Here is a 71,878-nt window from a genome sequence, read left to right on the forward strand (position 1 = left end):
TATGGTATGATTGTATGTTGTCCTACAGACTAAACCCTCTAGTTTATATAGACACCGGAGGGGGCTAGGGTTACACAAGGTCGGTTACAAGGGAGGAGATATGCACATCTGTATTGCCTAGCTTGCCTTCCACGCCAAGGAGAGTCCCATCCGGACACGGGACGAAGTCTTCAACCTTGTATCTTCATAGTCCAACAGTCCGGCCAAAGGATATAGTCCGGCTGTCCGGAGACCCCTAATCCAGGACTCCCTCAATGACAATGGCGACGGATTCCCCTCTCCGGAGCCCCGAACGGACTCTAAATCAGCCCTCCCGAGAGGTTTTAGGGCTTGGCGGCAGCTCCGTATCGTAAAACGCGATGAATCCTTCTCTCTGATTTTTTTCTCCCCGAAAGCAAATATATAGAGTTGGGGTTGAGGTCGGAGGAGCTCCAGGGGGCACGAGGTAGGGGGCGCGCTCTAGGGGGGCAGGCGCGCCCCCACCCTCGTGGCTAGGGTGTGGGCCCCCTGGTCTTCATCTTTTGCAAGGATTTTTTATTATTTTCAAATAGACGTTCCGTGAAGTTTCAGGTCATTCCGAGAACTTTTGTTTCTGCACATAAATAACACCATGGCAATTCTGCTGAAAACAGCGTCAGTCCGGGTTAGTTTCATTCAAATCATGCAAGTTAGAGTCCAAAACAAGGGCAAAAGTGTTTGGAAAAGTAGATACGACGGAGACGTATCATTGTGCTCTCCTTTTCCCTTCCCCCTTCTCTCACCCATCCACCACAGCCTCCTTCATGCAGAGAGAGAGAAAGAGAGAGAGAGATGCGAGAGATGCGAGAGGTTCGGCGCCATCAGACGCAGTGCCCCCGTTGACCCCTTTGCCGGCGTGCGCGAGCACCATGAGGGTGAACGCGCCGCCGTTAAACGGCTTGGTGGTGGTGCTCTTTGCCCCATGTGGGGTAGTTCTTCGTCCCCGCACCTCGGCTTACCGATGTGTGTGGGGATCGAGAGGAATAGGCGCGGCCTTGCGGCAGCGCACTTTGCCGGCGAGGCCCGAGGCCCTTCTCCGGTGAAACTTTGCCCTATCTAGGGTTCTTTTGGGAGGGGATTTCTTTCTGTGATTTCGTTTCAACCGAAAAACTCTAACCCGATCTGGCTGATACCATTGATAGAGTGATGTGGATCGGGTCGGTTAGATCATTCCGGCGAACCTACCTTCTGCTTGTCCAGATGAGCTCGATCCAGTGCCGGCCATGGTGAAGTAGGGGCCGGTGATGGCAGAGAGATGGCGGGGTGGTGTGCTTCCCGTGAGCACCGCGCTAACCCTAGATCGGTAGGGATTGTAGGTGGGAATTGTTGCAGCGATTAACCTCGTGACCCGTGTCCCGGCCCCCACCTCTGTTAATATAGCGTGGGTGACAAGGGCCCACCAACCATGATTTAGTTGGGCGCCCACGATCAGGGCGCGATGCAAGGGCCCGTTCGACCCGTTGGGTTTGAACGGAGAAGAGATCAACCTAACAGTATGCATTACCAGTCAACACTAATGTGGTAGCTAGCAAGTAGTATGCATTACCTCATTAGTGTTTGTATTGTGCACCAAGAATAAATTTTAGTAACTAGCTTCTTTTAGATTGATGTTTATCTCCAATCTGATGGGTGTTGGACAGAAACATCATAGATCCTATCAAATATTTAAAGAGTATAATTTACTTTTGTTGCTTGATGTTGAGTTACTTGACTAGTCAGAATTAAGGCTCGGCTGGGTCTAATCGGGGACTAGTGCTTTGAGATAGGTACTGACACATGTCGTGAATCCGAATGGGTCTCACGTAGCGAGGCGTACGACGTGGTCGTATAAGATAAAAAAAAATTGAAGAAAAGCGTCAAAACCTGTCACCATCAACTACTAGATCATACCCTGCAAAAAAAAAACTACTAGATCATACAAAGGGCAGCACACAGCTTAGTACAATAAGAACACGGAACAAAGGCACAGATACCATGCTTTCTGTTTCCAGAAGTTGCGTAGGAGCATTCATCGACCACTACACCTCGCCTCAGTGCGGTGCAACGAGGCTCGCACCAACGCCAATAAGCATCCGAACATGACTAATTAAGACAACCCACTCTATCGAAATTACATATTAGACCAAATTAGTACTAGTAGTTCTTGTGGTGAAAGAACTTCATCGCGGTGAACGGCCGAACGCATGCTCTAGATGGCAAGGAGACGAGCCGCGAAGAAACGCCATTTGCCTGCCCCGCAAGAACGACGACGTGCCACTGCCCCACTTGTCGCCGCCTCCTCCAGCAGCTCCTTCCCTGGCGCTGCCGGGCAGAAGGAGGCGACCGGCGCCGAGGCGTATCTGCGGGTCCAGCGCCTGGCTTTCTGCTCGAAGAGACCCCGCTCGTGCCTGTACTGCAGGGCGGCGTCGCGGCGGACGGGGAGATCCAGCACGGGGTCGTAGAGGACGGAGACGACGGACAGGAGGGCCGTGCTTATCGTGATCGCCGGGCTCCACCACTCGCCGAAGATGTCCAGGGCCATCCTCCCCTCCGGCCCGATGTTCGGATGGTACACCTGCAGCGCATGCACGCGGAGAGATCACGACGGGTATGGGAAGGGATCAAACGACGTACCGCATGCGCGATCAATCTCCTCTGTTGCCACGCGGAGCACGCACGCGCGCACGTACCTTGGTTTTGAAGGTGAGCTTGATGGGCTTCATGGGGTACTTCTTGGGGATGGCGACGTCAACGGGGAACGTGCCGCCGGAGTAGGGGCTGCCGTCGGGCCCGTCGATGACCACCTCCCAGTGGAACGGGTCCGTCACGGGCGCCGGGCCGGGCCGGCAGAACGCCGGGGGGTCGAGCCAGAGCAGCTTCAGCTCCTTGCGGATCCGCCTGACCGCCCAGTCGGACTCCGGCATGGTCGGCGGCGGCGGTGCTCGCGCACTCATCCTCCCCTTCCCGTTTGCCCCGCCTCCGTGTAAGGAAATCTGCAGTACTAGCTAGGTAGATGCTCACAGCTCCGGCTTGGATGCTTTTATATGGATGGCTTTACTTTGTGGAGACCTTGACTTGGAGACGCAACGCTGCGTCAGACCACACTCTATACACTTTTCAGAAAATAGACCGCACTCTACATGATAGGGTAAGATCAGTTTACGTTGCTGTCAAGAGCTACTCTGGGAGATACTCTGAAAGGGCAGCCTCAAAAATTGTTTCTGACTGTGCTCTAATAATTGGGTGTGTTTAGATCTCAGTCGATGAGAGTGGTATTCTACACCTAGCTCGGTGCACCCACACTACACCCACACAAGAAAATGTAGTAAATCATTTAAAAAAACTGAAACTTTGTGGGAATAATTATGAACAAATGTTAGAAGTGTTTGCATAGTTTGGTGATCAAATGACATTCGAGAAGCTCTGTATAAAAAAACAAAATTACTCAAAATATATGTGCACTTTTGAGCAAAATTTGTGAAAGAAAAGTGTACAATGCTCCTCGGATGTCATTTGTCCACAAAACTTTGCAAGTACTTCTAACATTTGTTCATAGTCATTTCCACAAGGTTTCGGCTTTTTTTTTTAATATTTTGCTATGTTTTCTTGCGTGGGTGCATCGAGCTGGGTTTCAGCCACTACTTGCCCCTCAGTCGACTGAGATTTAACCAAATTTTAGTCAAGTGACATAGTATATAAGAAGAAGAAGAAGAAAAAACAGCAAACATAATTTGTACTCCCTTCGGCCCTTTTTAGTTCGTATATAAGATTTGCCTGAAATCAAACCTGATAAATTTTGACCAAATTTCTAGAAAAATACAAACATTCAGAATGTCAAATCAACATCATTAGATGCATCATGACTTAAGTTTCCATATTGTATAAATTTAGCATTGTAGATGTTAATATTTTTTCATATAAATATGATCAAACTTTACAAAGTTGACTTCAGATAATTCTTATATGCAAAGTAAAAAGAACAGGAGAGAGTATAAATCTATGCAAGATCAAAGGAATATAGCATCGGTTGAGATATAACGAAGTCTCACTCGACTAAGACTTAGCAAAACTGCTAATGATTTTTAGATGCTCTACAGCTAACGTGCAAACCCAGCAGCGGAAAAAATATTTGTCTTCCCCTCCATCTCTCCTAACTCCTTGTTTGGTTAATCCCCTCACTAAGGGCTTGTTCAGGAAGGCTCTAGCTGGCCGGACTATCGTTAATGTCAATGCTTATTTTTTTTTCATAGGCAGATTTTTCAGGTTCTTCTGGCACAGAGGTTCATGATCACGCAGGATTCTTCTTGGCAACGGCAACTGCAAAAGTTGACCATGTCCCTAATGTTGTGTCAGCTGAGGCCGTGACGTTGTGTGAAGGTATGAAGCTGGCTAACTGGATGGGGTGCAATGATTTTTGTGTGCATGGATAATATCACGGTGGTTCAAGCTCTTAACCAGGATGAGTATTCTATGGTGACAACCCTTATATTAGATGCTTGTTGTCGGGAGTTAAGTGAGTTCGGGAAGTCTTGTGTCAATTTTTGTAATAGGGAGTCTAATGTAGTATCTCATGTGCTAGTTGAATAGGGTCGTGAGAACCAGCCCTTGGTTTGGTTTGATTTACCCCCGGATTTTAACATTAAATTATTAACGAACGAACGATGTAACTGTGGTTTGATTTTTAATAAAGCTAGTCATGTAGGCCTTCCTATTAAAAATGGGGCTTGTTCGGTTAGGCAGAGGTTGAAGAGGTTTGTAGGGGATTGAGGGGCATTGACCGAACAAGCCCTAATGTAGGACCCGCCGCGCTCTCCCCGACATGGATCCTCTCGCCGCCGCCTACCTCCTCCAAGGATACGGCCTCTAACCACACGACACTACACGACACTACCGCCGCCTCCTGCGGCCAGGGGTGTCACAGTCGTCGTGTGCCTTGCAGGCTCCTCCTGTATAGCCGCTAGGACCTCCGGCTCGACACCTCCAATGTTACCGAGTAGGCAAGTGCCAACACTTGAGGTCATGCTTGGGTCGCTTGGCTCTCCACCGTCGTTTGACATAGGCGGCGGCATGCAGCATGACACCCAGACCCTCTCCAATGCATCCACTGTTGGCCACTCAAGCACCTCACGTGTCGAGGCCTAGGGTTGCCCGCCACAGCTGGGGGCTCGTGCCGTCCGGCGGTGTGAGAAGGGTTATGATGGTCGGGAGGAGAGGGAAGGAAGGGGTGGGAGAAAGCAGTGTCGGCGGCAGGATGGCAACGGCAGCTATGCGGGTGTTGGAGATCGATTCTGGGCAGTAACAGTGAAACCAGGGGCACTCATGGTGAGGCAGTTGATGGAAATTTCCCTCCATCCACTCCTAGGAGAATATTGCCCTATGGGTTGTTGAGGGTTTCGGTTAGGTTTTTTTAATAAACTTGATCAATCTTTTCCTAAAGTGAGGTCATGATCAGATGGGGATTTCTACCCTCTATTTCTAAAAAAACTCCTAAAAGATTATCTAGTGCACTCAAAAATATCCTTCACGTCCTCGAGGAAGGGTAAAGGGCTAGATTTAGAGCATCCCAAAATAAATTAGGGGTGGAGACCACTTTTGGAAATTTGATAGAGAATTTTGCAATCTATACTCCATAAAAGGAGTTTTATTGAGATCAGGCGGTTTTGTGCAACTCTCGAGTCTCTGAATTAGGCGCCTAGGTTGGTTCTCGTCTCTTCACGTATAGCATCCTTCTACCTTTCCACCGGCAACATGACTTGCAGTTTTGCAGCACTGGCACTGCAACATCACATAACATATTCTAACCAGCAAACAAACTAGAGCCCATTAGTTGGCAAGTTCATAAGGCAGTTGAAGCTAATATTGTTGAACTCACAAGTCACACCATCATCGACGACAATGTTCACAGCGTCACTGGACTTGAGTCAAGAGGCCTTATAGCCAACTGAACATGAACAGATAAGATGAGATGCGCTCTACCCCAGGCACAGGCTATAGGCATTTGTACATTTCTTTATATACACATACACGAACAAAACATTTATTAATTTGAATTGTGCAGGTCAACATGAGAAATTCCAATTTTGGGGAGACGCCGAACTTATGTTGCGTGAATCATTCGGTGCAGCTAAGGGGGAACAAGCAAGCCCGACATCAGTTCTGCTTTTTGCCTCAAAGTAGTGAATCGTGGCACCAGTTCTTATACAGATGCCCAAAGCGGAGTAGGCTACCATACATTCTATCCCACACGCTCACGAAGGCGTCTGTGTCCGGGCTAAGGACATCCTGGATATCTTGCTGAAGAAGTCCAGCTCTTGCCTTCTGTTCTAATCGCACTTCATGTCAAAGACGTCCTTCGGGTGCTTGAAATCATCGTGCAACACCGAAGCTTCCCCGTGTGGTTAATCTGAAATTCTTGCCAAGAATCAAACTGCAAGTTCCTTTTTTTCCTAGTTTTTGTGGCAGTTAATTTATGGGAAAACAACCCCGAGTTGAGATTGCCCTGACTTTACCGAGTGGTCATTCATCTTGTTGGTTTTGTCACAACCAAGTTTCGAGGACTTTCCTAAGCAGATTCGGGCAAAGGTTTAGGATGCATTTCCTAGCTATTTGTTGTTGTTGTTGTTTCTCTCAGCCTTTTGGCTAAAATTTTCCATAATAATATGGTGGGTATAGAAACATGCTACACTGTTGATGCATATCATGACGACAAAAATGCTTGTTCAAATTATGGATGAAAATCAGCTTCATGGTGTTTTCCGCTAGATCTAATGGCCGTTGATCAGAAAATGGTATCTCCATGTATATCAACTCTCAGTTCCGTGGGAAAGTGCCATGCGTAGCTGTAAAATAGCTGAAACTTGGCTCCTACGATTAAGAAAACTAAATGATACATTGTGTGTTGTTACGTAAATTGGTTGCAATACATTTCAATGAGAATTGATTCTATAAAACATGAAAATTTTGATTAATAATATGAGAATTAAACTTAAATACATTTGATTTATTGTATATTTATTAAATGTAAGCAACATAATAGACTAGAAACGGTTCAGTATTTTCACATGCAGGAATGCTTGTACTGACGGACTTTCTCTTACATATATGATGTGGAGCATCCCTTGACCATACACATGGACACTCCATCACCACCACAAGCACTGAGAGGACAATGACAAGAGCATGTGCACGCGCCATCGAGAACAAGGTCAATTCTTTCCTCTTCAAGTTTCGTTCGGATTCACATGAGAATTGGGTTCTACCTTAAACGGAGATGTTATGCACTCTTAAGTATGAAGGAGACGGCCGTGTGGAGGCTATGATGGAGGTCCAAGGAACCATGGAGAAGGGAAGACACGGGAAGCTCGAAGAAAAGGACCCTCGGGACACCCCGGGTGCCCGGACATATGGCAGAGGGGGGAGCAAACCCTCTAGACACCCTGGGTGTCCGGACCCTACAGCCCCGGGTGCCTGGTCCTCCTGCCTGGGCGCACCCCCGGGTGCCCGGCCTCCTCCAGCCGTGACCTGGGGAAGGTCCCTGGCCGGTCCGGGTGCCCGGGCCTTCGCCCTCCGGGTGCCCCCCCCCCCCCCCCGCCTCGCAGTCGCGGCTCCCCTGGCCAGTCCGGGTGCCGGCCCCTCCTCCTCCGGGTGCCCGGTCCCCTCCGGCTCCTTTACCTTCGGGTGCCCGGGCCACTTTACCCCGGGTGTCCGGACTCCACCGTTTTGCCTGCGCGCAAGTAGGGCTAAAAAGACCCTTGTACCCCTCTCTTCCACTTATTTCGTCCCTAGACTATAAGTACCCCTCATCTAGCTTGCTCGAGAGGATAGCAAAGTATTTGATAGACACTAGAGAGCTTTGCTCCTTGTATCCCCTCCTCTTGGAGATCAAGACCCCTCTTTGGGAAGAATCCTTGTGGATTATCAAGGCCTCCTCTTGGAGAAGATCAACATCAAGACCTCATCTCCTTGGAGTGGGAAGAACTCTACCCAAGTGCTATTTTCCTTGAATTGTTCTTGTATGCTTGTGGATCTCATGTATGCTACTCTAGTGGATGTGTGATTTGGGTATGTTTGAGTGATTTCCCCCTTGTGTTCTTGTGTGTTCTTCCTTTTTTTTTCCTCCAAGTGTGAAAAGATCCCCTTTAGGGTTTCACCCAACAACAATATAGTTGCACGTTGAAGCGACGTGCATTCATACGGATATAGCACCCGTGCATACGGTTTGTGGTGTGGTGGTTGTAGATCATCAAAGTCGGATCTTGTCGCCTGTTTGGTCGCCACAAACTCGATATTGTTGATGATGCATGCGTGCATGACTTTTGGCCCTGTTTGTTTTGGATTTTGGGACCAGATTTAGCTTTGCCAATGAAACCGAATCTGAAATCTGAAACAAACTGCTATTTGAAATCAACTTTGCGAGTGAAGCTGAATCTGAATTTGGGTCATTTTTAGTGCAATTTTCTGAAGCGCCTCAAAGTGTACTTCATTGGAATCAGATTCGGCACTGAAGCGATCCACAGGTGATTAAAATCCAAGCGAAGCTGAAACAAACAGGGTCTTGTTCTATAAGCTTCAGAAGCAAGATATATGCTTGTGCTACGTACCGTGCTGCTGTTGCTTTGCCACAATTGCTCCTGGGTTCAGCGCACTTCTTGGTGCTCTACTGTTTTCGGAAAACCTTCTCAGTTTTTACAAACGTGTTGGTGATGCCAACGGCACCCAGCAGTGCTGTCACGGAGCAAGGCATCTGTATATTACCTGCTTTTGCACCGATGCTCACAGTCACAGCTCCGGCTTGGATGCTTTATAGGGATGGCTCGACTTTCTGGAGACCTTGACTTGGAGACGCAACACTGCGTCGGACCACACTCTATACATTTTTAAGAAAATAGAACACACTCTACATGATAGGGTAAGATCAGTTTACGTTGCTGTCAAGAACAACTCTAAAAGGGCAGCCTCAAAAATTGTTTCAGAGTGTGCTCTTATAATTTTTAGATGCTCTGTAGCTAACGTGCAAACTCAGCTGCGGGAAAGACCTCCATCTCTCCTAACTTCTTGTTCGGCTAATCCCCTCACCAAGGGCTTGTTCGGGAAGGCTCTAGCTGGCCAGACTATCATTAATGTCGATGCTTCTTTTTTAAAGGCAGATTTTTAGGTTCTTGTGGTGCAGTGGTTCGTGATCACTGATCACTCAGGATTCTTTTTGGCAGCGGCAACTACAAAACTTGAGCTTGTTTCCTACAGACGTGAATACTGTTGGGGAAGCAGCGCGATGCTGAGCGCATATTTGAGATTATAGAGCGGATCAGATGCACCCAGGTGTTGGATCGCCAAGCCGCGACGCACGATTGAGCTTGTTTTGGAGTGTCTTGTCGTTGCTGGAGGCTGGACTTGTTGGGCGCCTAGCTATGCTCTATGTTTCAGCCTTCGTGCTTTTCGACCTTATTTCACTGTGATGTATCTTTTGGTCTATGTTGGTTTGTTCGCATTGAACCATGTTGGATACTGCCTTGTGACTTTATTAATTTAAAGCCGGACACTACTAGTGTCTTCGTTCCAAAAAACTGCAAAACTTGAGCATGTCCTTGATGTTGTGTCAGCCGAGGCCGCAACGCTGTGTGAAGGTCTGAAGCTGGCTAACCAGACGGGGTGCGATATTTTTGTACACATGGATAATATCACGGTGGTTCAAACTCTTAATCAGGATGAAGGATATTCTATGGTGGCAGCCCCTTTGTTAGGTGATTGTCGTCGAGAGTTAAGTGAGTTCGGGAAGGCTTGTATCGATTTTTATAATAGAGAGTCTAATGTAGTAGGGCATGTGCTAGCTGAATGGTGTTGTGAGAACCAGCCCTCGGTTTGGTTTGATTCGCCCCTGGATTTTATTGTTAAGTTCTTAATGGGTGATGTGGTTTGATTTTTAATAAAGCTAGTCATGTAGGCCTTCCTGTCAAAAAAGAGGGCTTGTTCGGTTAGGCAGGGGTTGAAGAGGTTTTTAGGGGATTGAGGCGGGATTAACTGAACAAGCCCTAATGTAGGACCCGTCGCGCTCTCCCCAATGTGGCTCCTCTCGCCGCCGTCTAGCTCCTCCATGGATACGGCCTCTATCGGCGCGACCCTGCCACCACCTCCTGCATCCAGGGCGCCATGATCGTCGTGTGCCTCGCAGGCTGCTCCTGGGGTAGCTGACAGGCCCTCTGGCTCAACACCTCCACCGTCACCGAGTAGCCATGTGCCGACACTTGAGGCCATGCCTAGGTCGCTTGGCTCTTCGTCGTTGTTTGCCATAGGCGGCATAGCAATCGCATGCAGCATGACACCCAGACCCTCCCCAACGCATATGTCGGTGACCACTCAAGCACCTGACGTGTCGGGGCCTATGGTTGCTCGTCGCAGCTGGGGGCTCACGGCGTCCATCGGTGTGAGAAGGGTTATCATGATCGGGAGGAGAAGGAAAGAAGGGGCAGGAGAATGCGGCGGCGGTGGCAGGATGCCAACGGCAGCCATACGGGTGTTGAATACCAATTATGTGCAGTAGCAGTGAAACTAAGGGCATTCATGGTGACGCGGTTGATGAAAATTTCCCTCCAGCAACTCCTAGGAGAATATTACCCCATGGGGTTGTTAAGGTTTTTGATTCGGTTTTTCTTATAAGTTGGATCAATCTTTTCTTCAACTGAGGTCATAATTAGATGGGTATTTCTACCCTCTATTTCTAAAAGTAACTACTAAAAAATGTCGAGTGCACTAAAAAATATCTTTCACGTCCTCCAATGAGGGTAAAGGGCTGGATTTAGAGCTCCCCAAAATAAATTAAGGATGAAGACCACTTTTGAAAAGTTGGTAGAGTTTTTTGCAATATAAACTCCATAAAAGGAGTTTCCATTGAGATCGGGCGGTTTTGTGCAACTCTCGATTCTCCGAGATAGGCGCCTAGGATGGTTCTCGCCTCTTCACGTATAGAATCCTTCTACCTTTTCACCAACAATACGACTCGCGGTTTTGTATCACTGACACTGCAATGTCATAGAAGATATTCTGACCAAAACGAAGTAGACCTAATTAGTTGTCAGGTTCATAAGGCAGTTGAAGATGTTGCAGTTGAACTCACAAGTCACACCATTATCGTCGACAATGTTCGCAACATCACTGGACTTCAGTTAAGAGGCCTTAAAACTAGCTGGAGCCTAAACATATATGATGCGATGCGCTCTACCCCGGGCACAAGCTATAGGCATTTATACATTTGTTTATATACACATACAAGGATACAACCTTTATTAATTTGAATTATGCAGGTCAACTCTGAGAAATTCCGATTTCAGGCAGACACCTAACTTATGTTGCGCGGATCATTCAGTGCAGCTATGGAGAGGGGGGGGGGGAGGACAAGCAGGCCGACATCATCCGCTCTGCTTTCACCTCAAAGCAGCGAGTCATGGTACCAATTGTTATATAGACGTCCAAACTGGAGGAGGCTACTATATGTTCTATCCCACATGCCCACGAAAAGGGCATGTGTGTCCGGGCTAAAGGACATCCCGGATATCTCGTGAAAAATGTCTAGGTTTTGCCTTCTGTTGTAATCGCTCTTCACATCAAAGACGTCCTTCAGGTGCTTGAAATCATCGTGCAATAACAAAGTTTTCCAGCGTGGTCAATCTGGAATTACTGCCAGGAATGAAACTGCAAGTTCTTTTTTTCCCTAGTTTTTGTCGTTATATCATGGGAAAACAACCCCGGGTTGAGATTACCCTGACTATTTTTTGTAGCCAAGTTCCAAGGACTTCTCTGAGCAGATTCGGGCAAAGGTATAGGAGGCATTCCGTAGCTATTTGTTGTCATAGTTTCTCTTAGACTTTTGACTAAAATTTTCCATAATAATATGGTGGATATAGAAACATGCTATACTGTTGTTGCAAATCATGATGACAAAAATGCTTGTTTAAATTATGGATGGAAATCAGCTTCATGGTGTTTTTCGCTTGATCTAATGGCTGTTGATCGGAAAATGATATCTAACTCTCAGTTATGTGGGGAAGTACCATATGTAGTTGTAATATATCTGAAAATTGGCTTCCCCACAATTAAGAAAGCTAGATGATACCTTGTGTGTTGTTACGTAAATTGGTTGCAATATATTTCAATGAAAATTGATTATAGGAAACATGAAAAAACTAAAATACATTCGATTTATCATATATCCATTAAATGTAAGCAACATAATAGTAGAAATGGTTGAGTATTTTCACATGTAGGATTGCGTGTACTGCGGACTTTTTCTTACGTATAGTTGCACGTTGAACCGACGTGCATACGGACGAGGCTCCTCTGACGTACTGCAGGGCGCAGTTGGGCCACTGACAGGTGGGCCCGAAAGCAAGTTGGCCCACCTGTCAGTGACCCAACTGCGCCCTGCAGTACGTCAGGGGAGCCGAGTCCCGTGCATACATATTGATAGATCACCCGAGCGTACGCTTTGGGGTGTGTTGCAGTGGCGGAGCTTGGTGTAGACCAAGAGGGGCAATTGCGCCCCCCCCCCCCCCCCTTAATTTTTCCAACCATTGAAAAATATGCTCTATTTTAGGCCTAACCAGTTTTAAAACTAGAGATTAGCCCCTCCTTCTCATTAATTTGCTCCCCTTCAGCTAACGGCCTCCTCTTGGATTATGCTCAAGCTCTGCCACTGGTGTGGTGCCCGTAGATCGTCAAAGTCTGTTCTTGTCATTCTTAGACATTCACCTGTTAGTGTTGGTAGCCATTCTTAGCCAATCTTAGCGACGATGCATGCATGCACGGCTTTTGTTCTGTAAGCTTCACAAGGAAGATATATGCTTGTGCTACGCACCGTGCTGCTGTTGCTTTGCCACAATTGCTCTTGGGTTCACCGCACACGCCTTGGCGCTCTATTGTTTTCGGTAAACCTTTGTCATTTTTGTCAAACGTGTTGGTGATGCCAGCGGCACCAAGGATATGGCCGGATCGTGCGAGTGTTGTCACGGAGCAAGGCATGTGTATATCACCGAAAACCTTTTTTGCCGTTCGTTTGCTTTGCTTAGCGTGTTCATCAATCATCACCATCACTGCAGGTTCTTGGCACAATATATGGCTGAGCATGCATTCACGTGTTTTACCGTGTGCGCGCGTGCGACAGTGTGATGGTCGCAAAGGAAAAGAAAGGAAAAGCGTCACAACTCACAAATGTCACCTGTCAATCAAGTCACACAAACATTCGTAGGAACGCGGAACAAATCACAAAACTAAAAGCATCTTCAACAGCCGCGCTACGCGTCGCGCGTTAAAAACTAGTTTACCACGCGCCGTTCGTCTAATTATGCGCGGCCGTCAACGCTGGCTCCAATAGCCGCGCTAAAATGCAGCGCACGCCGCTCCAGCAGCGCGCAAAAAATGCAGCGCGCGCAACTCGCCGGGACATTGCATATATGGCATTTTGAACATAAAATGAATTTGAAAACATTCAAAATGCAATGGACATGACATATAAATTTGCACACAAACAAATTGATAAATAAAAATTCATGCCCACAAGTTCATCCAACCAAGTTCAAAATGCAAACCAAGTTCAAGACACAAACGAAAGACACATCAATCCTCCTCCTCGTCTTCGTCCTCATCTTCATAAAACGATTCTGCCTCCTCCGAAGATGATTCTTCCTCCCTCTCCTCATCGCGCACCGCGTCACGTGAAGCTCCGACGGTGTAGGCAAGATCTTCAACAGCACCTTCATAGAAATGTGTGTGAGGAGACACATCGAAAGACATTCCGCCTATGGCGGCCGGAGGTGCACCCATGCCTCCCATGAGATAAGCAAAACTCATGCCTCCCATGGCAGCCATAGCGTCGGGGGGTGCTCCAAAGCCACCCATGCCTCCCATGGCACCTAAACCGCCCACGGAACCTCCGAAGCCACCCATGCCACCCATGGCGCCAAGGCCACCACCATCCATGGCGCCGAGGCCACCGCCACCCATTGCGCGAATCATGGCTCTTTTGGGGGTCAAGACTTCTTCACGGGCAAGATTGACATACTCCTTTTGCACCTCATTGAGGATAGATGTGTCCAAAAAGAACAAGTGCTTCTCCCATTTCAACAATCTAGTTCTCTCCTCATTGCTCACCTTCCTCTCCTCCAAAGCCACCTTCCTCTCCTCGGCCGCCACCCTCCTCTCCTCGGCCGCTGCATCTTGGTTCATTGCCATTTTCCTCACCTCGTTGGCTTCTTTTCTTGCCTTCACAATAGCTTCCATAGCATTTTTGAGCTCATCATCTCCTTTCCTCTTCTTCTTTTCTTTTGCGTCTTTCTTGCACCCATCCGGTCATTTTGGCTTCGAGTATGAAACCGAGTTAGGTGTGGGGCTTCTCTTGCCGTCACTTGATGCATCATCCTCCTCCTCATCATCATCATCATTCAACTCAATTGTTCGCTTCCGTTTGTTGCTCAAATTCAAATCATCCAAATCTTCATGCTTCTTTCATTTCTCATCATCCTTCAACACGTTATAGCCATGAGGCAAGGTAAAGACCCTTCCTTTTTTTGATCTTCCCCTTCTTGGTTTTCCACTCCTCTTCTTTGAACAAGTTTTGTGCAATGTGGTACTACATGAAAACAAAGCAAGTTAGCACTTCGCACACCAACAACAGGTATGATGAACATGTATGGAAATGTCACTTACTCTATCATCCTCATTTGTGTCACTTGGGTTCAATCTGTCAACCGCCTTTTGACAAGCCACCCACTTTTGACAATACGAGTTGATTGTCGACCACCGGGACCGAAGTGATCTCTCGGACCGGTCAATTCCACTCATGTTGTGAACATCATAGTGTTCTTTCATCCGCCCCCAATAAGCATCTCTACTTTGATCACCTCCAACGGATGGATCCCTCGACACTTGCAACCAAGTATTGCATAGTAAGATGTCATCGGCGTTGATGTAATTGCTCGCTCTTCCTTTCGGCGCGTCGACAATGCCCTCACCCTCCTCGTCCACCTCGAACTCATGGTCTTCAAAATGCATGTCATTGGTTTGAGACCAATGCGAATTGTTGGAGCCAACACCCATAGTTGACATGTATGCATCATCGTTGAGACTACAAAGTTTTTTGAACAATGCGAATAAGCTATCTATATGAATGCATTCAAAAAATAACAAGAAAAGAAACATTGAAAAAAAAATTACCTTGAGGGCATTTCGTCGAACACGTTGTGTGCGTCGGCCGCCGGCTCAACGAGTGAGCTCGCCGGCGCTTCGGTAGCCCCCGCGCACGTCCCACGCCCTGCAAGCTTCTTCCTCCTCGCCTTCGAGGTGCCGGAGCCGTCCGCCGCCTTGTTCTTCTTCGCCGATGTCTTGCCCTTCTTCGGCCGCGCCGCATTGGGGAGCTTCGAGGGGGGGGGGGGCGGCGCCGGCGCGACACCACCCGCCGCCGAGGTCATTCGCAGCGGCATGAAGAGGCCGCATGAGGCCGATGGTCGGAGGAGCTCCGGCGGAGGTGAGGCCAACGCCCCGCGCTAGGGTTTGCGGCGGCGACGGCGGCGGCGGTGGACGGGTCGCGGCTATAGGATGGGGTGAGCGGGGTGCCGGCGTGTGCGTCCATTGGGTGCAGTTCGCCGGCGCCGGCGCGCGCGGGGCGTAGGAGGCGGAGAGGAGAGAGTGCGGCGCGAGCGCTCGAGTGTGCCGCGCGCGGAAACGGGCGTCCCAAATACACCGTGCGAGATAGCGAATCGGACAGCGCGCCCAACTCCTTATACCGCGCGCGCGGTTATTGCGCGCTCGCTGGAGACATCTGGCGGGTTCCGCGCGCTAAAATGGCCAAATTTGCGGCACGGCGCTTGTTTAGCGTGGTTGTTGGAGATGCTCTAAAGACCAGACTATATATACTTTTTTCAGAAGTTGCAATCGCCTCGGTGCAGCACAAGGAGTTCCACGCCAAAGGTCCAAAGCCAGCAAGGGTCATGGATCGATCAACAAGTAATCAAGACAACACACTCTACGGAAATTACCAATTACTGTAGCTAGTGCGTGTATAATAATACTCTATGGATGGAGGATTCTTGTGGTGAACTTTATTGTGCTCTTGCTGGGCGATGATCGTACGTGGTGCATGCATTTTATCGGGAAAAAAACGTGGTGCATGCATTCATGGCTGGATGCATGGGAGACGAGCCGCGAAGGAGCGCCATTGCCCTGCCCCGCAAGAACGACGACGTGCCACTGCCCCGCTGGCCGCCGCCTCCTCGAACGTCTCCGTCCCCGCCGGATAGAAGGAGGCGACCGGCGCCGAGGCGTACCTGCGGGTCCAGTCCCTGGCCTTGTGCTCGAAGAGACCCCGCTCGCGCTTGTACAGCAGGGCGGCGTCGCGGCGGACGGGGCGGTCGAGCAGGGGGTCGTGGAGGACCGAGACGACAGAGAGGAGGGCCGTGCTGATCGTGAGAGAAGGCCTCCACTCGCTCCCGAAGATGTCCAGCGCCACCCTCCCCTCCGGGCCGATGTTGGGGTGGTACACCTGCAGTGCAGAATAGATATGACCCGCACTAGGCGTCAGCCGGATGATTTGTGCGAGTTTTAAGCCGCCTTCCGAGCCATGCGATGGAACAAGCCAACCGTTGGTTCTTGTGTTGCGTGGGTGGCGGTTGGTGTGTCAACACAAATGTCTCTTTGACCTAACTGTTTCTTGTGGTCGGACCAGTCAACATAAACACTCCTCGTTTAGTAGAATATAATACTATCTTGCTTTGTTCTTCCCCATCGTAGCACCGGGTTGCCGCATGGCGGCACCATCGCAACACCGGCTGGTAGCACGTCGATCGTTACCGGGTGGCAGCACATGTACTGTCGCACCACCGGCTGGTAGCACAGCGGTGCCGTCTCAGCATCGATGCTACACGTTGCAGCCGAGACACCAACGGAGTATCCGTTGCAGCACGGTCATGTCGGGGAAGCACACCGTCGCCGCAGCCCATCGAGGGTCGCAACACCGTCGTGCCGTGGAAGCATGCCATCATCGCGGCCATAACACCGTCCGGTTGTCGAGCGACGCATCACCATCGTGTGATGGAAGCAACCGGTACATCGCTGCAGCTCCAGCGGCCCTGCAACATCGGCTCACACCAGCTCGCAACAACGCCGTCCGTCGAAGCAGCTCGGTCAACCTCACAGCATCGCCACCCGTCGTACCATCTCCGACAGCCTTGCGGCAAGTAGCTCGCAGCAGCGCTGTCCGTCATATTAACCCCGGTGACCTCTTAGCAACTCACAACATCACTAAACGGCCTTACAGCAGCGGCTCACAACATCACTAAACGGCCTTGCAGCAACGACTCACAATGTCACTAAATGGCCTCGCAGGAGCGGACGTCTGGCCGATGTTTTTCGGCCCTTGCAGCATTACGTCTCAAGGCTTGCAGTTGCGGTGGCCGGTCCTTATAGCATCGGCGTCTTGGCTTGAAACCAGCATGCCCTCCACTTGCAACGTGGTCAGTCATCAAATCACACATTGTGTGTCTCGTGCTGAATACATCCCATGATTCCCCCACCCGTGCCTCCCCCTCACAACATCTGGTCGCCACTTGCAACGTGGCCAGTCATCGAATCACACACGGTGTGTCTCGTGCTCAATACATCCCATGATTCCCCTACCCGCGCCTCCCCCTCACAACATCTGGTCACCACTCGCAACATGGCTCACAATATCAGTGACGCTCCCATAGCATGGCTCTCAATATTTGCTTGTAGTGTGCCTCGCGACACGACGATAGTCCCTATAGCATTGTGACTCCCATCACAACATCGCCTCGCAGCACCGACGTCACTCTCATAGCATGGAGACGCCCCTCGTAGCATTGGCTTTAGCATGCCTCGTAGTATGGCGGCGCTCCCACGACACTGGCTTTCAACATGTTTCACAAACATGACAGTGGTTGCTCGCAATACCAGGTAATACTGCATCCGCGTCCTCGCAACACCGGGTATAAGCACGGTGGTGTCCTCGCAATACTAGCTCGCAGTGGCGCAGCCGCCCCGTCGCAACACTTGTCGTAGCAACTCCGATGACCTCGCAACAACAACTGATGCTGCATTGTAACATTCACTCGGATTGCCTCGCAACACCGCAACTGGAGCAACATCATTGGCCGCCGTCACAACGTCACTAGCTAGTAGCCACCAACCTTTGGAGAAGCAGGCACTAGACAACCTTTCTTGATGCAGAAAACAAAGGCAAGGGTCGGCGATAAAAAACATGCGAAAATGGAGTTTCCAAATGAAAATAAAATTAAGATGGAAGAGCGGTCGACGGGCCCCACATGAAACATAATCATTTGGCCGCTAAATATCAGTTCCTATTTGGCTGCTAAATATTGTCCATTGGTGCGAGCCTAAATCGATCTAAATATTTTTAAATTAAAAAAAATAGACACAATTTGACCACTAAATACCTGTCCTTATTTATGCCTTAATTTGTAGAGTTAAGGGAGTAACAACGGTACTCCAATTTTGGGAAAAAAATTGGGTGGAGACGGGCTGCAAACCTCCTCCCGTGCGTACCCGCTCTAATCTAACGCCACTTGTCCCTGCTCTCCATCTAACGCTAGCCTCTCATCCGCCCCTGCGCGTATGTTTCTCGGCTCGAGTACCTCGCATCGGCTCCAAGAAACAACCACGCGGCTCGTATCTATCACTTCCGCAATAATCGGAATTTCCATGGCTGAGCGATCGGAGCCCTCTTCTCCAACACCACGCGATCGGACTGGTGGGCGTGGGATCCCTGAGTCGGGGATGGCCGCACCACGCCAGAACGCCTTGCCGCCCTCTCTCTCCCATGGCTGCATCGGCCCGGAACGAGAGCCATGGCCGCCCCGGGTCGTGCACCCGCTGCGTGAAGTGTTGCCTCCATCGAGAAGCACGGGAGTCACCACGCCGGAGTCCGGCACTATCGCCGCCTTGGATCATGTAAACCATGCGGATGAGGACGGCCGCTGCTCCACCTCGTACAGCCCGCTGTCGACAGTGGCATCGGAGGCAGCAACATGCGACATAGACTTGCCGCCACCGCACGTAACAGAAGATCAGGAGTATGACACAACCAACATGACTGGAGAAAGAGGCCAGGAGGACGATGTGATCGACAGTGGTCGTGGAGCTGACGGAGAGGAGATACAACAGGTATGGTTGTTGCCTGGTTCTTTGAGATTGTCCCTTACAACAATCTCAGCTTGCATGTGTATAGTACATTACAGTACATTGTCATGCCAAAAGCTAGATCAGGAAGTCAAGATAAGATGTTTCTCTGTAATGAACAATTTGGGGATGACATATTAATAATTTTGTAAACAATGATTTGCTCATATTTGGCTTGATAGTACAATAGCTTATTCAAAACAAAGTATTCCGTCCATGACGCACCTAATGTAAAATTAATGTGTTGTGAAGAAGAACATAATATATATTTTACATTGTGGTAATGTAATTTTAATTCTCAACACTTTTTATTGTAGGTGGTTGATAAAGTTGGGCAAGCTTTGATTGTTCCCGAAGTGGGAAAGTCGTTCGATTCAGAGCAGAAAGCATACGACATGTACAACACGTATGCCAGCAAGATTGGGTTTAGTATCAGAAAGAGCCAGACAAAGCGCCGCCAAGATCAAACTATATACCAGAAATATATAGTTTGCAGTAATCAAGGAGAACGAGAAACCGAATCATCAAAGGCCACTACAAGAACAGGTTGTCAGGCTCGTGTTCAATTTAGTGTCAGTAGAGAGGGGATTTGGACAGTGCAAAAGGTTGTAACAGATCACAATCATTATCTTGCTAGTCCCAATAAGTCACACAAGTTGAGGTCCCAACGACGTGTTGTAGAAGCCGACAGAGCGCTAATTGGCCAGATACGTGAAGCTGGGATGAAGCCATCTCAGGTGTATGATTTCATGGTAGCATTCTATGGAGGAGTCGACAAAGTGCCATTCTCAAAAATGGATTGCAATAATGAGATTGGTAAGGAAAGGAAGAAGTATTTAGAATCCAATGATGCAAAAACATTGTTAGAATACTTGAGGAATAAGCAGAGGGAGGATCCAAATTTTTTTATGCGATTCAAGTAGATGAGAAGGATGGTCAGATAGCTAATTTTTTTTGGGCAGATGGTCAGTCCATTATGGATTACGCATGCTTTGGTGATGCTGTATCATTTGACACCACGTTTGATACCAATAAGTTCGAATTGCCTTTCGCTCCAATCCTTGGTGCCAATCATCACAAGCAGACGGTAATATTTGGGGCTGCACTGATATTTAATGAGTCCATTGATTCATTTGTTTGGCTATTTGAGACATTTCTCGCGGCAATGTCAGGCAAGCATCCAAGCACAATTTTTACTGATCAAGACAGGGCCATGGACGGAGCAATTGCTTATGTATTTCCATATACAAGCCATCGTCTTTGCTTGTGGCACATCTATCTAAATGCTGCTAAACATCTCGGGCATGTAATTCATAAGCATCCTGAGAAGTTTCTACCGGATTTTAAGAGATGTGTCTATGAAGACAGATCTGAATGTATCTTCAAGAGGAAGTGGCAAGAATTGTTGGAGGAGTATAACCTTGAGGACAATGAATGGATGGCAAAATTGTATGAATTGAGGGGAAAGTGGGCTGCAATTTATCGTGACTCATTTACAGCTGATATGAACTCGACTCAAAGGAGCGAAGGAATGAATAATGTCTTTAAGAAAAGATTCCGTAGGAAACTTGGTCTTTCCGAACTCCTTGTAGAGTGTGACAAGGTTTCAGCGAGCCTTCGCGAGAATGAGTTGGATGAAGATTTTAGTTCGCGTCGAAAGAGCCCGGTTACTTATAGCAGTTTACCATTGTTGAAGACCGCGGCTGAATCATATACAAGTAGGATGTATTCCGAGTTTGAGAAAGAATTTAAAATGCAATTCACATTCTCGTGTAAACTGCTAACAAATGAAGGGCCAATCTTCACATATATGGTTACACATATGCGCAGCGAGCATGGAGCAACAGTTGTATTCAACAGTACAGATATGACTGTTACATGTTGTTGCAGAAAGTTTGAATCCATAGGTATGTGTACACATTTTTTATTGCAATATGATTTTTAATACAAGCTGATAAAATATGAAATGCATATCTGATAGGTTTGTTGTGCAAGCATGCTCTCAAAGTCTTCAACATGAACGATGTGTTCATTTTGCCATCGCAATATATACTAAACAGATGGACAAAATATGCAAAGAGAGGCTTCTATATTGATAAGCAAGGAACTGATACGGAAAATTTGAAAACACAAGCGGCCCGTATCTCACGGAAGGCAACATCTGTTGCATTGAAATGTTCGACAGTGAAAGAGCTTCTTGATGATTTGGAGAAAGCCATAGATAAGTTGGACTTGGAAGCAGATAATTCTCTTAGCAAGATGAAAGAAAAATCCAACGAGGTTCCGCTAGTTTCGACTGAGTGTGTTGCAGAGACATTAAAAGGTATTGTATCATTTAGAGTGCCTCCGGTGGTAAAAGGCGCAAAGAGTAAACGATCAAAAATCTCTCTTGAAAGGAAGAAAGGAAATAAAAAGAAAAATTCTAAAAAGAAAGGTATTGATCGATTGTACCCAATCTAGCAAAGCTATAATCCAGTATATGTTTCTATAGTCATTTTTTTTGTATGTCTGACTATAGGAGAAGATCCAAAGAATGCAACAGAAAATAGAGAGGAACACAATGATCCAGATGAATTGATCGTAAGACATGCCTTGTACTCATTATTTTCCTTTCATATTGTATTTAATCTGTTGTTTTAAACTTTTTCATCTTCCATGATGTAGGACCTTAATGCTAGTAGCATCGACGCTATGACAAACTTTGCAAATGATGTTCATTGGCAACCTTCGACCATAGGTTCTTCCGTGATCCAAGGCGGATATGCTACTGCCTCAATGCCAACATTATCAAGTGACTTGTATGGTCAGCCTTCGACCATGGCTTCTCCGTTTATTGAAGGCGGATATGTTAATGCATCCATGCTAACATTCTCAACAGATGTGTACGGGCAGCCTTCGGCCATGCCTGCTCCTTTCGTCCAAGGCGGATTTACAAGTCTTCTACATGGAGTTCAACAAGAAGCCACATTGTCCTCGTCCGTTAGAAAGTTACATTTCGATAAATAGCAGTTCTGGACCTGTAGCATGTTTTCTGTTTTAACATGTGAGTGTGACATGGTTGAAGTTTGACGATTTTCCATATGCTTTCGAGAACAATTTGCTCTATCATTCTGATGGAGTGCCAAATCATGAAAATATGGAACCTTGCTTTGTAATATCTACAGGATTATCTATTTAATGCTTTACTGGAATGCTACTCATTGGTGTTTAAATTTCAGTCCAATTTGAATCCATTTGCAAGAATCTATCCTTTTACAGATCAGAAAAATTACAGTCAATAATTCTGATCAATTTACAATAGAGCATCATTATTATTTTCATTATAAGTTTCTGAATCTTGAAATTCACTGAAGAAAGTATGTTGTAACCAAAAGAACATGCTTCCTTGCAATCCATTGAGCAGAACGTCAGCGAGCATTTTGACATCTTTTCAGACCTCATAGCAGGCCATGATAATGCAGAAATAATATTGTGTAGGAGAAGTTAAAAAAAACTCTGACATCTAAACTGTAGGAGGCTTTGTGGAACACAAACAAGTTGCATGTGATGGTGTCGGCAACATAGAGCACATAACAATGCAATCCAGGAAACGGACATGAACAGCTGCTGCAATAAAAGGGAAACTATTTTGCTTATTGATAATAGAAATACAGTGTAATATCATACAGAGTTGAAATCTGAAAATTATACTCGCTCAACTATTATAGCCATGCTCTATGGAGAGAGGATATTACAATTGTGATGCCCGTTGACAAGAAAATTGCAACGACCACAAAGCTAGAAAATCAAACTATTATGGAAGGCGCTGGTTCATCAGTGAAAAGCTACTCTTCTTTTCAATCGGAAACTGAATTCATTCAGTTGGTGAACACGGATATCATATCCAGCGAGCTCAAGCTACGAGAGCACGCCGGCGCCATGCACGCACATACTCGCTGAGCGGGCGCTGCACGCCGTGAGCCAGCAAGGGCGCCTCCATGCCCAACTTCGCCCGCCAAGGCGGCTGCCATCTGATCTAGGTCTTCTGACGCCAACAGTTTGAGCAGCTCTCCCACAGACACGCATCACTCGTGGAGTCGTGGGCATAGGTGCCCATGGTGCCTCCTGGTCCGCCGTCGCCGCCGCTCTCCGTGGGCGCCGCCACCTCGCTCCGTCGGCATCGCTCGGCCTTGGCTGTCCGCTGGACGTGGAACAAGATGGGGATTGTGTTCGGTTTCTTGAGCCGATATAGCAGCTTACCAATCGAGCCGAGCGGAAGCGCCGGGAGCGACAGAATCGAGCCGAAGAAAGGAGCGCTACAGCGGGCGCGAGCGGATGCCGTGATGCATTGGTACGACAAGTGGCGATAGATTAGAGCGGGTACGCACGGGAGGAGGTTTGCAGCCCGTCTCCACCCAATTTTTTTCCCAATTTTGTCGTCATAACAGCGAGTAGCTATCAGCATGCACAGGATTAGTAATTACAGTAGTTACAGTGTCATGGGTGCGCTGAAAAGTCAAATCAAGCTCGCAGCGTGCTCACAAGGAATCGCAAGCAAGCATTCATGGGACGGCGCAGCAGGCGACGGATGCTTCGCGTTAAAATAAGTCGGCTGTTTTCAAGCGTTTTCCAATAGATATTACTATGAGCAATTGACCAATCGATCGTTTTGGCGCGGTCATACGTACAGATGCCGATCGATCGGTCGATCTTTTATGGATGAAGCATGCATGCAGCTAGAGGCCAGTGCCGGCCGACTCACATTGGTTCTGAAGGTGAGCTTGATGGGGTGGAAGGGGTAGTCCTTGGGGTAGGCGACGCCGACGGGGAAGGTGCCGCCGGCGTAGGGGCTGCCGTGGGGGCCGTCGATGACCACCTCCCAGTGGAACAGGTCCGTCACGGGCGCCGGGCCGGGCCGGCAGAAGGCCGGGCGGTCGATCCAGAGCAGCTCCAGTTCCTTGCGGATGCGCCTCATCGCCCGGCCAGACTGCGGCATGGTCGGCTCCGTGGAGTGGCTGCCAACTTTGCGGTGCGAGCAAATCTACGTACGCTGGCTCTCCGGGCCAGCTTGGGTGCTTTATATATGGATCCATCGATGGCTTCGGCGCCTCGACTTGTGGAAACACAACGCTGCGTCAGACCACACCTCCGAGTCTCCGAGATAGGTGCACGGGCTAGTTTCCACTGCACCATCGCAGCGAAGCAAAGAAAAAATAGCTCGATTTTCTTTTTCAGAAGGTCAAAAGACCATGTATTAAGTAGTATAGACTTTTTAAAAATGTCTTTGCAGAAATTTAAAGATACTTTATCTATTTCAAAATATAAAACATTTTCTGACACTGTAAAAGGTGCCGAAATCTTCTTCCTTCTAAATGCATCATTGCCATGCTGTGAGCAAACAATGTGGCCTTCGGACCTCCGTCTCAGCATAAACTTATTGAAATCCAATAACTTGTAGAAAGGCTGTGGCTAGAAAGTATCTCTACTCTTATTAAAAAAAGACTGTGATATTTGGCACACGTGTGCCATATAAGCAAAACTGACACACCTCTACTTCTTTCATTTTAAAGTATCACACGATCCCTCGTCCTTTGACCTCGCCTTCTCCCAAACGACCCCGTAGGCTCGCCCGAGAAACTTGCTTCTCCTGCACATCTCGGGCGCCCACCTCCGAGAAAACAGTCACTTCTTCACGTCTACCACATGATTTCTCCTCAGGACAAAGTTACCATGGTATCAACCTCCCCCCGGTCAAAGTTACCATGGGGGATTGTACATGAGTTACCGGGTCTACAGTTCGTATATTATCATGATACTTGCACCTAAAATTATCACGCCTATAGTTTCGGTAGCTTTTTCCGTAGGTCAAAAATTATCACGATGTTTTTGCGTAACTTATCACGCCTATAGCACGTGTGTCCCTCATGACATTAAACATTATGTGACTTTCCTGTGGCACGCCATGTGTTGTGTTCATCCAAAAGGCCCACGCGCGAGGTGAGTGTATGTTTTTAACAACTTATTTTCCTTTGGTAAAAAGTTACCATCATGTTTATATTGCAAGTTATCGGTTATGCAGTGCTTATATTATCATGTTATTTACACAAAAATTATTGGGGATGTTTTGAACAACTTTTTCCTGGAACAAAAAGTTATCATGGTGATTCTAGGTAACCTATCAAGCCCGTAGTGGTTAAAATATCATGCTATTTACACAAAAATTATCAGGGGTATGTTTCAGCAACAAATTCACCCCCCCCCCCCCCCTCCCCCACGGGTCAAAAACTTATCATGGTGTTTAGTTATCGCAGTGCATATATTTTCATGCTATATACACATAAAAATGCCAGGGGAGGAAGGTATACTGCCGTGCTATTTACACAGAAGATACCGGAGTATCTTTTCAAAAAAATATTCCCTACGGTTAAAGTTACCATGGTGTTTCTACCTCAATTATCAGATGTGCGCTGCATATATTACCATATATTTACACATAAATTATCGGATATCTTTTCACATTTGTCTTCCCCAATGGTTAAAGTTACCACGATGTTTGTATCTAAATTATCAGGTCAATGGCGTGAATGTTATCGTGCTATTTACAGAAATTACCGGGGGGGGGGGGGGGGGGGGGAGGGGGTTCAACAAATTTATTCCCAATGATCAAAGTTACCACGATGCTTGAAACAAAAAGTTTTTCAGTGCTAACATATTAAAGGCAAAAACATGTCAAAAACAGTATTTGCCTTAGCTTGTTCAATAATGAGTGTCATAGGTGATGTGGTAAGCTCCTTTTGTTGATTACCTGCAAACCAGAGATCAAATCCTAGTCCAAGCATTATTTTTGCCAAAAATCAGGAAGGCACGTAGGGCCATAATTGACGATTACGAAAATAGAAGGAAATCAGGGGAGGTTGGTGGGGAAGGACGTGCGGGAAAGGAAGGAGATCGGGAGTCATGCGGGAAAAGGAAAAAATTAGGAGGTCGTGCGGGAAAGGAAGGAGATCGAGAGGGAACTGACGGCGCTGGATGCGTGTGGCAGTTTCGCAATCTGCCACACGGTTGCCATATACATATTTCGTTAAAAAATACCAAGTTGGTGTGATCACGTGTGTGTCATCTTGCAATATAGACCGTTTGATCTATATCTGACGGATAGAAAACATACTATGGCAATTTTACAAAGAAATACCCACACTTCTCTTCACATTTGCAGATAAGGCCTTCTCTCGTTCATCCTATCTCCCACAACTTCATTGTTGAGCAATTAAAACAGGAAGTCTCTGGAACAATCTGACATCTCCATGCCCATCCTCATGCCTCCGCTTAGTCCAACCACCAACCACCACCACCACCACACCCCACTCCTCACCTTATCTCTTCTCCTTCTCGACATATCATTAGTTTTTACACATGGGATTACTCCCGCATGGGTCAATCACAACAAGTATTTGTAAAAAAATGCATCTTGATGTTCCATGCAATGCACGGGCATCTTGCTAGTGTAGATCAGAAGACACTGTCTGACCACAATGCAAAGCAAACCGCTGCCCTCTTAAGAAAACGCTAGAGATCCTAGAGAAGGACAAAATCTAATTAACCAGATAGAGTCGAGAAACACAAACCTCGCACACACATCAACAAGGCCGAGATCGACCAGTCAAAACTAGAGCCAGAGGCAAAGCCATGTCGTCCGCTCCGTATGACAAGCACCACCAAACCAGACTTCCACTCAAACTAACAGGAGCCTCCACCATAGCACAGATTCTGACCAACAAGACAAGTACATACAATTAACAGACAGAACATGACGCAAGTAAGCGGATGTCGTTCATCGTACAAGTCACAACATCATCGACGACAATGTTCACAGCGTCACTCGACTTGAGTCAATATGCCTTACAACTAACTGGAACCTAAACATATATGATGAGATGCGCTCTACCCCGGCACACAGGCTATAGGCATCTGTACATTTGTTTATATACACATACAAGGATACAACATTTATTAATTTGAATTATGCAGGTCAACTCGAGAAATTCCGATTTCAGGGAGACACCTAACTTATGCTGCGAGATTCAGTGCAGCTGTGGGGGGACAGACATGCAGGCCCGACATCCGCTCCGCTTTAGCCTCAAAGCAGCGTGTCATGGTACCAATTGTTATACAGACGCCCAAACTGGAGGAGGCTACCATATGTTCTATCCCACACGCCGACGAAGAGGGCGTCTGTGTCGGGGCTGAAAGACATCCCAGATATCTCGCCGAAGAAGTCCAGCTCTTGCCTTCTGTTGTAGTCGCTCTTCACGTCAAAGATATGGACAAAGTCCGCTGGTTCCGCCATCGACAGGAACTGCCCATCCGACGTAAACCGGATTGATCTGATGGCTCCAAGGTTACCCTTCAATACATGGACTGCTTTTGATAGGTTCCTCGCGTCCCAGATTCGGCATGTCTTGTCTTGGTTCCCAGTAGCAAACGTTCGGCCATCAGGGCTCCAGGCTGATGCAAATGAGAAGTCGTGATGACCTTTCATGGAATGAAGAGTCTGTGTCCAGAGTACAAAACAGGTGCACCCGCTTAATCACACATGGTATCAGCGTTTTAATTTGAAATATTAATCAGGGTTTGGTGAACAACTGGTGTTTTATGCCTGGGATCATATACCTTTCCTGAATTGGCATCAATAAGTAAACCATTAGGATCGTCCCCCACAATAACAACAAGCTTCCCGTCAGGACTCAGAGATGTATGCTGCACCAACAAAACAACAGTATAGGGTCAGAGTAAAGCAAGAGCATTTCATTAATTATGATATATAACGAGCGTATACATGGTGTTTTGCTCCATTTACTATCAATACAATGTCGAAAAGGGAGCAAGCCACAAAAAGGAAGAAAAAAAAGAGGTTTCTTTGGTTGGCATGTGCAAGATTAAACCTGAAGGATGTCTATTAGTGCAAATGTAAGAGCATCTCTAGCAGCTGTTCTATCACACAAGCTAGATGCAAAAAAATAGCAAAAGTAGGAAAGGCCTTCCTCCAGCAACCATGCAAGACTAATCCTGAAGTATGCCTATTAGCGCAAATGTAAAAGCATCTACAGTAGCTGCTGTATCACGCAAGCTAGACGCCAGAAACAGCAAAAGTAGGAAAGACCTTCCTCCAGCAGCCACGCGTAAACGTGCAAGATTAATCCTGAAGGATGCCTATTGGCGCAAATGTAAGACCGCCTCCAGCAGCTTCTCTATCACACAAGCTAGATGCAAAAAATAGCAAAAGTAGGAAAGACCTTCCACCACCAGCCACACGCCCATGTGCAAGATTAATCCTGAAGGATGCCTATTAGCACAAATGTAAGAGCATCTCCAGCAGCTGCTCTATCACACAAGCTACATGCAAAAAATAGCAAAAGTAGGAAAGACCTTCCTCCAGCAGCCACGCGCGCCCACTGGCTCACCATCTTTGGATCCATCCATCCTGGCCTGGACAAACGCCGTCTGGCGTGTGCCGAGTGGCCCTCTGTCCCTGTTTGGAGCTCAACCACCACATTCGGATGCTTCACTCCCGCCACAACGGTCGACAGCTCCGTCCCCACCTCAAAGGTAGGATCCACCTCCTCCCCTCTCCTTCCTAGCACAGGTGGAGAGACGGTGGCTGCATGACGGCCCTGCAGGTTGGTGGTGGTGGCGGACAGGCAGGAAGGGAAGCAAGCGATTGGGATGATCTGGATTAGGGCCTAAGAGTGAGGTGGACAGGAGTTGGTGGATGAGGAAGTGCTTGGATGTGGACGAGGAGCGGCCGACGGGAGGATATGGATGAGGTGCTTCTTGATGTTGCTTGTGGTGGATGACGAGGGGTGGTGGCCAGGATGCGAGAGTGGAGGTGGCAGTAGCGATGCAGCTCGGGTGGGGTACATCCTACACAGAGCGGAGCATGCTGTTGTGGCCTGCTGTGTTAATGGCCCTGGCAGCTGCTGTTGAATTTGGTAGGCGGAGATGCATGCGCTTTGGTCGCACGAGCCACAGAGGACAGATCAATGGGGATTGTGGGTGTCATGAGAGATGCAAGAGATGTGTGTTTGAGTTCTCTGTGCGCATGGGCTGATGGGCTCAGCAATGAATCGTGCTTGTTTGATTCCGAATTTCCAATACGTTATTTGCATCTGTGGTTGATTCATGAATGCTGCTAGATAAAGAGTGACTGGTGATGCTATAATGGTTGATTCGTGAATGCTGCTTGATATTCCTCTCCATTTTAGTATTCAGTGGCATAAATTTGCTTTCATAACTTCCGCCGTTGATATAATGTTTGTTCATGTCCGAGAATAGAATTTGCTGCAGCTTTCTAAACCTAGACGGAAAAAAAGAATGACTGGCAGATCGATGAGACGTACGGAAATCTATACACTAACTGCAAAGCTGCACCGAAAGATAGTTCAAAACATAGCCGTCATATATCTATCTCGCCGTTATAAATACAATCGTTAGAAATGTTGCCATAACAAATATACTGTTAGTTATGAGAAATTACTGACATACATGAGAGAGAGTAATAATATGGAGGGTGAAATTTGGCTGGTCTGTTGTAGAAGATAGAGGGGGCGATCTTTTTAGATGGCCAGCCAAATGAAGATATAGAGGGGGAGATGGCCAGCCAAATGGAGATATAGGTCAAATTTCGCTAGTCTGCTCGACATGTTCTAACCATACTTCCCAGTTCTCATTCAGAACAGAACAGAAGACAGAACATCATAATCTCGTCAGTTGTGGCAACAGTTCTTTTTTTTTTCCTTGAACCAAGGCACCATCAGTTCACACACTCCTGTTTTGCTTTTTACACAAAAAACTCCTATTCTAATTTTACTAGGTTCAACAACAGCAAGATGCCAAAAGTAAGCATATTGACTGCACAAGATCATAACCATATGCAGCAAGAGGTAAAAAAAATTGTGTTCCAGGTTCACAAGACAAGAAAAGTAGTAGAAATAAAGAAAGGAACTTACATTTACTGGCCAATCAAACTGAAAGTGCTTGCATAACTGGAATCTCTCCATGTCATAATCTCTTACACCGGAGTCATTATTCGATGCCATGAAATGAACAGCACCACTGGGAAGGAAAACAAGAACTAGCATGAACACACACTCAACAAGTTCACAACCTAATAACGGGGACATCACATTACCTAGCAGTATTGAATATCTCAACTGCATTAGTAATAGCATTATCATCATATGTTGTTCGACAGCAAAAGCTTATTCCTTCTCGATCAAGGTGCTGCATTCCACATCAACAGAAGTGGTAAAAATCAATATTACATCAATAATAAGAGTTTATATAAAGATTAAGCATGTGAGCACAAGCACACCAGCATCCATCAATTAGTTACTTTCAGCACACACATGCAAAATCATAGCAAAGGAAAAACAGTGACATAGTGGTCATCAGTTAGTGATTTTCAGCAAAATTTTCAGAATGAAGAAAAGAACAACTCTTTTGCAAAGAGTTTATTGAACACCAGACATGATCTTCTTTTTATAGATTTTACTCTTGAAGAAGCAGACTCAAGTACTTTTAATCCAACAATATCAGTCTCTTTTGAGGTTCAGTCCCAGCCACTCAGGTAATCAGTGATTATATTGGTTCACCACAAACATCCCACCATAAAATCCTCAATCCCTTAAGCTATTAGTCTAGTGGTTAGAATCAATAGTGCACTAGGAGCAAGAAGCTAGGTGAGCATGCAGTAAACAAATGTTATTGACATCACAAATAATGGAAGTTTGCCACCATGCCAGAGATAGCAGATTTATATAGATTCAAGTTACTTTGGGCAACCTACCTTGCAGATTAGCTCCCCTTGAAATCCGCCAGCTACCAGCAAATTGTCCTTGACTGCCAAGGTACTAACTTGAGTCTGAGAAAACCCCTCTAATAGACTTCCAGGGTGCTTCTGAAATAAGAGATCCACAAACATTAATAGAAGAAGAACAAGATAAGCTCTACAGGATGTGAAAAAATTGAGACAGATTATAAAGTACAATCATGCACCATACCTCCCTTGGTGCCACATGACCTTGGACATTCATAAGTTCAGTGTCCACACCACTCAACGCTGACCAGTGAAGCACTGAGTAATGTGACATTAGGTAGACGTCATGCTTGGATGTAGCCCATACTAAATTTCTCAGCTGCAGGCACAAATCATGTCAATTGTTTCACGCACTTGAAAGTCACAGTATCAAAACTGTGTAAGGAATGGGAAAAACATCAATTAAGAATCTGAGACCAAATGCAAATGGTTAGATCAAACACAGCAACAGCTTAGGTTACACAGATTATAGGCAGAGAAACATAATCAGGACTTGCAGACACCTTTCAACAAGTTGAATCCCTATGGTAAAAGGTTCTCCAAACAGCCATGTAACTTGAATTAACCCCAAAGATACAAGGACCACCTGTCCTTAGGCCCTCCTCTTTTTAATATACGGATACATTTCATCATGCAAGCAACTTCCAAATTTTCAAGCAAGCATTTCATGTTCTAAAACGTTTAATTCAACTTAAGTTTTTAATACAAGCTTTAGAAACTAATATACACCAATACAGCTAAAAGCATCGATGCAATTTTCTTCAAACTAGAAGTTGGAATTTGCAATCAAGCATGAAGTAGTGGACCAAAATAACATTCAAATATGGAGTTAAGCTTAGCAATTTTGCAGCTGCTTTATTCTTTGTTTCCAATATACTCAAGGAGATAGTACATCTAAGATTGTGAAGACAAAATATCAAAATGGATGTTGGCCAATAGTGTAGCTTAGCACATATGAATAGATTGCATTAGTGATCAGTACATCATAATCTTATCATGGAGCATCAAGAAAGGTGTGCCAATGAAAAGATACACAAGCAATTACATCTGATGATTATTTGGCAACAGAATATACTGTGTGATGTGTGTGCGTGTTGGGAGAGGTGGCGAGGCAGAATGAACCCACCTGAAAATGTAGGATGGTTGATTTTACTGATCTAGTATTTTGTCTGAATTCATAATACATTCCACCTTTCACAGTCGGTTTGCATTCCTGTGTCAAGACAACATGTCAGCTGTTAACAGACAGAAAACTTTGCATAAGCTGCTGAACTTTCTACAAGACACACCTTGGCTGCTGCTTCTCCAGAATTAGGAATGTTCTCATAGTTTTTGTACTGCTCTAATCTGGTCTGTCTGTAGTTTTCCCTTGTGATAGCTAGCCTCTCCCAGGGTATTCCTTGGATGTCCTTCCCTTTTCTTGCATCCGCTGCCGAAGTATCTGGGATCTTATCATTCTAAACAGACAAGGAAGAACGACCATTTAGAGAACTGCAGCATGGTTTATGTAGTTAAAACAACGGTAAATTAGAAACAACGGAGATAAATCACATATATGTAAACTCTTATTGGTAAAGTTGAAGATTGGTAAGTAAAGTTAGAAACTTGGTAAGAGAAATAACTGGTTTCTTTATCCTATGTCGATAGTTCAAACAAATTAGTGGTTTAGAAATGGAAGCCAGAATAAACGGACCAGTGGAAGCATATTTACATATGCATGGCAAGTCGATATCATGAGAAGAGAGGCATAATCATGCAACAGATAGCTGCGTACATAAAAAGAGTAGGCAAATGGACGCTACAAGACATGTGACAGTGTGCAACCGTCTAAAACGACAAGCTCCATCACTCCAGACAACCCTCTAAATAATACACACTCCCAAGCGTGAGACCATTGTCGCTTTGGTCATCCCACTCTAAATAAGAGAATGAGTAATCAATGCCACAATCAAATCATTTATGTGTTCATATAAATGATCCAGGTCTGCTCCATGTTAATATGTAGTATAGGACAAACAGCATCAGGATTATGTAACACTCCCAAGCGTAAGACCGTTGTCATTCTGTTCATCCCCCTCTAAATAAGAGAATGGCCAATCAATGCTACAATCAAGTCATTTATATGTTCACATAACTGATCCAGGCATGTTCCATGTTAATATGTAGCATACGACAAGCAGCATGCTTACTATGTAACACTCCCAAGCATGAGATGTTGTCGTTTTGTTCATTCCTCTCCAGATAAGAGAATGAACAACCACTGCCCGATTTTGCCACATGTTACTATCTAGTATACGACGAATAGCATGAGGACTACGTAAGCGAATCTACGTTTGATAACACAGCAAGACCTGCATTTATGCGTAAGACTTAATTCCAATTGCAGCGATCACAACAATACAAAATAACAACTGATGGACATACCGAATGGGCATACTCGTCATCCTCCGAATCGGAGTCTCTTAAACCTCGCTCGTGGTGGGCGTCAACCATGTCCTCAGCGGGGTCGTCCATGTCATAATCATCCTCCATGTCTTCGACGTGATCGTCGTGATAATTGGACATTGATCCTCTCCTAGGAAGAAACCTCCCTGACCTGTAAACAGAAGGCCAATGACAACATCAGCAACCACGCACGGTCTCGCTGAAACGAATTGCACATGTAGCAAACAACCAAGCGCGTCTAGAACTTCCTACACGAGCCAGAATGGTAAGAGCAGTTGCCAAACACAACAGGAATTCCTGCAAATCTAGAAGCCTTCCGCAGTTTCCATTCCATTAGCACCACAGCATATTTCCAGCGTCACATATGTTTGCCCGCGTCTAGTTTCTGGGCACTTCGGGAATAATTACAAGCAAACATGACGAGAAAATCCGCAGTAAATGGAACGAAGTCAACACGCGGTAGAATTCGCAGGCACATATCAACGGAGAAAGCGAATCGAGTAGAAAGTCAACACTTGAATGATTAACAGCGGACCAAAACTTCCAGGAGGGCGAAGAAAAAAAATCCCTCCCTGAAAATCATTGAAAGAACGCGCTTTTCCCCTCAACAAATCGGGCACGCGCACGCAACCAATTCACCCGAGCCACGCGCCCCAAACCCTAGAACCCGCCGTCCCGGCCCGCCCGTCGCCCAGATCTGCCCCTAATTCGACAGATCACCATTACCCAACGCGAAAAAATCAGGGAAAAATCCGCCAAAACAGAGCGGAAACAGGGGGCGGGACGGGACGCACCTGGAGGGCCGAGCGAGGCGGGGCGAATCGGCCGCCGGGGTAGAGCGGAGGGGGGGAAAGCCTGCGCCTCAGAAGACGCCGCCCAAGCAGAACGGAGATGGATCCCCCCGGAAAATATAAGGGACGGGGGAAAGCCTGCCCTTTTTCTCTCCCTTGCGGACAGCGGGAAGAAATGATTAATATTTTCCGCTCCCCGTTCTGGGATTTATCCTCTCCCGCAACCGCTTTTTGTTTCTATTTTCGTCTGTTCTTTTTTAATAAAACAAAAATTGAATTTTTAGTTTTATCGCTGGGTGTGTGTGTGTGTTCATCTGCAGGGACAGGGACGGGGATAGGGCCATGACGAGGGCGGATGATATAGCCATGGGCGACGGGGAGGCGCGAAATGACGGGCCTGCCCCCGCGGTTGTTCGGGACGTCGCAGCCTGGGTACCAGCATTTTGGTCACGTCGGCGTTTAACTCGGAGGGACTGACGCACCGATGAATGATTGGGGTTGCAGCAGGGACTAGGCTATGTGTGTCTTTTCAGCCGGAATAAAAAACTGAATAAAACTGATTCCCGTTTAGAGCAGCGATTTGGCACCGGGATCACACCTGCTGCCTTAATCTGGACCGTCCAAATACCTCAGGAAGTGTGTCCTTTTCTAGTTTTGTAAAAAAAAAAGGTATGGATCGATGTACATAAGAAATACAGGGCAAGCGGACCCACCGATCTACTCCCTTGAGACACTTTTTTTAGAGACACTTATTTTTAGGACGGAGGGAGTACATGCTAGCTCATCTCTCTCTCTTTCTCGTCACGCCTCCTTGTGTCTCTCAATCTCGCTTGCCTACATGGGATCGAACCGGCGTTCGTTCTAGCCTAGTCGTTGGCTAGTAGGCCGGAGTGGTGACGGGAAGGTGCGACGGGGGAGAAGAGGAGGGGTTTGTTTCCATGAACGCTATTGTCGGGGTGTCCGATTTGTAGTCTCCCTCGTCGACTCGGGCTGACAGAGTACATGGATTCGAGTACCCTTGTTCTCTAGTGGCCATGGGGTGTGGGCTTGGTGTGCTCGTCATCCCAAGCGCATGGAGGTCATGGATCCGACGTGGTGATCCTTGCATTGACTGCAGGTGGATACTCGGTGGTGCACTCATGCGTACAGTTACCCATTCGCTTGATACTGCTACTCTATTGTTTCTTTGCGTCTTCTTTCGGTTTGTGATGAATTAATTGATTTGATGACGCTAAAATATTCCTCGTTGGCGTAGAGATGCTCGATGATGAAGGTTATTTTTTACCGTTACAAATTTGTTCATAGATGGGTTATGAAGTAATTCTAATGTCCAAACCATCTTGTTTTGGTCTACATTAATTACGCCAAATTGCTAACTTAGGTCATGTTGGGCAGTCCCACATAACCAAAGTCGGAGAATGACCTCTCTCACGACTCCACCGTACATCGTACATTCCCCTCTACTGCCCCACCTCTACCTCTTCCCCAACTCTGATGAGAATCAGCACCACTCCCCCCCCCCAAGCACGTGTCAGCATCCCCGAACTCCCTCTCCTTTCCCGGAGTGGGTATCGATGTGGTGCTAGTAGCAACCCTAAGAGATCCAGGAGTCTCTCCCCCTTTCTTAACACTAATACATGCATTTTGCAACAAAATTTTAGAGGATAAATAGTCTACTTTTATACACATTTAATCACATTTGGATAATTTCCCTTGAGTTTATTTTACGATGTACAAAATTGCCAAGGAAATCATCAGAAGAGCTATCAAACGGGGAATAAAAATTTGTGAAGAAAATATATTTTCAGAAGCTCAGAAAGAAGTAAAATACGAGGATGATGTGTACATGAAATGAGCCACTAGGCCAAATCCAGGCGCCCGGGGGTAGCTTGTGATTTCTATAAAGACCTCCTTGAAGCTGTAGGAATGAAAGGCTTTAGTTTAAACCCTAATTTTTTTTAGTCTTGATGAGAAGGTCCAAGCTACTGAGAACGAGCTACTTCAAGCACCTTCCTCAGAGGCTGCGGCCAAAAAGTTATTTTTAATTCATATGCAAATGAGGTAGTCGGCTCTAATAGCATCCCTTTCCTCTTCTTCCAGCATTTCTAGGAATTGATTAACAGGGATATCATGAAGATGTTTGAAGATTTCCATAGAGGTAAATTGTACAAATTAAATTTTTTTGTTCTAACCCGGTACCTAACGAAAATGAGGCCACCTTTATGAGGAAGCTAAAAGCGCGGGTTTACTCCCAGAGGAGGCTGAATGGAAGATTTTTAGAAATTCGTCAAACTTTGAAGAATTTGATGAAGATCAGAGTGAAGAAATAGAAACACGAGGCTACTAGTTCATCACATAAGTGAAAATCATGCATACAAGATACATATAGATGAAGAACATGCAATCATACGAGCATACAAGCATGAAGAAGACGGACTTAAGAAATGAAAGCATGATGAAAGACTTCAATTCAAATTTGACATAGGGTAGATCACAAATTCTTCATCAGCAGAATAAAATAAAGGTAGGGATGAGGAATTTGAAATCAGGTGGGCTCGATGAAGACACAATAATTTGATAGACCAGTTTGCTACCTCTTGAGCACTTGCGTTGGTTTTCCCTTGAAGAGGAAAGGGTGGTGCAGCAAAGTGGCGTAAGTATTTCCCTCAGTTTTTGAGAACCAAGGTATCAATTCAGTAGGAGGCTACGCGCGAGTCCCTCACACCTACACAAAACAAATAAATTCTTGAAACCAACGCGATAAGGGGTTGTCAATCCCTACACGGTCACTTATGAGAGTGAGATATGATAGATATGATAAGATAATATTTTTCGTATTTTTATGATAAAGATGCAAAGTAAAATAAAAGCAATGAAAATAACTAAGTATTGGGAGATTTAATATGATGAAGATAGACCCGGGGGGCATAGGTTTCACTAGTGGCTTCTCTCAAGAGCATAAGTATTTTACGATGGGTGAACAAATTACTGTTGAGCAATTGACGGAATTGAGCATAGTTATGAGAATATCTAGGTATGATCATGTATATAGGCATCACGTCCGAGACAAGTAGACCGACTCCTGCCTGCATCTACTACTATTACTCCACACATCGACCGCTATCCAGCATGCATCTAGAGTATTAAGTTCACAAGAACAGAGTAACGCCTTAAGCAAGATGACATGATGTAGAGGGATAAACTCATGCAATATGATGAAAAACCCATCTTGTTATCCTCGATGGCAACAATACAATACGTGCCTTGCTGCCCCTACTGTCACTGGGAAAGGACACAGCAAGATTGAACCCAAAGCTAAGCACTTCTCCCATTGCAAGAAAGATCAATCTAGTAGGCCAAACCAAACTGATAATTCGAAGAGACTTGCAAAGATAACCAATCATACATAAAAGAATTCAGAGAAGATTCAAATATTGTTCATAGATAAACTTGATCATAAACCCACAATTCATCGGTCTCAACAAACACACCGCAAAAGAAGATTACATCGAATAGATCTCCACAAGAGAGGGGGAGAACTTTGTATTGAGATCCAAAAAGAGAGAAGAAGCCATCTAGCTAATAACTATGGACCCGAAGGTCTGAGGTAAACTACTCACACTTCATCGGAGAGGCTATGGTGTTGATGTAGAAGCCCTCCGTGATCGATGCCCCCTCCGGCGGAGCTCCGGAACAGGCCCCAAGATGGGATCTCGTGGATACAGAAAGTTACGGCGGTGGAATTAGGGTTTTGGCTCCGTATCTGATCGTTTGGGGGTACGTAGGTATATATAGGAGGAAGAAGTACGTCGGTGGAGCAACAGGGGGCCCACGAGGGTGGAGGGCGCGCCTGGGGGGGGGTAGGCGCGCCCCCTACCTCGTGGCCTCCCTGTTGGTTGCTTGACGTAGGGTCCAAGTCTCCTGGATCTTGTTCGTTCCAAAAATCACGTTCCCGAAGGTTTCATTCCGTTTGGACTCCGTTTGATATTCCTTTTCTTCGAAACCCTAAAATAGGCAAAAAAAACAGCAATTCTGGGCTGGGCCTCCGGTTAATAGGTTAGTCCCAAAAATAATATAAAAGTGGATAATAAAGCCCAATAATGTCCAAAACAGAAGATAATATAGCATGGAGCAATCAAAAATTATAGATACGTTGGAGACGTATCAAGCATCCCCAAGCTTAATTCCTGCTCGTCCTCGAGTAGGTAAATGATAAAAACAGAATTTTTGATGTGGAATGCTACTTGGCATATTTTCAATGTAATTCTTCTTAATTGTGGTATGAATATTCAGATCCGAAAGATTCAAGACAAAAGTTCAATATTGACATAAAAATAATAATACTTCAAGCATACTAACTAAGCAATTATGTCTTCTCAAAATAACATGGCCAAAGAAAGTTATCCCTACAAAATCATATAGTCTGGCTATGCTCTATCTTCACCACACAAAGTATTTAAATCATGCACAACCCCGATGACAAGCCAAGCAATTGTTTCATACTTTTGACATTCTCAAACTTTTTCAATCTTCACGCAATACATGAGCGTGAGCCATGGACATAGCACTTTAGGTGGAATAGAATGGTGGTTGTGGAGAAGACAAAAAGGGAGAAGATAGTCTCACATCAACTAGGCGTATCAACGGGCTATGGAGATGCCCATCAATAGATATCAATGTGAGTGAGTAGGGATTGCCATGCAACGGATGCACTAGAGCTATAAGTATATGAAAGCTCAAAAAGAAACTAAGTGGGTGTGCATCCAACTTGCTTGCTCACGAAGACCTAGGACATTTTGAGAAAGCCCATCATTGGAATATGCAAGCCAAGTTCTATAATGAAAAATTCCCACTAGTATATGGAAGTGATAACAAAGGAGACTCTCTATCATGAAGATCATGCTGCTACTTTGAAGCACAAGTGTGGTAAAAGGATAGTAGCATTGTCCCTTCTCTCTTTTTCTCTCATTTTTTTATTTGGGCCTTCTTTTTTATGGCCTCTTTTTTTTCGTCCGGAGTCTCATCCCGACTTGTGGGGGAATCATAGTCTCCATCATCCTTTCCTCACTGGGACAATGCTCTAATAATGATGATCATCACACTTTTATTTTCTTACAACTCAAGAATTACAACTCGATACTTAGAACAAGATATGACTCTATATGAATGCCTCCGGCGGTGTACCGGGATATGCAATGACTCATGAGTGACATGTATGAAAGAATTATGAACGGTGGCTTTGCCACAAATACAATGTCAACTACATGATCATGCAAAGCAATATGACAATGATGGAGCGTGCCATAGTAAACGGAACGGTGGAAAGTTGCATGGCAATATATCTCGGAATGGCTATGGAAATGCCATGATAGGTAGGTATGGTGGCTGTTTTGAGGAAGGTATATGGTGGGTGTATGATACCGGCGAAAGGTGTGCGGTATTAGAGAGGCTAGCAATGGTGGAAGGGTGAGAGTGCGTATGATCCATGGACTCAACATTAGTCATAAAGAACTCATATACTTATTGCAAAAATCTACAAGTTATCAAAGCAAAGTATTACGCGCATGCTCCTAGGGGGATAGATTGGTAGGAAAAGACCATCGCTCGTCCCCGACCGCCACTCATAAGGAAGACAATCAATAAATAAATCATGCTCCGACTTCATCACATAACGGTTCACCATACGTGCATGCTACGGGAATCACAAACTTTAACACAAGTATTTCTCAAATTCACAACTACTCAACTAGCATGACTCTAATATCACCATCTCCATATCTCAAAACAATTATCAAGTATCAAACTTCTCATAGTATTCAACACACTCATAAGAGAATTTTATTATTAATCTTGTATACCTAGCATATTAGGATTATTTAAGCAAATTACCATGCTATTTAAGACTCTCAAAATAATCTAAGTGAAGCATGAGAGATCAATAGTTTCTATAAAACAAATCCACCACCGTGCTCTAAAAGATATAAGTGAAGCACTAGAGCAAAACTATATAACTCAAAAGATATAAGTGAAGCACATAGAGTATTCTAATAATTTCCGAATCATGTGTGTCTCTCTCAAAAGGTGTGTACAGCAAAGATGATTGTGGTAAACTAAAAATAAAGACTCAAATCATACAAGACGCTCCAAGCAAAACACATATCATGTGGTGAATAAAAATATAGCTCCAAGTAAAGTTACCGATAGAAGTAGACGAAAGAGGGGATGCCTTCCGGGGCATCCCCAAGCTTTGGCTTTTAGGTGTCCTTAGATTATCTTGGGGGTGCCATGGGCATCCCCAAGCTTAGGCTCTTGCCACTCCTTGTTCCATAATCCATCAAATCTTTACCCAAAACTTGAAAACTTCACAACACAAAACTTAAAGTAGAAAATCTCGTGAGCTCCGTTAGCGAAAGAAAACAAAAGACCACTTCAAGGTACTGTAATGAACTCATTCTTTATTTATATTGGTGTTAAACCTACTGTATTCCAACTTCTCTATGGTTTATAAACTATTTTACTAGCCATAGATTCATCAAAATAAGCAAACAACACACGAAAAACAGAATCTGTCAAAAACAGAACAGTCTGTAGTAATCTGTAGCTAGCGCAAGATCTGGAACCCCAAAAATTCTAAAATAAATTTCTGGACGTGAGGAATTTATCTATTAATCATCTGCAAAAAAATTAACTAAATATCACTTTCCAAATAAAAATGGCAGCAGTTCTCGTGAGCGCTAAAGTTTCTGTTTTTTACAGCAAGATTAACAAGACTTTCCCCAAGTCTTCCCAACGGTTCTACTTGGCACAAACACTAATTAAACACAAAAAACACAACCAAAACAGAGGCTAGATAAATTATTTATTACTAAACAGGAGCAAAAAGCAAGGAATAAAAATAAAATTGGGTTGCCTCCCAACAAGCGCTATCGTTTAACGCCCCTAGCTAGGCATAAAAAGCAAGGATAGATCTAGGTATTGCCATCTTTGGTAGGCAATCCATAAGTGGCTCTCATAATAGATTCATAAGGTAATTTAATTTTCTTTCTAGGAAAGTGTTCCATGCCTTTCCTTAACGGAAATTGGAATCTAATATTTCCTTCCTTCATATCAATAATTGCACCAATCGTTCTAAGGAAAGGTCTACCAAGAATAATAGGACATGAAGGATTGCAATCTATATCAAGAACGATAAAATCTACGGGCACATAATTCCTATTTGCAACAATAAGAACATCATTAATTCTTCCCATAGGTTTCTTAATAGTGGAATCCGCAAGGTGCAAGTTTAAAGAGCAATCATCAAAATCACGGAAACCTAACAAATCACACAAAGTCTTTGGAATCGTGGAAACACTAGCACCCAAATCACACAAAGCATAGCATTCATGATCTTTAATTTTAATTTTAATAGTTGGTTCCCACTCATCATAAAGTTTTCTAGGGATAGAAACTTCCAACTCAAGTTTTTCTTCATAAGATTGCATCAAAGCATCAACGATATGTTTGGTAAAAGCTTTTATTTTGACTATAAGCATGAGGAGAATTTAGCACGGATTGCAACAAGGAAATACAATCTATCAAAAAGCAATTATCATAATTAAATTCCTTGAAATCCAAAATAGTAGGTTCATTAACATCTAGAGTTTTGATCTCTTCAATCCCACTTTTATCAAATTTAGCATCAAGATCTAAAAACTCCGAATTTTTGGAACGCCTTCTAGGTAAAGGTGGATCATATTGAGTCCCATCATTATCAAGATTCATATTGCAAAACAAAGATTTAATATGGGACTCATCAATAACTTTTAGATCTTCATCTTTGTTATCATGGAAACTAGAAGAACACGCTCTTATAAAGGAATCTTTCTTAGCACGCATCCTAGCGGTTCTTTCTTTGCACTCATCAATGGAAATTCTCATGGCTTTGAGAGACTCATTGATATCATGCTTAGGTGGAATAGATCTAAGTTTCAAAGAATCAACATCAAGAGAAATTCTATCAACGTTCCTAGCCAACTCATCAATCTTAAGCAATTTTTCTTCAATCAAAGCATTGAAATTCTTTTGCGAAGTAATAAATTCTTTAATATTAGATTCAAAATCAGAGGGCATCTTATTATAATTTCCATAAGAATTGTTGTAGGAATTACCATAATTATTAGAGGAATTACTAGGATAAGGCCTAGGATTAAAGTTTCCTCTATACGCGTTGTTACCAAAATTGTTCCTACCAACAAAATTCACATCCATAGATTCATTATTATTCTCAATCAAAGTAGACAAAGGCATATCATTAGGATCAGAAGAAACACTTTTATTAGCAAATAATTTCATAAGTTCATCCATCTTTCCACTCAAAACATTAATTTCTTCTATCGCATGCACTTTCTTATTAGTAGATCTTTCAGTGTGCCATTGAGAATAATTAACCATAATATTATCTAGGAGTTTAGTAGCTTCTCCTAAAGTGATTTCCATAAAAGTGCCTCCCGCGGCCGAATCTAAAAGATTTCTAGAAGCAAAATTCAATCCGGCATAAAAATTTTGTATAATCATCCACAAATTCAAACCATGAGTAGGGCAATTACGTATCATTAATTTCATCCTCTCCCAAGCTTGTGCAACATGTTCATGATCAAGTTGCTTAAAATTCATAATATCGTTTCTAAGAGAGATGATCTTAGCGGGAGGAAAATACTTAGAGATAAAAGCATCTTTGCACTTATTCCAAGAATCAATACTATTTTTAGGCAAAGACGAAAACCAAGCTTTAGCACGATCTCTAAGCGAAAAAGGAAATAGCTTCAATTTAACAATATCATTATCCACATCTTTCTTCTTTTGCATATCACACAAATCAACGAAGCTATTTAGATGGGTAGCGGCATCTTCACTAGGAAGGCCGGAAAACGGATCTTTCATGACAAGATTCAGCAAGGCAGCATTAATTTCACAAGATTCAGCATCGGTAAGAGGAGCAATCGGAGTGCTAATAAAATCATTGTTGTTGGTATTGGTAAAGTCACACAATTTAGTGTTATCTTGAGCCATCGTGACAAGCAAGCAATCCAACACACAAGCAAACAAGAAACGGGCAAAAGAGGCAAATAGAGAAAGAGAGGGAGGATAGAGAGAGAGGGCGAATAAAACGGCAAGGGTGAAGTGGGGGAGAGGAAAACGAGAGGCAAATGGCAAATAATGTAATGCGGGAGATAAGGGTTTGTGATGGGTACTTGGTATGTTGACTTTTGCGTAGACCTCCCCGGCAACGGCGCCAGAAATCCTTCTTGCTACCTCTTGAGCACTTGCGTTGGTTTTCCCTTGAAGAGGAAAGGGTGGTGCAGCAAAGTAGCGTAAGTATTTCCCTCAGTTTTTGAGAACCAAGGTATCAATCCAGTAGGAGGCTACGCGCGAGTCCCTCGCACCTACACAAAACAAATAAATCCTCGCAACCAACGCGATAAGGGGTTGTCAATCCCTACACGGTCACTTACGAGAGTGAGATCTGATAGATATGATAAGATAATATTTTTGGTATTTTTATGATAAAGATGCAAAGTAAAATAAAAGCAATGAAAATAACTAAGTATTGGAAGATTTAATATGATGAAGATAGACCCGGGGGCCATAGGTTTCACTAGTGGCTTCTCTCAAGAGCATAAGTATTTTACGGTGGGTGAACAAATTACTGTTGAGCAATTGACAGAATTGAGCATAGTTATGAGAATATCTAGGTATGATCATGTATATAGGCATCACGTCCGAGACAAGTAGACCGACTCCTGCCTGCATCTACTACTATTACTCCACACATCGACCGCTATCCAGCATGCATCTAGAGTATTAAGTTCATAAGAACAGAGTAACGCCTTAAGCAAGATGACATGATGTAGAGGGATAAACTCATGCAATATGATGAAAACCCCATCTTGTTATCCTCGATGGCAACAATACAATACGTGCCTTGCTGCCCCTACTGTCACTGGGAAAGGACACAGCAAGATTGAACCCAAAGCTAAGCACTTCTCCCATTGCAAGAAAGATCAATCTAGTAGGCCAAACCAAACTGATAATTCGAAGAGACTTGCAAAGATAACCAATCATACATAAAAGAATTCAAAAAAGATTCAAATATTGTTCATAGATAAACTTGATCATAAACCCACAATTCATCGGTCTCAACAAACACACCGCAAAAGAAGATTACATCGAATAGATCTCCACAAGAGAGAGGGAGAACTTTGTATTGAGATCCAAAAATAGAGAAGAAGCCATCTAGCTAATAACTATGGACCGGAAGGTCTGAGGTAAACTACTCACACTTCATCGGAGAGGCTATGGTGTTGATGTAGAAGCCCTCCATGATCGATGCCCCCTCCAGCGGAGCTCCGGAACAGGCCCCAAGATGGGATCTCGTGGATACAGAAAGTTACGGCGGTGGCATTAGGGTTTTGGCTCCGTATCTGATCGTTTGGGGGTACGTAGGTATATATAGGAGGAAGAAGTATGTCGGTGGAGCAACAGGGGGCCCACGAGGGTGGAGGGCGCACCTGGGAGGGTAGGCGCGCCTCCTACCTCGTGGCCTCCCTGTTGGTTGCTTGATGTAGGGTCGAAGTCTCCTGGGTCTTGTTCGTTCCAAAAATCACGTTCCCGAAGGTTTCATTCCGTTTGGACTCCGTTTGGTATTCCTTTTCTTCGAAACCCTAAAATAGGCAAAAGAAAATAGCAATTCTGGGTTGGGCCTCCGGTTAATAGGTTAGTTCCAAAAATAATATAAAAGTGGATAATAAAGCCCAATAATGTCCAAAACAGAAGATAATATAGCATGGAGCAATCAAAAATAATAGATACGTTGGAGACGTATCACAGTTCCAGTTGATGTATCAACTGTACGTCTGGTTGAGGCGGCTGAGATGAACTCAGAGGACACTTAGTCCTCACCGTATTCCTGTTGAGCCAAGATCACTTAGACCTCGCTGTAAGATCGAAAGTATGTCTAGAGGGGGGGGGGTGATTAGACTACTTGACCAAATAAAAATCTAGCCTTTTCCCAATTTTAAGTCTTGGCAGATTTTAGCAACTTATCACAAGTCAAGCAATCAACCAACACATGCAAATCTAGGAGTATAGCAGCGGAATGTAAATCATTGCATATGAAGGTAAAGGGAGGAGTTTGGAGGGAGCAAATGCAATGTAGACACGGAGATTTTTGACGTGGTTCCGATAGGTGGTGCTATCGTACATCCATGTTGATGGAGACTTCAACCCACAAAGGGTAACGATTGCGCGAGTCAATGGAGGGCCCCACCCACAAAGGGTCCATGAAGAAGCAACCTTGTCTATCCCACCATGACCATCGCCCATGAAGGACTTGCCCCACTTGGGTAGATCTTCACAAAGTAGGCGATCTTCTTGCCCTTACAAACTCCTTGGTTCAACTCCACAATCTTGACGGAGGCTCCCAAGTGGCACCTAACCAATCTAGGAGACACCACTCTCCAAAAGGTAATAGATGGTGTGTTGATGATGAACTCCTTGCTCTTGTGCTTCAAATGATAGTCTCCCCAGCACTCAACTCTCTCTCACAGATTTGGATTTGGTGGAAAGATGATTTGAGTGGAAAGCAACTTGGGGAAGGCTAGAGATCAAGATTCTTGTGGTTGGATTGAAATATCTTGGTCTCAACACATGAGTAGGTGGTTCTCTTTCAGAAAATGAATGGTGGAAGTGTATGCACGTTCTGATAGCTCTCTCCAAGAATGGAGGATGGGTGGAGGGGTATATATAGCATCCACACAAAATCTAACCGTTACACACAATTTACCAAACTCGGTGGGACCGAATAGTTAAACTCGGTCAGACCGATTTAGTTCAAAATGTGAATGTTAGGATTTTCGCTGGGACTGACATGTCAACTCGGTGGGACCAATTTCATTAGGGTTAGGGCATAACATAATCTCGGTGAGACCGATCACATGAACTCGGTGAGACCAATTTCTGTAATAGGCAAACAGAGAGTTGGTCAGGCAAACTCGATGGGACCGATCGCTCATTTTGGTGAGACCGAAACATTGCGAAAAGGAAACAGAGAGTTTACATTGCGAACTCGGTGGGACCAATCGCTCATCTCGGTTAGACCGAAACGTTACGAAGGGAAACAGAGATTTTGCAATCCCATCTCGGTGAGACCGAGATCCCTATCGGTGAGATTGAACTAATTAGGGTTTCTGGCTATGGCTATGTCAAATAAACTCGGTGGCTCCGGATAGATCAAATCGGTGGGGCCGAGTTTGACTTTTGGTTTGGGACATATGTGGATATGAGAAAGTGGTTGAGGGCTTTTGGAGCATATCACTAAGCATTTTGAGCAAGCAAGCCATTAAGCAACACCTCATCCCCTTTTAATAGTATTAGCTTTTCCTATGGACTCAATGTGATGTTGGATCACTAAAATGAAAAAGTAGAGTCTTGAGCTTGAGCCAATATGTGTCCTTAGCATTTTGAGGGGTCCACATCTCTAGTCCATGCCATGCCAATCATTGAACTTTCTGAAATGATCATCTTGAAAGAATATTAGTTCAATGAGCTATATGTTGTTAAGAATTACCAAAACCACCCAGGGATTAGTTGCACTTTCAATCTTCCCCTTTTTGGTAATTGATGACAACATATATATCAAAGCTTCAACAAAAGATAATAAGATTGAAATGTACCGTCGCTTTGAGAAGTATGTGATTAGCAAGAGCTCCCCCTAAATGTGTGCATTATTTAAAATTTGCTTAGAATGCAAATGCACAATCGATTAGGATCATGAGCTACTCTTCCATGTCACATACATCTTGGTGGAGCGCTCAAAATGATAGAATATGAAATATGCACTCATCACCAAGGCAAAGTGAATGATCATATATGAGAGATAAATAATGTCATCATTAAACCACAAGCATTTAAGTGATATGATCAAACACATGACCATACAAGTATCTCACACACATGAACATAGAGTATCATCCAAGCAAGCACACAAATAAGTATCAAGCAAGTAGCAAATAAGAAGCAAATCTCTCTCTCGAAGCCTATGATCTATACACTTTCTCCCCCTTTGGCAACAAGTTACCAAAAACCTCAAAAATGCATAGTGTTATGCGTCTCTCTAGGCTTGATCTTTGGGAGGAGGCGTTGAGAGGACTCCAAGGACGAATGCATCTGTGGAAGTTGTTGGAGCTGGTGGAGTGGCAACAGGAGGGCTACCGAAGCTGTAGTTTCAGGTGCTGGCGTAGTAGCTCTTGTATCTGTCACAGGCACTGCTGCAGATCTCTACGCCCTATGCACTCTCTGAAAGGCATCCGTGGTAGCTTTCCCTTTCCTCTCTTCATCTTCTTCCTAGAGCCGCTCAATAGCTGTCTGCATCTCTGTCACCTTCAAGTCAAGATCATAGAACTTTGTCTCAATGATCCTCTCCAGGCTCTCTTGATTCTAAGTCAGGGTGGCCAATCCTTTCTCAATTCTCAAAGTTGCTTGAATAAGATATCCAAGTTGATCTTGCTTAGACTTGAGGAAAACTTGTGAAGCCTCTTCAGCACTTGGCATCTTTGCCGCCTTCTCAGCTTTTGATTTCTCCCTCTTCTCTTGAGCCTCCACAGACGTGGGATCATCAGCATTCATGACAACTGTGTTGTCCTCAAAGTCAGGCCTCAAGGGAAGATGTTCCTTGTCCAACAAGTATGTGCCTGTGCCCATCTTGGAGTTGATGAGCATCTGGATGTGTGGAGCATACCCACATGATCTCTTCTAGTCTGCAGTTGTCCTCTTGATTGTCTCAACAATCAAACTCATCACCTTAAACTTCTGGGGCACATCAAACAACTGCAGCAAATTGATGGAGTGGCCTCTGATCATCCTGTGATCTCCTGACTTGGGCAACAAGGTGTGCCTCAAGATGGTGTTGATAGTGGTCAGTCCAGGCAACAGATAATATACAGAGCCCATCTTGTGAGTTTCCAAGGCTTTGTCAGGAATATCCTTGTACATGTTGTCCATGTAGTTGTGATCTTTCTTCCTCCTGGCATAGACATCTATGTCATCCTCATGCTCTGCAGGGGCATTAATCATCTTGGCCCACTCAGCAACTGTTGATTGGTACCTTGTACCTTCAGACATCCATACAATCCTTCCATCAGGATAGAAATGAGCTGTAGAGTAGAATTGCATAATGAGCTCATCATTCCACTTCGTGAGTTCCTGACCCACAAAAGTATCTACTCCACATAGTCTGAAAATTTCATGCACTCCTGGGAAGTGGTCTTCATTGTTGTCAATGTACTTCCAGTCTGCCCACTTCATGTCATAGACAATGGTTTTCTTGTCCAACAGAATAGTCTCATAGTTGTCTTGCTGCTCCTTGGTGTGAAACTTATAATCCCCAGCGGTCCTTCTCCTTACAACATATGGATCTAATTGTCTCCACAATCTGAGTCCCGCATCCTTTATGATTTTCATGTTCTTAGCCACTCGATGATTTTCATCATGGTCAGGGATCTTGGGCTTGAGCTTCCTGAGCACTTGGGCTTCAGCATCTTCTTCTTCTTCAATCTCAGGCACTGGGGCCTTGTTCTTTTTAGCAGCTGGTATGTTCCTTGTGCTCCTCTTTGGTGCAGTCTTGGGGGCTGTAGCAGAAGCTTTGGGGGCTGTCTTGGGCTTTGAAGGAGCAGCCCCAGACTTGATGGCATCCCCCATCAGCTTTTGAGCTTTAGGTGCTGGTGCAGCATCCTCTTATTCCTCTTCCTCCTCATCAGATTGAATCATCATAGAGGGCTTGCCTATGACTCTGGCCATAGTTTTCTTGGCCCTATCCTTCCTCTTCTTGCCCTCACCAGCAGTCTCTCCACCAATTGATTTGTAAGTTTCAAGAGTGGAGGCTCTGGCCTTTGACATGGGCACTCTCTTTGCAGGAGCCTTCTTGTTCAAACCGGGCTTTGTAGATGCAGCTGTGCCAAATTATTTCTTAACAACCTTTTTCTTGGAGCTGACCTCCTCCTCGACAGCAATATAATATTCATCTTTAGACTCAGAATTTCTCTTCCTCCTATGCCTAGTAGCAGCCTTAGGCAGGTTGCTAGGAGTACTTCTGCTACCATCATCATAACTGTCAGAGGGACTAGTGCCCTCACTCAGATTCACCTGCTCCTCAGACTTGTTCTGGCTGTCAGTTTGATCTGACATGTCTGACACTGCAAACTGAAAGTTAACCCTGTGAATTGTTATAGATGAGATAGAGTGGATGAGCATCACAAAGTGCAGAGGTTTTGCAAAACAAATGAGTCAAAAACTTAGTTTTAGTTTTCCACAGAAAGCATTTCGGAGCTACCGATTTGTTAAGCTCGGTGACACCGAAGCAACTTTTGGAGTCTAAACTAGTGGAATCGGTCAGACCGAGACACAGTTCGGTGACTCTGAGATTGCTAGGGTTTCACCGAGAGTTGAACTCAGTCACACCAATTTGCAAGTTTCGGTCAAACCGAAAATTACAAGTGTAATGGCCTAAGCCAAATCGGTGAGACCAATTTCCACAACTCAGTCGGTCCGAGATGAGTTCAGCGGAAACCTAACCCTAAATTTTTGAATCAAAACTAATCTACAAGAAGTTTTTATTGGATAGGATGATCTCATACATGGTAAGAATCATGTCATTTGCTTTGTGCTAAGAACCGGAGGAAAGAATTGCACAAAGATTCGAACTCATACCCTAACTCGGCGATGAGCTCGCTACGGCGGCAACGGCGGTGTAGATTTCTGTCCACGACAACGGAGACCAGCGGCGGGAGGTCGCTGGCAACGAGAGGATGATCCGGAGACCCGAGTCGGCAGAGCAGGACATGCGCGGGCGAAGAGGTTTTGGAGGAATTTCCAAAATTTGACCCGTCGGTATATATATCCTAACCCTGTCGGTGTGACCGAGTGGAACAACTCGGTGGCACCGAGATGCAGAATCACAAGCAATTACTGCAACTCGGTGTGACCGAATGGTTCTAATCGGTTGCACCGAGATTGAAAACCTAGATCAACTCAGTGAACTCGGTGTAACCGAAAAGGATGAATCGGTCAGACCGAAATGCACAGAGAGGTTTTGGAAGTTTAAGTCTATGACGAATCGGTGACTCCGAGTGCTCCTCACCCAAAGGGTTCGAATCTGACTTGATCAAGCTTTATGATGTAGCATGAATAGTGTTTGAGACAAGAAAAGCATAGATAGCTAGAGGAAGTTCTTAGGCATTCTTGTCCATCCATTTGGCAGAAGAAGAAGAGCCAAACAAACAAGGCAACAAATTGATGTCCTCGAATGGGAAAAATATGCAATCAACATGCTCACACAATAAGATAGCAAATGAAATATGTGGCAAAGCATGCACAATCACTCTAGCATCTACCAAGCAATTTGGCGATGACTAGGTCATCTATATATGAGTATATTGACTTAGGAGTCAAATGAGAACATTTGATCGTAGGTCATACTCATCGTTTAAGCACAAGTGGGCTTACCACTTTTACATAAAGCATTGTTGTGTTCACATCATTAGAGTTGCTTTAGCTCAATTCTTAGATTAAAGCTCTCCCTAGATGTGATATCCCCCCTAAGAGGGATGAACTAACCTTGGTTATTGTCGATGATGACTTCATGTAGATGTTGAAGATGTGGATGCTCAATGTTGATGTAGATCGTTTGTAGCAATCCATTTGAGTGAGTTGCACTTTCAATACCTACATGGGTTAGTCCCATAAGGAACAAACAAGGATATTCATAGACATAGAGTGAAGTACACAAGATGATGTCCATGGAAGCATTAGGTTACCTTGTCCCTTGTCTTACCAACAAGAGGGTTTGTGACTTCTTGAACTAGTGCAAGATGTGGAAGTTGTTTGCACTTGTTCTCGCCAAAATGATATGAGTGAAGTATGTTGGCGGAGTCACCCTCAAGAAATCTCTAGTTCTTCTTCTTCGGGATCCACATCAACTTGATGGGAATCCTTGGAGTTGTAGTCGTACTTGATGAAGTAGAACTTGATGTAGTCTTGGGAACCCACTTGACCAAGGCCTTGGGAGCTTCTTCAAATGCATCAATCTCCTCTGGAAGCTTGTCCTTGCCTTTTTTCTTGTGGTCTTGTGGTGGAAGATCATCTTGAGCTTGTGTTCCCTTTGGGCCTTTAGCCATGAAGCATCTTCCAATTCCTTCATTTGGTGAGTCAAATATGTCATAGGAGTTGGTTGACAAAAGTGCTAGACCGGTAACACCTTCATCTTAAGTATATTCAGAGTCAGAGTGATAACTTCTCTCAGAGTGATGGTCGGAGTCGGAGCCGGATACCCATTCACCAACATGAGCTTGATGTCTTCGTTTTGTGTAGCTCCTTGATGACTTGTCCTTCCTTTTCGAATCCTTGCTTCTGCGAGAGGTTCTACGTTCATAACGATCATCTCTACTCCTTCTCTCTCTTAGAGGTGATTCTTCTCTTCTACTTCCTCTTTTAGGTGAGTCTTGTCTTCTTTTGTAGGGAGCCGTACGCTCATTGGAGTAGTGTCCGAGTCTTCCACAATTGTAGAAATTACGCTCAAGACTAGAAGATCTTTTGTCATTGTAGGACCTTGACTTGGAACTTCTTTCCTAGCTTTTACTCTTGTAGAACTTGTTGAAATTCTTCACCATTAGGCTCAATTCCTCATTGAAGGCTTGTTTCTCACTTGATGATGTAGGAGCATCACATGAGGCTTTGTAAGCACCACTTGACTTGTTATGAAGCTCTTCTTTATCCTTGAGTGACATCTCATGAGCAACAATTCTACCAATGACTTCCGTTGGCTTGAGATCTTTGTAGTTGGGCATCATTTGGATCAATGTGCACACGGTATCATATTTTCCATCCAAAGATCCTAGGATCTTCTTGATGATGAATCTGTCGGTCATCTCTTCACTTTCTAAGCCGACAATCTCATTTGTGATGAGAGCAAGCCTAGAGTACATTTCAGCGACACCTTCCCCACCCTTCATTTTGAACTTGTCAAGCTGACTTTGAAGCACATCCAATTTGGATTCCTTGACGGAGTCGGTACCTTCATGCATATCAATCAAAGTATCCCAAATTTCCTTTGCATTCTCAAGACGGCTGATTTTGTTGAATTCTTCGAGGCATAATCCGTTGAAGAGGATATTGTCGGCGTTCTGGGAATGGGGGTCCCCAGACTTGCCTGCCTGCGGCCCGCTGCGTGGCTAAGCTAGCAGGCCGTACGGCCCATCTTCATCAACAAGGCATCCAAGACCCTCGTGAGGGGCCAAGCCTCGCGAGGCGGACGACACAAGACCTCCTCTGGAGTGGCCTAGTCAGGCAGGCTCACGAGGAGCGGAGATATCAAGGCGAGGCAAACCTCACGAGGCTCTCATGACATGAGCCATGACGATCGACACCAGGCTGGCGCCAGGCGGGCGCCAGCGCGCGCAGCGTCCTTGTTTCCTCTTTGGTGCTAAGGAAACCAGCGCAGTCGAGGAGTACCGAGGCATCAGGAAAAGGTTGCCATTTTGGTGCAACAAGACCAAGACCAGAAGGACGGCAAGTCGGAGGTCATCGTGGAGCCCAGACGATGTCACCACCAGAGCCTTTGGCAGGCGAAGACCACTTTTGTCAGGATAGCTTGTACTAGCTGCCCCCCTTCAAATTTGCCCACCATTGTTGGCTCCCTTCCCGCTCAAGATTTGGGAAGAGGACCAGGGCCTCTATAAGTAGGACTAGCCACCACCATAGGCAGAAGAGGACATCTTAGTTCATCCCCAGCCACATAAGTTGGCCAGGCACAAGAACACCTCAACCTCAGGAGGATGTTCTTCCCCTTGTATTGTTCATCATCAGCCCAAGAGGCAATCCACCACCACCACGCTGGAGTAGGGTATTACACCACAACGGTGGCCCGAACTAGTATAAATCTTATGTCTTTCTGTGTAGCGAGTGCGTCGAGTTCATCCGCGAGATCTAAGCGAGCTAGGGCATAGATCGGTGGGAGGAAAAGACTTTGCATGCACCCTAGTGTTCGAACCTTAAGGGTTTGCCGGAACCCCACATCCGACATTTGGCGCGCCAGGTAGGGGTGCACCGTAGCTTTCCTTCCATTAGTTCGTCGCACCGTCGCTCCATCATCTCCATGGCGGACGCTCGCCGTGCTCGAGCTGAGCGTCGGGCTGCCCTCACCGCCCGTGTTGCTCAGACGGCCCCCATCAGCGGGCCACCACGTTGTTCTCCGTCTCCCGCCGCCAACGCTGCCACCGGCCCGGTGGGGAACGAGCAGCAAGCTTCTTCATTGCACCCTTCGGTGTGGCAGGACATCCGCACCGCCACTCCATCGCTGGCCCCAGTCGGTTCTTCGTCTCATGCACACCGTGCCCCCATGGAGGCGCGGGACGCACTCCTTGCCGCAAATAATCTCCTACGCTACCGCCCAGTCGACGACCTCTACGAGGAGTGGCTTAACCGCGTCGTCGAGTTCGTCCATGTCGCAGGGGGCTCCCCGGCGCCGTCCCTCTCTCGGCCTCACCCTCGGCCAGCCACGGGCGACGAGGCCCGAGGCGCGCCTCCACCACCCCAGCCCAAAAACGGCACCTTGGCACCAAGGCGTGCGGCCCCATGGTGCGATCCGCCACGCCCGGTGCCCGCGCGCGAAGATAGAAGCTGCCAAGAAATCCCACGGCCGCGAGAAGCTGCACCCACTGTCGGTGTCAAAACCGGTGGATCTCGGGTAGGGGGTCCCGAACTGTGCGTCTAAGGCGGATGGTAACAGGAGGCAGGGGACACGATGTTTACCCAGGTTCGGGCCCTCTTGATGGAGGTAATGCCCTACGTCCTGCTTGATTGTTCTTCATGATATGAGTATTACAAGAGTTGATCTACCACGAGATCAAAGAGGCTAAACCCTAGAAGCTAGCCTATGGTATGATTGTCTGTTGTCCTACGGACTAAAACCCTCCGGTTTATATAGACACCGGAGGGGGCTAGGGTTACACAAGGTCGGTTACAAAGGAGGAGATATACATATCCATATTGCCTAGCTTGCCTTCCATGCCAATTAAAGTCCCATCCGGACATGAGACGAAGTCTTCAATCTTGTATCTTCATAGTCCAATAGTCCGGCCTAAGGATATAGTTCGGCTGTCCGGAGACCCCCTAATCCAGGACTCCCTCAGTAGCCCCCGAACCAGGCTTCAATGACGTTGTGTCTGGCGTGCAGTATTGTCTTCGACATTGCAAGGCGGGTTCCTCTCCAGATCTTGAATGTCTGTTAAGTAGTGTCCGGCCCCATAAATGCTGGACCTCTTGGCTTTTGTGCTCAATAAGGGCTATCTTCCACGCGTCGAACGAATACGAGGAGCCATCACATTTTTACATTTGCCCCCTAGCCAGGCAAATAAATTGTCTATTAAAGGGATGGGGATTCTTAGATCCAATCCATACCATCCTCCCATGGCGAGAATCCATTGGAGCGCGCTTCGAAAAAATCCACTCCAACATGGCCGATCACCGCAGCTCCTCCTCCCGCCCCCGTAGCCCTAAGCCCGGTGATTGGGAGAGGTGTTCCGTCCCACACAGTCGATTAGTAGAGCTGCAGACTCAGGGATTTCTCCCTCCAGCGTATATGGTCCCCGTCCGAGCCGGGCTCGCCACCTATAATGGCGGGGAGCAAGCGCAAAGGTTCCCCAGTCCCTCTAAGGGGGAGCGGGTGTGCCTTGTTCCTTACTTACTAAGGGGACTCGGATTTCCAATTCATCTGTTCTTCCGCGGGGTCCTGGAGTTTTACGGCCTCCAACTGCATAATTTCACCCCTACTTCCATATTACACATCGCCGACTACGTTGCCCTTTGCGAGCTATTTTTGGGCTACGAGGCTCCTTTCAAGCTGTGGAAAAGGTTATTTTGCCTTGTGCCCCGCACACAGAAGGGGTCACTTTATCAAGTGGGCAGAGCCGAAACATGGCGCATCGCCGAAACCGGATACTTGTCCGGCACTCCGAAGAAGACGTCCGAAGACTGGCCTTCGGAGTGGTTTTATATGGAGGACGTGCCCCTTCCAGACCCTGTTTGGCGGGGTCTTCCTGAGTTCAACAATGCTCCTCTGAAGAAACGCCGAAGCTGGCGCCCACAGAGCCCCCAGGAGGAAGACAACGGAGAAGTCCTTTACCTGATGAACCGGATTAAAGCGCTGGCTCAATCAGGATTGACAGTAATCGAGGTTATGTCAATATGCATAATGCGAGGAGTGCAACCACTTCAATATCAAGGGCACCCCTGTGGTGTTTTAACGGGGAAGATGATGCCACCCGTTGCGGGCGTAAGGGACCGGCCTCCGCTGCTGCTTTAGAAAAAATTCTGTCCGAGTTGTTAAAGGGAGAGGAAGAGGAGTTCATCCGTATCAAGCCACGGGATGGATTCTCCATGTACAACCCTCCAAGCTGGGTGAGTTATACCTCTTTACTCCCATTCTTCCTGCATTCTTCGTCGTAGGTACTCACCTTGCCATTTTACGACAGGAACTGCGAAAAGCTGTAAGGGAGGTCAACAGCCCATCTCCACAACCAGAGGACCCTGGCCGGGCCCTCGGTCCCGGACTCGAAGAGGATCCGGACATATTCGTGGAGCTGATAGACAAGCAATTCTATCAATTGAGATGTGATGACGCCATGGTGGCCATAACGGCCGACTACCCCGGACTGCTCCCTCCGTCGCACGTAAGAAAAACCAAAATCCCAACTCCAAAACTAGGATCCCCTTTTAGACACTTCACCTACCGTACACATATGGTGTTTTACAGGGAAGGCATTCGGGACGCCGTGCCGAACCGCAGCAACTCGCCAACAAGAGGCACCGAAGCCGGGTAGGCCAAAAAGGAAGGCGGTCAGGACGGAGACGCCGACGCAGAGGTATGACACAAAACCTCGCTCCGTGGTTGTCGTCTTTCTCAAAATGCAATGACGTCCATGCTTCTTTAATAGAAAAAACGCTCGCCAGAGTATATCCGGAGAGGCTGCCGATCACGCCTCCACCAGTCGGGCTCCAGGGCCGGACATAGATGCGGAAGCCAACATGGGGCGGACACCAGATGCTCCTCCTACAGAGGATGCGGATAGACTATCCGCTACAAATTCAGAAGTGGAGAGCGCCATGAATCATAGGCGTCGCCGGGCCGTACTTCATGATGCTTGCTTCTCACCAAAGGGATTTGATGCCTTCAATTCTGGAGACGCGTACCTCCGTGCTGCTCAAAATGGTCTAGCCAGAGCCACGGACCAGTATGTAAGGGATATACGGGTAAGCAAATCTGACGATTATATGTATCAGTAGCCCCTGAGACTTGAAACAGTTGGCGCAACTGATTGAAGGATCTTTATTTGTGCACGTTCTTACGAGAAGAATTCCCAACTGTCTCAAGAGCTGGACGAGTGCAAGGCCCAGCTGGAAGCCGCTGTTGCCGCATTGAAGGAGTCCAAAAAGGGTCCCCCTGGTAACTCTTTTGTCTATTGAAAAGAAATATCGGTACCAGGTAGTATGCGACATGTATGTACACCTAACAATATATGTTGCAGGTGGTCCCGGAGTGAATCCGGAGGCCGTGGAGGCAGATACGACATGTGATGATCGACAGTGAAATGCTGGCGAGCGCGTGCTGACGCGAGTCAGGCGGGAGAAAAATGATCTCCAAGATGCCAATATCCGGCTGGGCGTGGAACTGAAGGATGTCCGAGCCCAGCTCGTGGACTCCGTGAAGGAGAATAAACGGCTTCAGCGCGACATTTTTAGTAAGTGCTTGAACGAACTTTTTAAAGGAGTTCGGCGAAGAAGCCTACTAACAGCGTTATGTCTACAGGTATGCTGCCGGGTCGTCCCGCGGAGGAGATGCCCGGGTCTTCGAGTGATCTTCTACCAGAGCTCTCACAACTGCACGAACAAGTTCGACAGGTGATGCAGAGTATTGCCCAAGCCTTGTGGCCATCCGCGTCCCCGCCAGGAGGCATGTGTGAGCTTATAGGGAAGCTCAAGGGAGCGCGGAGGCGCTTCCGATTATGGAAGATATCAGCTTGCCGACAAGGTGCAAGGGAAGCCTGGGCTATGGTGAAGACACGATATACCAAGGCTGACCCAAACCACATGGCCGAGGTCAGACCTGTGGGGCCCGATGGGAAAGAGATCCCCGTCAGTTTAGTATATGATCAAATAGAATTAGCCGCAAAGTATTCCCAACAGGATTGTAGGCTAGGCAGCCTGTTGGATGGTATAGAAGAAGAATTTAATTAGTCTTAGTGACTGTGTACTTCAAGTGACATGTGTAATGTCCCTAGCCGGATTGTAAATCATTTGTCATGGCAGACCTTTTCGCTTCAACCTCTAGACCCGATAGTCCGGAGTGTATTCGAATACCCACTCGGTTATATAAAAACCGGGGTATGCATGGAAACCAGGCGGAGGGGTCATAAGTGCTTGAACAGACAAGTACCCAACTAGCTATGTTATATTACATGGATAGTAAGAAACATCTTCCAGGGAGAATAGTTCCGTTAAGGGTTCCTTCCCCTGGGTACGCATGCCCTAATGTGCATGTCCGAACTACGAGATGCAGGTTAAAAACATCTGGGGGCTTGTAGTAATTTAAATGAAAGTCATCTTTTATTCACCGACCGAATATTCCCTTAAGAACACTAGCTTTCGGCTTCACCTAGTCTGAGGTACACATCCGGCTGACCCGGCAGTAACAATCGCAGATGTGCTCCCCTTATGCCCTAGCCGAATTAACGAGAATGTAGGGCATAAATACAAGAGCCAGGCAACCCAGCTTGGCCAAAACTTAAGTCATATCGATGCATATAATGGCGAAAAAAGGTACATGCGGAAGAATAACACATGTGCGGGGCATAAAGCCCGGAAAGGTAATTAGATTAAGCTTCTGTATAGGAAGCCCCCAGGTATATTGAGCGCCGTTAGCGCGTCAAGATTGTGTAACCAAGACACAAATGTAGCCCCTTAGGGCCTTGAAGAGAAAAGAGAGAAATAAAGAGAGAAAAAACAGGTGTGCAAAAAAAAATTCATGGAGGTAAGGAGACGAACATAGAGTGCGGCGCTAGGCGTAGAATCTTCGGAGTCTGGTTGCGTTCCATTGGTTTGGCTTGAGTCGATTATTCGGTGCATCCCGCAGACGGTACGCTCCACCGGTCAGAACCTGGTCGATAATGAAGGGACCTTCCCATTTGGGCTTGAGCTTGTTCTTTTTCTTCTCCGGCAGGCGTAGAACTAGTTTGCCAATGTTATAGGTTTTGGCCCGCACTTCTCTGCTTTGATACCTTCGAGGCTGTTGCTGATAGAATGCGGAACAGGCTTTTGCCACGTCGCGTTCCTCCTCCAGGGCATCCAAACCGTCCTGCCGATCGAGCTCGGCCTCTCTTTCTTCGTACATGCACACTCGAGGTGAGTCATGAATTATGTCGCAAGGCAGCACCGCCTCGGCGCCGTACACCATAAAAAATGGTGTGTATCCGGTAGTGCGATTCGGCGTGGTCCGCAGCCCCCAAAGTACAGAGTCGAGCTCCTCTACCCAATGAGTGTCTGATTCTTTTAAAGATCGGACTAATCTGGGTTTAATGCCGCTCATGATAAGACCATTCGCTCGTTCGACTTCACCGTTAGTTTGCGGGTGATAGACAGAAGCATAATCGAGCTTGATGCCCATGTTGCTGCACCAAAGTTTCACCTCGTCGGCTGTAAAGTTCGTGCCATTGTCAGCGATGATGCTGCAGGGGATGCCATAATGGTGTACAACCCCGGATATGAAGTCTATCACCGGTCCGGATTCAGCCGTTTTGACAGGTTTGGCTTCTATCCATTTGGTGAATTTATCCACCATGACCAGTAAGTATTTTTTCTTATGGGTTCCCCCTTTGAGAGGTCCGACCATATCGAGCCCCCAGACCGCAAAGGGCCAAGTAATGGGGATTATTTGGAGGGCAGTAGGTGGCATGTGGCTTTGGTTTGCAAAAAGTTGGCAACCGACATAATGTTGTACCAGATGTTGTGCATGTGCCCGGGCCGTCGGCCAATAAAAACCTGTACGGAAGGCCTTGCTTACAAGGCCCGGGCTGCGGCGTGGTGGCCGCCGAGTCCGTCATGGATTTCTGCCAAAAGCTTCCGCCCTTCCTCTTCGGAGATGCACCTTTGAAGGACTCCGATTGTGCTTTTCTTATAAAGCTCTCCCTCATGGATCTTGTAGGCTTTAGATCGCCGCACTATGCAGCGGGCCTCATTTTGGTCCCCAGGTAATTCCTGTCTAGTTAGGTAGGCCAGGAACGGTTCTGTCCACGAGGCGATGACGGCCATTATCACGTGGGTTGAAGGTGTTATTTCGGTGGCAGAGCCTCCGATTGTGTCAGAGTATTCGGTATCTGGGGTTGTGGTCGGGTCCAGACTATTTTTGCCGGTGTCCCCTTCCCATACCACGGATGGTTTAAACAGTCTTTCCAGGAAGATGTTCGGTGGGACAGGGTCGCGTTTAGCACCGATACGGGCTAGGATGTCCGCCACCTGGTTGTTTTCCCGAGCCACATGGTGGAATTCAAGCCCCTCAAACCGAGCTGACATTTTGAGGACAGCGTTGTGATATGCCGCAATTTTCGGATCCTTGGCATCAAAGTCTCCATTTATTTGGTATATTGCGAGGTTCGAGTCCCCACGCATTCGACTGCGTCATTGGAGTCTGTATATAGTATTTGGAGCACGTATTGCACCGTATCTCCGGTGGGGGACGTCAAGATGATGCCAGCCCCCAGACCAGCCAGCATTTTAGAGCCGTCGAAGTGCACGATCAAATTGGAGTATGCGTCATACTCTTTAGGGAGTTCGGCTTCTATCCACTCGGCTACGAAATCGGCCAGTACTTGCGACTTAATGGCTTGTCGTGGCTTATATGTTGTGTCGAACGGGAGGAGCTCGATGGCCCATTTGGCAATCCGGCCCGTGGCATCGCGGTTGTTTATTATGTCATTGAGTGGTACTTCGGAGGCCACCGTAATCGAACACTCTTGAAAGTAGTGTCGTAATTTCCGGGATGCCATAAATACCGCGTATGCTATCTTTTGGTAATGTGGGTACCGTGATTTGCATGGAGTGAGGACGGTGGATACATAATATACCGGCTTTTGAAGTGGAAATTTAAGTCCGTCCATCTCTCGTTCAACGACGAGCACTGCGCTTACAACCTGGTGAGTTGCCTCTATATATAATAGCATTGGTTCGCCAATAGTTGGCGCGGCCAGGATTGGGTAGGTGGCCAAGATGGCTTTTATTTCTTCCAGTCCGGGCGTGGCTGTGTCCGTCCACTCGAAGTATTCGGTGTGCCGAAGAAGGCGATAAAGGGGAAGTGCCTTTTCTCCTAATCAGGAGATAAAGCGGCTTAAAGCCGCCACACATCCAGTCAATTTTTGGATTTGCTTGAGGTCAGTTGGTATAGCCAACTGTGACAGAGCTCAGATTTTAGCCGGACTTGCTTCAATTCCTCTACTGGAGACGATGAAGCCCAGGAGCTTTCTGGCGGGAACGCTAAAAACACATTTTTCCGGATTGAGCTTAATGTCGTATGTTCGGAGATTGGTGAACGTGAGCCTCAAGTCGTCTATTAAAGAGTCGACGTGTTTGGTTTTAATGACCACATCGTCTACATATGCCTCCACAGTCTTACCGATCTGTTTTTCCAGACATGTCTGGATCTTGCGCTGATATGTTGCGCTGGCGTTTTTGAGCCCGGAGGGCATTGTGTTAAAATAGAAGGGGCCGTATGGCGTGATAAATGCCGTTGCGGCTTGATCAGACTCTGCCATCTTAATCTGGTGGTAACCGAAGTATGCATCGAGGAAGCACAATGATTCGTGTCCTGCAGTAGCGTGAATGATCGATGCGAGGGAGTGGGAAGGGATCCTTTGGGAAAGCTTTATTAAGGTCTTTGAAGTCGACACATAGGCGCCAGGATTTGTCCTTCTTTGTTACCATCACCAGGTTTGCTAGCCAATTCGGATGTTTTGTTTCTTTAATGAATCCGGCTTCTCCTCTCCCATGGCTTGTCGCTTAAGTTCAGAGAAAAACCGAAGAGTCTGCTTGACCGACTTGAATCCTTTTAGAATATTAAGGCTATGCTCGGCCAATCTGCGTGGGATTCCTGGCATGTCTGAAGGATGCCAGGCGAATATATTCCAATTCTCGCGCAGAAACTCCCGTAGTGCGGCGTCTACAGCGGGGTCTAACTGTGCCCCGGTGGATGCTGTTTTTATAGGGTCCGTTGGATGGACTTGGAATTTAACTATTTCGTCTACTGGTTTAAAGGAGGTGGACTTGGATCTTTTTTCTAGTATCACGTCGTCCCTGTCCACCGTGGAGCGCATCGCGGTTAACTCCTCCGCCACAAGGGCTTCGGATAATGCCTCGAGGGCTAGTGCGGCTGTTTTGTTCTCGGTGTGGAGTGCTATGTCCAGATCACTAGCTAGAGTGATAATTCCCTTGGGTCCGGGCATTCTGAGCTTCATGTACCCGTAATGGGGTATGGCTTGAAAAATCGTGAATGCCTCCCACCCTAGAAGGGCGTGGTATCCGCTACTGAACGGGGCCACTTGGAATGTAATTTCTTCGGACATGTAATTCTCCGGAGTGCCGAATACCACATCAAATGTGATTTTCCCAGCGCAACGTACCTCCCAACTAGGGATGATTCCTCGGAAGATCATACTGCTTTGCTCAATATGGTTGCTGTCTATTTCCATTTTTTGGAGAGTTTCCTCATAAATGAGGTTTAATCCGCTGCCGCCGTCCATGAGCACCTTAGTGAGCTGAAAGCCGTCCACAATTGGACTAAGGACCAAAGTGGCTGGTGCTCGGGCTATTCGGAATTTAGGTTCGTCACTGGCATTGAAGGTGATAGCCGTGTCGCTCCATGGATTTATTGCTGCCACGTGGTAGACTTCGGCAAGGCTGCGGAGTGCTCGCTTGCGCCTATTATTTGAGGCGAAGGTCTCGAAGACCGTTAATACTGTATTGTTATCCGTGGGAAGGTGCTCTGAGGTATTTTGGGTGAGAAGATCCTCACCGCTTTTGGCCACCTGCCGGAGTACCCAACATGCTCTAAGGCTGTGTGTTGATATGGTATCCGGTGTACTATGGATTTTGCAGGGCCCATTAAGCCATCCCTCCAATATGGTTCCACGCCCTGTAGTGGGCTTTTGCTTCTTTGTAATTGAGTCGGGCGACTTATGAGAGTGCACCCTTTTAGTTCGGACTGGAGGTTTTGTCAGAGCTGGATTATCCCAAAATTGCATTTGGGTTTTCCAGGCACTTTCCATCGCACAGTATTTCCGTACTATGGCCGCCAGGTCAGCGAAGTGTGCTACGTCACGGTGACTTATGGCGTTGAGGACTCCCTTGTCTGTGCAATTGTTGCAAAAGAACGAAATTGCATCTTCCACGCGACAGTCGTTGATCTTGTTCATTACAAGGAGGAATCTGGCCCGATAGTGATGTACTGTCTCTTGGGGCGCTTGCCTAATGTGGGAAAGATCACTTGTATCTGGGTGGGTGGGTGGATTTAAGTCCAGACCTTGACCCAATCTATGATCCCGGGGCAGGGGAGTTTCTGGTCTTGGAAGTTCGGGCTCCGGGATGTTGCCCTGTGGGTTCGGTATGCGGCCTGGTTCTGGATTCAGGGTTAGGGCGGTGTCCTCCCGTGAGCGAGTATCCTGTTCGGAGAGCTCGGAAATACAGACATAGTTCTTCCTCGGGATAGAGGGAGAGTCGCCGCATTGCTCCTCCACCACCGCTATCTGATGGGTGACCGGCAGAGAGTTAATCTCCCTTTGGTCGGGTTTAAGCCCGATCCGATCGTAGTCCGTAGTGACTCCCAGAGCGGCAATGCGATCCAAGAGCTTGTTTAAAGAGGAGAGCTCCATTGGATCCATCTGCTCGGCAAATTTCGAGCCGATGTGGAGGCTATTTTTGATGACTTGAGAGGTCATCATCGGCACAGCGGCCGAGCGGGCGGTCATGACGAAGCCGCCTAGTCGGAGAGTTTGGCCTACAGCCAGGGCTCCCCCAGAGATGATGTTGTCCTTGACAACGAGGTGAGCCATCCTCCTTATGATGACGACATAGTGGAACTCTCAATGAAAGCACCAATGTCGGTGTCAAAACCGGCGGATCTCAGGTAGGGGGTCCCGAACTGTGCGTCTAAGGCGGATGGTAACAGGAGGCAGGGGACACGATGTTTACCCAGGTTCAGGCCCTCTTGATGGAGGTAATACCCTACGTCCTGCTTGATTGTTCTTGATGATATGAGCATTACAGGAGTTGATATACCACGAGATCAAAGAGGCTAAACCCTAGAAGCTAGCCTATGGTATGATTGTCTGTTGTCCTACGGACTAAAACCCTCCGGTTTATATAGACATCGGAGGGGGCTAGGGTTACACAAGGTCGGTTACAAAGGAGGAGATATACATATCCGTATTGCCTAGCTTGCCTTCCACGCCAAGTAAAGTCCCATCCAGACACGAGACGAAGTCTTCAATCTTGTATCTTCATAGTCCAACAGTCCGGCCTAAGGATATAGTTCGGCTGTCCGGAGACCCCCTAATCCAGGACTCCCTCAGCCGCACTTCCCGCACCGCCTCGTCAATACCGTGTGCCACTTGCGGTGCCGCCGTGCGGACCTTGACAAGACCAAGCTCCACCTCCAAGGTGGGCCCCAGTAACCACGGCCGGCTGTCGCGCCTTCACCCACGAGCTGCGCAGCGTCGCCTGGCCAGGCAAGTTCAAGCCGGATCTGCCTCCTCGCTACGACAGCACCGCCGACCCCACGGAGTTCCTGCAGCTCTACGAGCTGAGCATCGAAGCAGCCAACGGCGACGAGAAAGTCATGGTGAACTGGTTTCCCATGGCTCCCAAGGATGGGGCCCACACCTGGCTCCTGAACCTGCAGCACGGCTCGATCTCCTCCTAGGACGAGGTACGCGACCGCTTCATCGCCAACTTCCAGGGCACTCGCGACCACCCGCCGGCCGCGACCGACCTGCGCCGCATCAAGCAACAACCAGGGGAGACCCTCCAGAAGTACATCTAGCACTTCAATAGCACCCGCCTCAAGATCCCCAAGGTCACAGATGAGGCCATCATCTCCGTGTTCTCCGACGGCGTCCGTGACGTCAAGATGAAGGAAGAGCTCGCTATCCACGAGGAGCTCTGCACGTCTTAGGAGCTGTTCAACCTGGCGACCAAGTGCGCAAGAGCTGAGGAGGGGCGCCTTTCCCTCCTTGAGCTGCCAGCCGCAGGCATAGAGGAGAAGAAAGCCAAGGCCAAGGACGTGAAGCGCAAGGAAGCGGTAGTGCTAGCTGTAGAGCCCGACACCAAACGGGGCAGAGATCAGCCCAAGTCATCCAAGAACAGGCGACCATTCTGCGCCTTCCACAACCTGAACACCCACAACACCAGCAACTGCCAAGAGCTCCGAGCCCTACGCGAAGGACGCTACGGTCGGTGCCCCGAGCGCAGCGACCAGGGCTATGGCCGTGGAGGAGGACGAGGAGGCAGACGCTGGGACGACCGTGGCCCGTGCCAGGAATGGCGCGATAGGCCTCATGAGGACCGCTGGCAGGACCATCCTTACGAGGGGCCCTGGAGGGACCAGCCTCGCGAGGATCGCCCCCAAGGCAACACCGGTCTTCCTCCACTGCCGCCACCAAGAAGGAACGACGACCATCATCAGGATGAGGGGGCTGGGGGCTTCCAGGAGCCGTGTGAAATCGCCTGCATCTCGGGCGGCGCTCAGGCCCCAGCCTCTCAGCGCATCTTCAAACGGTTCGCTCGCGAGGCGAACGCGGCGCTCCCAAAGCTTGAGGCCACGCGCCCGCTCAAGTGGTCCTAGTGCGCCATCACTTTCGACTTGGCAGATCAGCTCAAGTGCGTGGCCACCGCTGGCGTCCTCCCGATGTTGTGTTCCCCAGTCATCACCAATGTGCAGGTTACCAAGACCCTCATCGACGGCGGTGCAGGGCTCAACGTCCTGTCCGTCGACACCTTGGACAACCTCCAAGTGCCATATGAGCAGCTCCAGCCTACCAAACCTTTCTCAGGAGTGACCGACGGCTCCACCACACCGATAGGGCAGGTCCGCCTGCCTGTCACCTTCGGCACACGCGACAACTACCGCACGGAGCTCATCGACTTCGACGTCGCCTGATACGTCTCCGTCGTATCTATAATTTTTGATTGTTCCATGCCAATATTCTACAACTTTCATATACTTTTGGCACCTTTTTATACTATTTTTGGGACTAACATATTGATCCAGTGCTAGTGCCAGTTCCTGTTTGTTGCATGTTTTTTGTTTCGCAGAATATCCATATCAAATGGAGTCCAAACGGGATAAAAGCTGACGGAGATTTTTTTTCCGAATATATATGATTTTTGGGAAGAAAAATCCACGCGAGACGGTGCCCGAGGTGGCCACGAGGCGGGGGGCGCGCCTGCCACCCCTGAGCGCGCCCCTGACCCTCGTGGGCCACCCTTAAGGCGGTTGATGCCCTTCTTTCGCCACAAGAAAGCTAATATCCGGATAGAGATCGTGTTAAAATTTCAGCCCAATCGGAGTTATGGATCTCCGGAAATATAAGAAATGGTGAAAGGGAAGAATCTGAGAACGCAGAAACAGAGAGAGACAGAGAGACAGATCCAATCTCGGAGGGGCTCTCGCCTCTCCCATGCCATGGAGGCTATGGACCAGAGGGGGAACCCTTCTCCCATCTAGGGAGGAGGTCAAGGAAGAAGAAGAAGAAGGAGGGGGGCTCTCTCCCCCTCGCTTCCGGTGGCACCGGAGTGCCACCGGGGGCCATCATCATCACCGCGATCTACACCAACACCTCCGCCATCTTCACCAACATCTCCATCACCTTCCCCCCTCTATCTATAGCGGTCCACTCTCCCGAAACCCGCTGTACCCTCTACTTGAACATGGTGCTTTATGCTTCATATTATTATCCAATGATGTGTTGCCATCCTATGATGTCTGTGTAGATTTTTGTTGTCCTATCGGTGGTTGATGAATTGCTATGATTGATTTAATTTGCTTGTGGTTATGTTGCTGTCCTTTGGTGCCCATCATATGATTGCGCGCGTGGATCACACCCTAGGGTTAGTTGTATGTTGATAGGACTATGTATTGGAGGGCAAGAGTGACAGAAGCTTCAACGTAGCATAGAAATTGATGCATGCGGGATTGTAGGGGAACCAATATATCTTAATGCTATGGTTGGGTTTTACCTTAATGAACATTAGTAGTTGCGGATGCTTGCTAATAGTTCCAATCATAAGTGCATAGAATTCCAAGTCAGGGATGACATGCTAGCAGTGGCCTCTCCCACATAATACGTGCTATCGGTCTAGTAAAGTAGTCAATTGCTTAGGGGCAATTTCACAACTCCTACCACCACTTTTCCACGCTCGCTATATTTACTTTATTGTTTCTTTATCTAAACAGCCCTTACTTTTTATTTACGTACTCTTTATTATCTTGCAAATTTATCCAACAACACCTACAAAGTACTTCTAGTTTCATACTTGTTCTAGGTAAAGCGAACGTCAAGCGTGTGTAGAGTTGTATCGGTGGTTGATAGAACTTGAGGGAATATTTGTTCTACCTTTAGCTCCTCATTGGGTTCGACACTCTTACTTATTGAAAACTATTGCGATCCCCTATACTTGTGGGTAATCAAGACCTTTTTCTGGCGCCGTTGCCGGGGAGCAATAGCGTGGGGTGAATATTCTCGTGTGTGCTTGTTTGCTTTATCACTAAGTAATTTTTATTTGCTGTTCTTAGTTGTTTTCTATCTTTAGTTATGGATATGGAACACAAAATACCAAAAAAATTAGGTGTACTTGCTACTCATGGAGATGGGGAACCTCCTAAAACCCTCGATGCTGGTTATGTGAAAAATATTATGTACTGCTTTAATAATCCTGAGAAAACCCCATTCAATTATGTAACGGGAGTAACGTTGGATCAACGTGAATACTTTAGGTATTACCGCTTGACACAAAAAGGGAAACTACTATGGGATCAAATTCATATATTGAAGTGGTATGCTCAGCAAGTATGCTTGAGTTATGATTATACTTGTTGCTCTAGGATGAAGGCTCCACACCTTCCCTTTTTATGCAAATTTAATGATAATAAAACCTTAGCTTCTTATGCTAATGGTATATATGATTACTATGATGTGGAACAAATAGAAGAATTTGTTGCTTTTATGGGTGCTTATGAAATTGAATCTATGTTTAAAGAGTTTGAAGATTTTGATGATGCTGTTTATAGACCTGAAAATTTAGCTATCCTGAAATATTGTTATGAGAATTATGAATACAATTACGAAATTAATGCGCTTATTGAGAAAGTCTCCGCTGTCCAAGAAGAGACTAATATTTTGCAGGAATCTATGGAAGAAGAAGTTGATGAAACTATGAGCTCATTGGATGAAAAAGATGAGGAAGAGAGCGAAGAGCAAAAGGAGGAAGAGCGGATTAGCTACCCGTGCCCACCTTCTAATGAGAGTAACTCTTCAACTCATACATTGTTTAATTTCCCTTCGCTTACCAGAGGATGATTGCTATGATGATTGTTATGATCCCGTTGATTCTTTTGAAATATCCCTTTTTGATGATGCTTGCTATGCTTGTGGCCAAGATGCCAATATGAATTATGCTTATGGATATGAACTTGCTATAGTTCCTTATGTTAAACATGAAATTGTTGCTATTGCACCCACACATGATAGTCCTATTATCTTTTTGAATTCTCCCGACTACACTATATCGGAGAAGTTTGCCCTTATTAAGGATTACATTGATGGGTTGCGTTTTACTATTACACATGATGATTTTGATGAATATAATATGCATGTGCTTGCTGCTCCTACTTGAAATTATTATGAGAGAGGCAATATATCTCCACCTCTCTATGTTTCCAATATGATAAAATTGCAAGAAACTATTTATACTATGCATTGGCCTTTACTTTGTGTGCATGAATTGTTCTTTTATGACATGCCGATGCATAGGAAGAGAGTTAGACTTTGTTGTTACATGATATAAGTTACTTTGTGCTCACTACTAAATGCTAAATCATTGTTAATTAAAATTGGCTTTGATATACCTTGGGATCCGGGTGGATTCATTACTTGAGCACTATATGCCTAGCTTAATGGCTTTAAAGAAAGCGCTGCCAGGGAGACAACCCGAAAGTTTTAGAGAGTCATTTATTTCCGTTGTGTGCTTTTATAAAGTTTATAAATAAAAATAATGTGCCAAGGTTTTCCTTTAGGATGTTTACATTTGCTTGATGGTTTGTATGGTGCAGGACAGAAACTTTGGCTGTAGTGCGCGATTTTACATTTTTTGCTGGAATGTCAAATGGTTCTGATTCTTTTTGCACTGTATTTCTATACAAATTATTTATTTTTCCTATTTTTGGTAGAACTTTTCAAGTATCAGAAGTATGGTGAATGTTCAGATTATTACAGACTGTTCTGTTTTAGACAGATTCTGTTTTTGATGCATAGTTTGCTTGTTTTGATGAAACTATCGATTCATATCAGTGGATTAAAGCCATGAAAAAGTTATATTACAGTAGACACAATGAAAAAACAAAATATGAATTGGTTTGCAACAGTACTTAGAGTAGTGATTTGCTTCATTATACTAACGGATCTTACCGAGTTTTCTGTTGAAGTTTTGTGTGGATGAAGTGTTCGATGATCGAGAAGGTCTCGATGTGAGAAGGAAGAGAGGCAAGATCTCAAGGTTGGGGATGCCTGAGGCACCCCAAATAAATATTCAAGGATACTCAAGCATCTAAGCTTGGGGATGCCCCGGAAGGCATCCCCTCTTTCTTCAACAAGTATCGGTATGTTTTCGGATTCGTTTCGTTCATGCGATATGTGCAATCTTGGAGCATCTTTTTCATTTAGTTTTCATTTTTCTTTTATGCACCATGCTGGTATGAGATAATCCTTGGTTGATTTATAGAATGCTCTTTGCACTTCACTTATATCTTTTGAGTATGGCTTTATAGAATGCTTCATGTGCTTCACTTATATCATTTGAAGTTTGGATTGCCTGTTTCTCTTTACTTAAACAACTGCCATTTGTAAAATGCTATTTTGCTTCACTTAGATTTGTTAGAGCATGGGCATATCTTTTGTAGAAAGAATTAAACTCTCTTGCTTCACTTATATCTATTTAGAGAGATGAAAGGAACTGGTCATTCACATGGTTAGTCATAAAATCCTACATAAAACTTATAGATCACTGAATATGATATGTTTGATTCCTTTCAATAGTTTTGCGATATAAAGATGGTGATATTAGAGTCATGCTAGTGGGTGGTTGTGAATTTTAGAAATACTTGTGTTGAGGTTTGTGATTCCCGTAGCATGCACGTATGGTGAACCGTTATGTAACGAAGTTGGAGCATGAGGTATTTATTGATTGTCTTCCTTATGAGTGGCGGTCGGGGACGAGCGATGATCTTTTCCTACCAATCTATCCCCCTAGGAGCATGCGCGTAGTACTTTGTTTCGATGACTAATAGATTTTTGCAATAAGTATGTGAGTTCTTTATGACTAATGTTGAGTCCATGGATTATACGCACTCTCACCCTTCCACCATTGCTAGCCTCTCTAGTACCGCGCAACTTTCGCTGGTACCATAAACACACCTTATATCTTCCGCAAAACAGCCACCATACCTACCTATCATGGCATTTCCATAGCCATTCCGAGATATATTGCCATGCAACTTTCATCATCATCATATACATGACTTGAGTATTCATTGTCATATTGCTTTGCATGATCGTAAGATAGCTAGCATGATGTTTTCATGTTTTTGATGTCATTGCTACGCTAGATCATTGCACATCCCGGTACACCGCCGGAGGCATTCATATAGAGTCATATCCTTGTTCTAGATATCGAGTTGTAATATTGAGTTGTAAGTAAATAAAAGTGTGATGATCATCATTATTAGAGCAATATCCCATGTGAGGTTATCAAAATAAAAGTGGCCAAAGAAGCCCCAAAAAAGAAAGAGAGGCCAAAGAAGCCTACAAAAAAGGAAAAAAACAAAACAAAAAAATGAGAGAAAAAGAGAGAAGGGGCAATATTACTATCCTTTTCCACGCTTGTGCTTCAAAGTAGCACCATGTTCTTCATATAGAGAGTCTCTTGAGTTATCACTTTCATATACTAGTGGGAATTTTCATTATAGAACTTAGCTTGTATATTCCAACGACGGGCTTCCTCAAATGCCCTAGGTCTTCATGAGCAAGCAAGTTGGATGCACACCCACTTAGTTTCAGTTAGAGCTTTCATATACTTATAGCTCTAGTGCATCCGTTGCATGACAATCCCTACTCACTCACATTGATATTTATTGATGGGCATCTCCATAGCCCGTTGATATGCCTAGTTGATGTGAGACTATCTTCTCCTTTTTGTCTTCTCCACAACCACCATTCTATTCCACCTATAGTGCTATGTCCATGGCTTACGCTCATGTATTGCGTGAAAGTTGAAAAGGTTTGAGAACATCAAAAGTATGAAACAATTGCTTGGTTTGTCATTGGGGTTGTGCATGATGTGAGTATTTTGTGTGGTGAAGATGGAGCATAGCCAGACTATATGATTTTGTAGGGATAACTTTCTTTGGCCTTGTTATTTTGAAAATACATGATTGCTTTATTAGTGGGCTTGAAGTATTATCGTTTTTATGTCAAATGATAGACTATTGCTTTGAATCACTCGTATCTTAATATTCATGCCATGATTAGATATGTGATCAAGATTATGCTAGGTAGCATTCCACATAAAAAATTATCTTTTTTATCATTTACCTACTCGAGGACGAGCAGGAATTAAGCTTGGGGATGCTGATATGTCTCCGTCATATATGTAATTTTTGATTGTTCCATGCCAATATTCTACAATTTTCATATACTTTTGGCAACTTTTTATACTATTTTTGATACTAACATATTGATCCAGTCCCCAGTGCCAGTTCCTGTTTGTTGCATGTTTTTTGTTTTGCAGAATATCCATATCAAACGGAGTCCAAACGGGATAAAAGCTGACGGAGATTTTTTTGGAATATATATGATTTTTGGGAAGAAAATCCACGCGAGACGGTGCCCGAGGTGGCCACGAGGCAGGGGGCACGCCTGCCACCCCTGGGCGCGCCCCTGACCCTCGTGGGCCACCCTTAAGGCGGCTGATGCCCTTCTTTCGCCGCAAAAAAGCTAATATCCGGATAGAGATCGTGTTAAAATTTCAGCCCAATCGGAGTTACGGATATCTGGGAATATAAGAAACGGTGAAAGGGAAGAATCTGAGAACGCAGAAATAGAGAGAGACAGAGAGACAGATCCAATCTCGGAGGGGCTCTCGCCCCTCCTGTGCCATGGAGGCCATGGACCAGAGGGGAAACCCTTCTACC

The 71,878-nt window shown here is 46.0% G+C and overlaps 3 protein-coding genes across 4 annotated transcripts; all 3 read right to left on the reverse strand.

Moving 5' to 3' along the window:
• Positions 1–1,877: 1,877 nt before the first annotated feature.
• LOC123130878 (ubiquitin-conjugating enzyme E2 11) lies at positions 1,878–3,015 on the reverse strand. The gene is made up of 2 exons (XM_044550666.1): positions 2,688–3,015; positions 1,878–2,572 (listed from the first exon to the last, which is right to left on the reverse strand). The coding sequence occupies exons 1-2, from the start codon at positions 2,949–2,951 to the stop codon at positions 2,207–2,209; spliced, it is 630 nt and encodes a 209-aa protein (XP_044406601.1). The 5' UTR covers positions 2,952–3,015; the 3' UTR covers positions 1,878–2,206.
• Positions 3,016–16,156: 13,141 nt separating this feature from the next.
• Positions 16,157–24,169, reverse strand: LOC123130879 (ubiquitin-conjugating enzyme E2-16 kDa-like). Its single transcript, XM_044550667.1, has 2 exons — positions 23,936–24,169; positions 16,157–16,522 (listed from the first exon to the last, which is right to left on the reverse strand). Exons 1-2 carry the CDS (start codon positions 24,167–24,169, stop codon positions 16,157–16,159), a joined length of 600 nt encoding a protein of 199 aa, XP_044406602.1.
• A 2,841-nt stretch (positions 24,170–27,010) lies between these two features.
• On the reverse strand, positions 27,011–34,601 carry LOC123128224 (uncharacterized WD repeat-containing protein C2A9.03). Of its 2 annotated transcripts, none has more exons than XM_044548166.1 (10): positions 34,288–34,601; positions 33,473–33,644; positions 32,338–32,505; positions 32,175–32,261; positions 31,233–31,367; positions 31,019–31,129; positions 30,362–30,453; positions 30,180–30,285; positions 27,844–27,930; positions 27,011–27,724 (listed from the first exon to the last, which is right to left on the reverse strand). In XM_044548166.1, the coding sequence occupies exons 2-10, from the start codon at positions 33,611–33,613 to the stop codon at positions 27,311–27,313; spliced, it is 1,341 nt and encodes a 446-aa protein (XP_044404101.1). In that variant the 5' UTR covers positions 33,614–33,644; positions 34,288–34,601; the 3' UTR covers positions 27,011–27,310. The 2 variants fall into 2 exon arrangements, with proteins under 2 accessions (XP_044404101.1, XP_044404102.1); XM_044548167.1 differs by lacking the exon at positions 34,288–34,601 and adding an exon at positions 33,746–33,764.
• Positions 34,602–71,878: the final 37,277 nt, after the last annotated feature.

Source organism: Triticum aestivum, chromosome 6A (genome assembly GCF_018294505.1).
Source record: "Triticum aestivum cultivar Chinese Spring chromosome 6A, IWGSC CS RefSeq v2.1, whole genome shotgun sequence".
In the NCBI taxonomy this organism is placed as follows: Eukaryota; Viridiplantae; Streptophyta; class Magnoliopsida; order Poales; family Poaceae; genus Triticum; species Triticum aestivum.

Coding starts and splice junctions, on each gene's coding strand:
- LOC123130878 (XM_044550666.1), bottom strand. CDS start 2,951: ATGAGTGCGCGAGCACCGCCGCCGCCGACCATGCCGGAGTCCGACTGG. Junction 2,573..2,687: donor AGCTCACCTTCAAAACCAAG/GTACGTGCGCGC, acceptor CATGCGCTGCAG/GTGTACCATCCGAACATCGG.
- LOC123130879 (XM_044550667.1), bottom strand. CDS start 24,169: ATGCCGCAGTCTGGCCGGGCGATGAGGCGCATCCGCAAGGAACTGGAG. Junction 16,523..23,935: donor AGCTCACCTTCAGAACCAAT/GTGAGTCGGCCG, acceptor TCTGCACTGCAG/GTGTACCACCCCAACATCGG.
- LOC123128224 (XM_044548166.1), bottom strand. CDS start 33,613: ATGTCCAATTATCACGACGATCACGTCGAAGACATGGAGGATGATTAT. Junction 31,368..32,174: donor CAACCATCCTACATTTTCAG/GTGGGTTCATTC, acceptor TTGTGCCTGCAG/CTGAGAAATTTAGTATGGGC. Junction 31,130..31,232: donor GTCATGTGGCACCAAGGGAG/GTATGGTGCATG, acceptor CTCTTATTTCAG/AAGCACCCTGGAAGTCTATT.